Consider the following 70433-nt stretch of genomic DNA (forward strand, 5'->3'; position numbering starts at 1 on the left):
AGCTAGTCAGCTTCCTGAGCAGTTGGAGACCAGTCAGGCGAGACCCTGGGATGTGCTGTGGGGCTCTACAGCCAGACCCAGGACCATCCCTTCTAGCCTCTGACTTCTGTCCCCTGAGCAGCACAGGGAGTTCAATGCTGCCACTCCAGTTCCTCCCTCCAGCAACTAGAGTAAGTCCATGGATGACAATGGGGCCCGAGTCCCAGAATTCTCCCCTCTTCCTTGGTGATGTATACCACTAGACCATACTGATCTGGGGGGCAGGTGATTTGGACACAGGTTAGTCAGGGAGGTGACAGTGGCAGACAGATGACCTACAATCCTCTCAGAAGAAAAATTGGTTTAATGTGGCCTGAATCGGGGGCTAGTGGAACTACTTTTGGCCAAGTTGTGGCAGGTATCAGGGTGGATAAACAGGGAGAGGATGAGGAGTACTTGAGACTTTTCTTGAGTAGGGTTGAGTCTGTAGTTTTTAATAAGTTCTTTGCCCCTTTTGTTTTTAAGGATGGTAGGTATGCAGTAGGCCAGGGCTATCATCTGCCCTTTTATGCTGGGGACCCTGGTTGATTGAAGTAGGTAGCCCCAATCAGATGAGAGCTAAGTGTGTCTCACGGATGGGGAAGTTGGCTTTGTCCTGCTGCAGCTTCAACTGGGACCAGTGTGTCACTGCTTCATTAACTCACTGCCATTCAGTGACAATCTGAAGGCCTAGACTAGGGTCTCATCTCTTCCTCTGGTGACATCCTAAAGGCACTGTGTGGGCAAGTATGCAGGGTGACCACAGAATCATTGGAAATGGGTCATTGCTTGTTTTCTGTTGTCTACCACGTGATAACTCTGCCCCAAATTTCTTACCAACTCTTGGCAATGGAGGGACCAAGAAGGGAGGTGTTGCTCATTGTAACTTCAATGCCTCCATAGGGAAAGAGTCATTGAGGGTGATTTTCCTTGAAATAAATTCTAGGAGGATCTAGGCCTTAGAGATGAGCCGAGGCTAGTGAGATCACTTGTTTTTATTGGCTAAACAGCAGACGATTCTCTACACAACATGAAGAAAAAAAATGAGGCAGGGAAGGGACACATAGGAAACCCAAATATGGAAATTTTTTCACAAGGAGTTGAAATGGTTAAGGTCTCAACTTAATGAGATTGTGGCCTGAGACAGTGGACAACCTCAGCTAAATAAGGTGGACCAAGAGGACAGGGAGAAGAATCCCAAGATGCCAGATGGTTTCAGGACTCAAGTACAGCAGTACCTGAGCCTCTTCACAGTCTAACGAGAAAGCTTCTCCTGAGGACTTGTGCTCTGTCCTGAGCCTTCCCACTTAGGCTACAACTTCCTTCAAGGCAGCCCCTAGTTCTGGGAAGGAATACTGGTAGCCAGCGGCCAGTGTCCGCCGTGGGATGACCTTCTGGCCCTCCAGCAGCATGATGGCGCGCTCTCTACCAAAGATAGCTTGCACCACAGTGCTGGGGAGAGGGATGAAGGCTGGGCGGCCCAGGGCAGCGCCCAAGGCCTGGGCGAACTCAGCATTTGTAGTGGTGGAGGCTGGAGCCACTCCATTCAGAACTCCCTGCACATGGTTTGCTTCAATGGCGTGGGTCAAGATTCCTGCTAGGTCCCTGATGTGAATCCAGGGGAAGAACTGGCAGCCTGAGCCGATAGGGCCTCCCAGGCCCAGGCGGAAGGGCAATAGCATGTGACCAATGGCACCGCCCCCACGGCCCAACACAACCCCTAAAATAGACAAAAGGGATAACTGAGGGAGGCCCCTCAGCCTCCAGGTAGCCTGGCTGTTCTGTTCCACCTGTTTCCCCTTCCTCACTCTGCAAGCTGATTTATGATTCAGCCTGCAGCACAGCGAGGGTGTGGGGCGTTGGGACTTCCATCCTCCCATCTGCAGGCCGGCCAGAAGTGGTGGCACTTTCCCACTCTGGAAGCTCAGCCCTTCTGACACCCCCACGGCCCCACACTGATTGAAGGAGGTGGATCCTGTCTGATACCCAACCCGGGGTTCTCACCGGAGCGCACCACCACCTGGCGTGTAGAGTCTCCAGGAAGCCTGGCTGCAGCTTCCCATTTGGTTACGAGGTTGGAGAAAAAGTCAAAATCCCCTCCAGGGCTGTCCTCATCATACTCTGCAGTCAGGCTGGGCTGATAGTAAGCTGCAGGGGAATAGCGTCCATTGCTCTGGCCCTGGATAGCTTGGTTGTGCCTGACTTTTCTCAGTCACAGGCTCCCTTGGTCTCACCCATCTTAGCCCTTGGGATCTCCCCATGGGAAGACAAGTCATGAATATTTTCTCCTTGAGCCTCCCCATAAGCTGATCTCTCCAGTCCTGGAGGAACAACTCTTTGGTGCAGGACTAAGCTGAGCCTCTGCTGCAGAGCAGTGGTTAAGAACAAAGACTTGTTCTTAACCCCTGGCTGCCAGGCTGCCTGAATTTTAATCTCAGCTGCAGCACTTATTTGTGGCAAGTTACATAACTTCTCTGTGCAGAACTTCTGCATCTTTAAAATGCGGATATAATAGCACCTACCTCAGAGAGTGTTTGTGAGGATTAAAGCCGAAATAGGTGCAAGGCACTTAGAATAGGGATAGGTATACATGCTGTAATTGAAATTATTTGATCCCCGAGGTGAAATACAGAACCAGAAATTCTATTCCTAGAGAAATGTGCTGTGAAAAGCAAGGACTTTGGGAGTAGGTGGAATTTTTCCTGGCACTGGGAGCAGTGTTACCCTCTCCCCCTTTTCTCCAAGGATCCCCATTGATCATGAAAGTACTTGGACTCAGGGGCTAGAAGGTTCCTGTGTCTGGTAGAGCCCCACACTCTTGGGCACCTACAGGTAGAAGAGCCTCCCCTCTGCTCCCCCTTCCCCTGACTAAATTTAGGAGCTTATGACTGCCGCATACCTACACCTGTGACTAAGACCCAGGCCTGAGGAGGTCTTGGGGCTTCCGAGATGGCTCTCGCCAGCATTTGGGTGGTCTCCAGGCGGCTGCTAAGAACCTCTTTTTGGAAGTTTTCATTCCACCTGCAGGAAAAACGGGAAATGAAATGAAAAGCTACTAAATACATGCAAATATCACACCCTCTCTTTCCCTGGTCCAGTAAAACCCTGCCTTGTGGCTTAGAGAAATGGTTTATCCCTCCCGGCAAGGGATAAGGCATGTCTTCTGTGGGGCATCCAGAGTTACAACTGAGGACAAAGCCAAGCGGTTGCGGGGTTCAGGGCAGGTGGGTGTGAGGCGAGGCGCAGGGTGAGTGGCCCGGGACATGGGTTTGGTTTTCTATCCGGCAGTCCTGCCTCCACAGGTCAGGGGTCTCATCAGAGTGGTTCCTGTCCTCCCTCTGCTCTGATGACTGTGAGCCTGAGCGCCCGGGCTGACCTTCGCAGAGGGTTGAGAATGTTCTCTCCTGCCAGGTTGACCGCGGCATCGCAGGCGGGCAGCCCGGACGTGGCGAGCGCGTCCTGGGGAGAGAGCAAGATGCCCGGAGCCCGCCCCGCCCCGCCCCGCCCCGCCCCGCGCCCGCCCCGCCCGGGCCCGACCTACCCACGTGACCCGCCCGGGGCCCGGGCTCCGGGAGACCGAGGTCACTTCGTGGCCCCTGGCCCTCAGCAGCCGGGTGAGGGCTGTCCCGATGAAGCCCGTTCCTCCACCTGCGCGGAAAACCAGCGGTGCCCATCCTCGGGGGACGCCCGCGTCCCCCCGCGCCCCCTCGGCCATCCCACCCGTTTCCAGACTCCCCCGTCCTTCCCGCCCTCCCCGCGAGGCGCCGGTGACCCAGCTCGCGGGATCAGGGCAAGCCCTAATCTCCAGGCCTGGGTACTTGTGCCCCCCTCGGGGTGACCCCCAGTTTTGCATCTCCGTCTCATCTTCCCTACACCCGCCCCCCACTCCTTTAACTCTTCCCTCACCCACGAGCACCCGCATCGCGACCGGGACCTACTGCGCCTGCGCAGAATTGGAGTCTTTGGCCAGGGCTCCCCTTTAGACGCGGGCGACCTCTCTGCGCATGTGCCGTTCGGGGAGCGCGCTCCGTGGGGGCGGGAAGAGCAGGGGCGGGGCGGGGCGGGGCCTGCCCCGGACCCGGAAGATTCAGAGAGGACACCTATGTCATCGCCAGGCGCGGGAGTAGGGTGGATGCGGGGACTGACTGAGGGGAAGTCTGAGGAGGGAAGATTTTACTGCAGAAAAAAGCTTTTGATCTAAAATCCGAAGCTACTTCAACAGCCCAGTTCTGGATGTCCCTCAGTTTGGCGCATCAGTAAATCAAGACAACCCCTCCTCTGGTACTATCATTTCTCTCTCCTCGGCCTATCATTTTATCGTTTCTTCGCCCCGTGCTGGCTCCTTCCCCGTGCTGGCATTCTAAACCTCTCTGTGTCGTAAAATAAAGTCACCCTGTGTGCCCGTGTAGGGCCTGGAGGGCCGTCAGGGGCTGCACGCGGCCACGCAAGAGGCTCCACAGAGAGACATTCCCGCCTCCCAGGCGCCATGATCGCAAAGCCAGTGCTGCCCGGCAGCCTTCACCCCATCTCCTTCAGGAGAGCTTAGTCCCTGCAGAGTGATTTGTGGAGAAGCATCCTATTCCGAGGATCACCTTGAATGCAGACTTTGTCTTCCTGGAATTGCCCACGCACAGCTGGAGATTGCGGTAAAACTTGAGGAAGTGTCCGCAGGCCTGGGGTTCCAGGACTCTCAGCTTCACCTCTTGCAGAGTGTGGGAGCCCGGGCCGGACACGTTTGTTCTTGCCCAGCGGCCACCCGGCATATCCTCTTAGGTGGGATGACATTGAATTGGGGTGCCAGGGGAAAGGTCCCCACTCAGGGTTAGGTTGGCTTTCTCCTTGAGCTGTGAAAGGAATGAGGGGGCAGTAGACAAGGAACAAGGAACTCTGGACAAGGAACCGGGGGCAGTAGAGGAAGGTCGGACAGCACCAATGGCGCCATATGAGTGTCACATCCAGAGGACTGAGCTGCTGGGGTGCAGTCTGGAGGCAGGTTGGGGGTATGGGGACCTGTGGGAGAAGACGAGACGACGGGGTAGAGAAGGGAGGAACAGTTTGTCACCTTCAGTAACATGATGTCGTGCTGGACACTCATGTCGTCATACTTTGATGAGGAAACTGTCTTATGACCTCGAGCTGCTGCCACGTGTCTTCCTTCTGTCTTGTGTCACGGGCCCCCAGGACCACCACTATGAGCCTGTTGTGAGGGGACGGAACGACAAGGGGAGACAGTGATGGTCTGAGATGTGCCCGTTCTGGGGAACAGGAAGTGGAGTCTTTCACTGGGTCACTGGATGCTGCCACCCCTCTTCGCTTGGTTCACTTCTGGCATTGGGGGGGCTCAAGTCTTGCTCAGGGAAGGGAGTTTTCAGGGAACAGAGATAATTTCCAGGACCTTTGGAGTTGCTGGGGACTGAGCAGAGTCCATGGAGGACCCAGAGCAGGACAAGCATTTCCTAATTCAGGGCGCCCTGTATGGGCACCAACCACACAGGAGCAAGAGAGATGCTTTGTAGGGGAGTTGTGTTTTCAGTGACTGAGGATCAGGCCTTCTGTGATGTTTGCCCAATTTGCCTCCTCTTAAGGCTGACCCAGGTCAAGGGCCTCTCCTCAGGTCCCCCAAGGGTGTGCTCCTGGTTCTGCTTGCTCTATAGCTCTGGTTTGGGGTAGACATCCCTGAAGTCTCACCTTCCTGCACAGTGGGCGGCTGTCAGCACAAAGTTCCTTCTTATCAGGAAGCTGCCGCATGTGGCTAGGTTACCCTGGGGAAGGACAATTTCCAGATAGGCCATGTAGGGGCGGAGTGTGGCCTGGACTCTGTGCCCCGGATGATCTCCCCTGGAACAGAGAACCCAGGCCTGAGCACAAGCATCGGTGTTCTCTCCGCAGAATGTGCGAGCTGGGTTCAAGAGGGAGAGGCTTCTCCTCACTCACCCTCACTGTGCTCTGTCCATCCTCCCTCTCACTTATCTGGTGCCTCCTTCCCCTCCCGCAGCCTCTCACTGAGTTCTCCTCCCATCATGGAGGCGCAGCAACCATGCAAGTGTTGCTCATCTGGGCTTTCCCCCACTCCCATTCTGCCCCTGCCTCAGCCCTCCTTTTCACTAAGCCAGTCTCTCCAGGCTCCTGTCTCACCCTTCTGCACAGCCTGTGAGTGGTGTCCGAACGGCCATATTACCAGACAACGTGCGGTCTGGAATGGAGAGGATGAAGGGGGCCTAGGCCCTCATACATGCTCTCACCTTCTGTGTTGAGAAGACACATATGTCTCCTTTTCTACTTGCTCTGGGATGTCCCGAATCTACGTGGGGTTCCTGAGAACTATTATAGGCTGCGGACAATGGGTGGGCACATCCCAAGTGGAAGCTTCCACTCTGGCTCTTGAAGAGAGAGCCTGGAACCCTCTTTGAGAGTCAACTCTATTCGGACTAAACTTTGTTGTAGGAGCTGAACCTGCGGCTTCTAGTGGAAAGGGCCCGAGACTCACCAGCTTTAGCCCTGGAGCACAGGACAGTGAACAACAGGGTGAGAGGAAGACGATGCATCTTCTCAGAGAGGCTGCCCATAGCGAGTGCTGCTTCTATTTTCCAGCTGTGGGTTTTATAATCCATCAAGCCAGGGCAGGGCAGGGCAGGGCAGGCTGATAACCACAGGAACTGCGTGGTGATTTTCTTTCCTCATTCTAAGCTGACTGTCTTTCCGATCAGCAGCTGCCCCAGAGCTGCCATCTGTTTTATTATAAGTGAAGAGAGGCCTGAAATTTCAAGTCCTGGTTCCAGGTTAAATGCTCAACTATGGTGCTTCATTGGGGAATTTGGGAAAAGATGCAAGTTACTTGTACAGCTCTGCAAGGGAAACAAAAGTAAGAATAGACAATGGGACTACATTAAACTAAAGGCTTTTGTACCTCAAAAGAAAGCATCATACACAAAAAATAGGTTACCTATAAGGAAAAATATTTGCACATAACATGTGGTGAGGGGCTAATTTCCACAAAATACGAAGTACTTAAATAATCCAACAATGAAAAAAGCAGACAACCCAATCAAAAAACTGGGGTAAAGGCCTAAAAAGATATTTTTTCTAAAGAAGACATTCACAAGGCCTGGAGACGTGAAAATTTGTTCAACATCACTTATTATCAATAGAAGGGAAATGCAAATAAAACCACAATGAGAGGGCCTCCCCGTTGGCACAGCGGTTGAGCCCTGGGTTGCGAAGCTGCCCCTGGCCTCTGCGGCGCAGGTTCGATCCCCGGCTGCTCCCCAGCCACTGGAGGAGGGTCCCACATGGCGCGCAGACCTCTCCTGCCGCCCGTTGCTCCCCTCAGCAGTGTACTTCGGTCCTTCTGCCTGCTCTGCTTCGTGCTCTTGCTCTGGTGAGTTCTCTTACCCTCCCGCGTTTCTGACTGTACCCAGTGCATGTATAAACAAACAAACAAATAAATAAATAAAATACGTGCCTCTTTAAAAAACGAAACAAAACAAAACAAAAAAAAACCCACAATGAGATACCCCTCACCTCTGTGAGAATAACCCATAGCAAAAACAATGAAGATATCAAATATTGACAAGGATGTGGAGAGTAAGGAACTCTCCATCATTGCTGATGGGAATGCGAGTTGGTGCAACCTCAATGGAAAATGATATGGAGATAGCACAAGAAAATAAAAATGGATATCTCATATGGTCCAGCAGTACCTCGGCTAGAAATTTATCAAAAAGATATGAAAAGTCCAATATGAAAAAACTTATGCTATGTTCATAGCAGCACTGTCCACAGTAGTTAACCCATGGTACCAAACCAAGTCCTACCAACAGATGAATGGATAAAGAAACTGTGGACTACGTATACTCAATGGAATACTATACAATTATTAAAAAGATGAAATAGTGTCTTTTGGTACAAAAGGAATGGAACTCAAGGAGATTATGTTAAGTGAAATAATTCAGTAAGTGAAAGACAGATATCAGATGGTTCCACTCATCTGTGCAATATAGATAATGAAAAAACACACACAGGCAAAGGAGGAGTGAATCTTGGAGTTAGTGAAAGTCCAGTATTGCCTCTATTCTGCCAGGGGGAATAGGAGGGCAGGAGAAGGGGAAGGGGGAGGGAGGAAGGTGGGGTATTGGACAGGTGGCTTAAAGAGGGTGAGTGGGACATGAGCACTTATGGAGGAGTGAAAATATTACCCCCAAATTAAATAAAAACTAATGGGAAGAGACTCAACATGTTTTTCCTACTCTCTCTTAGACGAGCCCGGAACAAACCTAGCACTTATTTGAGATATCAGCTGGCAAGATTCTTCCAAGAGGGACATGAAGACATGAAGCTAATAGGCGAGTCGTTGGCAACTGACTTAGCTCTAGCAAAGGCTGTGAGGCAACTGGTGGATGAGGGCTGAGCAGCCCTGCTCCAATGGGAGGTGTGTCTAAGGTGGGAACACAATCTGTCATCTTGTCACAGGTGCCATGAGGATTAGGGGGGTACAACCTGGTCCTCCCCGAGGCCCTGCTGCAAACACACAAGGGAGCTGGCAAACAGGACCTGGTGGGGACAGAGCCCAGAGCAGACATCCCGCTGAGCTGTAGCCACAGGGAGACCAAGATGGGGGCTCAGGAATAGGAGAAGCTCCTGCGACATGGCCTACATCAGGTGTGGGAAGTGGGGCCACACATGCTTCCTCCCAGTCATCTGCTTTGGGTGTTGGGCTGGGATCCAGGAAGGAGCCTCCCTGAGGGTCTCTGGGAAGTGAGTTCCATTATTCTGTTGGGAGACAGTTCCTCCTGGTGGCCAGGCAGAGGGTCCACCTGTGCCACTGTGGATGGGCTGGGGAGGCACAGGTGGGAGCTGGTGGCATGTGTGGGCAGAGGGGAGGGAGTGATGGGAGGATAGGAGAAGTCAGGGAGTTTGACCTGGTACATGGCTGATTTCATTCAAAAGAGAGAACACAAATACTCTCACTGGGAGGTGGTGTTTATTAAGAGTCAGATGGTGGCCCCCACATTTAGATGGAGACCACGAACAGGTGGCAGGGTCTAGTTACTCCTGGAAAGTTTCATTGTTTCGTGGATCCAGGGCAGGAAGTTGGAGATTCTGGTGAAGACCTGGGGAAGTAACTCAGGACTCTGGTAAGCATAGCTGACGATGCCCTGGACCACACCTTTACAAACCAACGGGCCCCCAGAGTCCCCCTGAGGAGAGAAAAGGGACAAGTCTCTGTCATGGCCCTCTGGCTTCCAAACTCTAAGGTTCATCATCCCCCGGTCCTTTCGCCTCTCTCTCAGGGTTCAGGTGTCACAGGGAATGGACTGAATGTTCATCAGACATCAGGCTTTGATTGTAGGGGCACGAGCAGCGTCCAGGCCTGTGTGACTCCCCCCATTGATGATGCTGGCTGTGTCCCCTTCAGCGCAGCCCATGCCCAGGCTACTTCTTGTTACCCCAGGACAATGGCCTAGAGGCTGATGGAGGGAGACCTGCCCCTGTGCTGGGAAGAATGTGCCTCCACCCACGAGTGGAACCTGGCCACTGAACACTGTGATATGGGAGAACCCTGGTCATGCACCCCAATGTCACAGAAACCCTGGGGCAAGACTGGGAAGGGGATTGTCTCCTTACACTTGCAGTGGCCTTCTTGGACTTAGGTTTTCCCACACACAGCTGGATGGTGTTGTTGTAGTCATTTGGGAAGAGATCCTTGCACGTCTTCTCAGCCTGCACTTTTAGATCCGCCTCCTGAAGTGTGTCTGGAAAGTTGCCGTCAGCCATTTCTCCCCAGCCCGCCACGCTGCACACCCGCCCGGGCTTCACCCAGTCCCGAGGACGCGGCAGGGCAATGGGCTTCACAGTCTTGGTGAGTTGGACCTTTTTTTTCAGCTGGTCAGAAAGGAGAGTGGGGAGTTCATGTCCTGGCCTACACTGGGCTCAGGCCTGTGGGGAGACTGCCTGTACCCACTGCCCTCCCGCAACCCTGCGAGAGTCTTCTCCCCACCCTCCTTCTGTTCACTGACCCGGGACGAGCATGCAGTTGGAGGGAGGTGGGAATTCATACCCATGGTGGGGTGCTCGCTTCTGTGACTTGTGCAGTTGCCCTGAAAGTCAGCAAGACGGTACCTTCAACAGCATGATGTCATTGATATGTGTCTCAGCATCATAGTCCTTGTGGGGGAAGGTTTGGATCACACGGATGACCTGCCGGTTGTTTTCCTTCTTTTTGATGTTGTGAGCTCCCAGCGTGACAGTCATTTCCCTGTAAAACAAGGAAGATGTGAAGGCAGGAGCTTCAGCGCAGTCTTTTAGGGCAGGTTGAAGCGCAGCCTCTAGACCCCCAGCTGAGTAGATTGGAAGGAGGGGAGGGTGGGTGTCCCCCTTCCTTGCTGTGCAGGGGTGACCCAGGCCTTGATGGTGCTTCAGCAGAACCCCCTGCCCCCATGTTCCAGGAACCCCACACTGGCTCTGCCAGTCGACACAGATCACGGGGCTCCTTTGTGTGCTCAGGAACTTCCTGAATGGCCTGGGCTGTGTAGGAGGTCCCAGGATGCTAAGGCCCCATTTGTTTTCCTCACCTTCCTTCGCAGTGAGCTGCTGTCAACACAAAGTTGTCTTGCACCAGGGAACCCCCACAATAACCTCCTCGGTTACCATAGAAATGTACACGTGCCATGTATGGCCGGGAGTGTGGTTTGGCCTCTTTTCCCCAGTAGATCTCCCCTGAAAGAGAAACTTCCCTGGATCTCTTTGTTCATAGAAAAGATTCGGGCTTTGCCTTGCAGGCTGAAACAATGGATGAGATGACCCAGGCTGGGGTGGGCTGTCGTGGTCTTCAAGGACCCAACACCATGGGATATGGACTCGGGCGTCCTGGGCTCATGGGGACATGGGAATGTTTCCTCGCCTGGTTCTCAGTTCCTCTGTGGAGCGGGGGGCTCTGCCCGACTGAATATCAAACCCTCAAACACATGTCCCGGGGAAGGATGTGTGCCGCGGACCAGCACCGCAGTGAACCATGAGGCCATCTCAGGGTTGAGAGATTGCGCAGGGTGGTCAGGGATTCGGTTAAAGAAATGACAAACAGACACACTTCAAGAGAGAGTGTAAATCTGAGTGTAATTTAATTTGAGTTGGTGACCAGTATATATATGTTTTCTAAAAGCATAGGAATGGCGAACATCAGTGAAGAGATCAGCTTGCTTATAGGTTTAGCTTATCATTGCCAGGGCAGTGATTTACATCTGGACCCAGGCGCATTCCTAAGTAGTTAGGCTATTAATTTTTCTTTTTGTTTTATATGATTACTTTTTGTTTTAACTACTCACTACCATAAATTACTATTAATTAACACGGGTGAATTTTACTTTTCACAATGTAATATTTTTATCATTAAGATTAATGCTAACAAGGCTAAGCATACAACAGAGAAATTATTAAGCTAACAGTTCTATTAATACACAGAGTTTAGTAACGTTTCATTTGAATTAGCCTAGTTATTAGATTTCGTATGTTATTTTTTAATCAGCAAACCAATGACCTTTTAGACAGAGAAAGAGATAAGATTTTAGAGAGAGAGAAAAGATTTTAGAGAGACAGTTGTATTAGAATAAAGTTTGTGGGCCTTGAGAAGGCGAGATAAGTGCGGACAGCATTCCTGTAGTGGCTCCTGGTGGTCGTTATCTTTCAACAGGCTTCCGTCTTATCTATGTCTTCAGGGGGTTTTGCTGTTCTCCCCCTGAGCGTTGGTTCCTTGCCCAGGCAGACCTAGGGACCTTGGCGAAAGCCATTAGCCCTAAAGGTCACTGCAGGGAGAGGTGCAGCAGATGTGTGCTCAGGATAGATGTCTTCACGACCTGAAATTAGTTGCTTTGACCTAGCCTGGTTGATTCTCTGTCACACATTTCTCAGCCAACCTGTGTCCCTCCTACTCCAGGCTTGCCCTAGTTTCAGACCCGAAATATTGGATCCTGAGCAGTGGAAAACTCAGGGTTCATTTTCCCCATCCTGAGTCAACCGCATGGTAAATACACCAAAAGGTTTGTTGGGCACACAGTGAATACTCCAGTTTCTTTGTCAGCAGCAGAGAGGAGTGGTGCTAATGCAATTTGATTCCCAGCACAGATTTGTCTTTTTAGAAATTGACTAGAGGATCAAGGGGGCAGATTAGATAAGTTTGAAAATCAGAGTGGGATGGGGATGGGGTGGGAGTGAGCCTGGTGGGAGTCAGTGTCCATTAGACCTTGGGAGCATGGTGAGGGCACAAGCCATGGCTCATTTAGTGTCTGAGTTTTCCTCTGGTAGATTTGAGTGGCCAGAGAGTGGGGACAGGGAAAAGGTGACAATTGGGCCCTGAATTTAAGAAAACGCCTTCACTCTTGGTGAAGAGGACAGTTCCTGCCATAGCAGACACTTAACCTGACTTAGGTGTGCAGAATGGAAATTATGGACATCAACTCCAGCTCTCCCCTCCCCTGCATCCTGTTCATCCTAAATATAAGTCCCTGTTCAGGTGACAGGAGCGAGAGCCATAGAAGGGAGCTGACACCCCAGGTCTCGTGGGAGTAGATTCCTTTGCTGTGATTTCTGTCCTGTATATTCAGATAGAGGTCTGGGTTTCAGCAAGTTTCTGGGAGTAGACTGAGCAAGGAAGGCTCACAGGAGCCTCAGTGGACACTATGGAAGTGTCACGAGTGGAGCAAGCCTGTGTGGTGGAGGTGGAGCTGAGAATAGAGAGGGTCACTTACCTCCTTCAACCCCGGAGAGTAGGACACTGGCCAACAAGGACAGGAGGGGCAGCATCTTCTCTGAGGATGATCAGGTCCGATGTGGTCCCTGCTTCCTCCCTCCAGCTTTTCAATCCTGGAGGTGAAGTAAGAAGGGGCGGGTTCAGCCACCACTTAAATATATTCTTTAGTTATGCATTTCACCATATCCCACTTCCTTCTGGTGTGTGTGGTGGGGTAGCTGCAAGAACCACATCCCTAGGCCATGGAGGTGTGACCACGCCCAGGAAGAGAAGACCCTGGCCTGGGCCTGGGGATTGGGCATTGCCTGCAGGGTGTCCCCCCACTCTAACACAGACCATCTAGTGATGGAATATAACTCCAGTCACCTAAATTCGTGTTTAGGCAAGTGCTTCTTAAGATGTGAGCACCTGTTCAATCCTACCATGTAAACTTGAAACACATAGTCAAGAGCCTGGTCATCCATCATGTGTTGGTAAGTTCAGCCAAGCAGAAACTGCTGGGGGTGGGTGAGGAACAGAGACTCTACTTGAGGTTGTGTGTGGGCCAGGCCAGGTTCATCCTAAGGTCAGTGTTGCTCTGAACTTGTTGCTAGGTCAAAGGTGTATGTTCTCTGTATGAAAGCAGTTTTGGGAATAGAGGCAGAGACTGAGGAGGACAACTTTGTCAGTCATTCTGAGTGTCCCAGGTGGAAACATTTTGAGGTGTGAATCTACTTGGTATACAAGAAAATACCATTGGATTACATTACTTCTCTGTGTTCTTTCTTAAATTAACACAGATTGGAAAAGACTACGATCTCTGAAACTGGACATCATTCTTCTTTTGCACCTTCTGATTACCAGAAGGTGAAACATGTGAAGTGTCCTCTTATTCTCCTTCCTGTGCCAGGTGTGGCTGTGTTAATAACTTGTTATGTCCTGCTCTTTTATGATTTTTGTCTCTCTTCACACCCAAGTTGCAAACCCCAAGTGTGTTCAGCAATGTTGGGGTGAGTCATTAAGTAACTATGTTGGACACTTTGAGTTAAGTACCCAGTAGATTGTATTTATGAAATTTTGGCAACTTAGAAAATCAATGATGAAAGCATGTAATATGACCTAGAGCTATTGATTATCATTTGAAGGCATCTTGTCACAAACCATGAGGTTTTCATAATTTCCATAGTTGACTTCCAATCTGCTGGGCAGCACTTTCACTTTTTCTGATAGAGAATTTTCCACTAACTCTTGGGACACTACCTGGAGCTCCCCCTCCACCCCACTGGCTCCATCAGGGGAATGCAGGAGGATCCACTCACAGGCTTATGCCCATCCTGCAGGGCAGGCATGTGTGCATGTGACACTGGCCCAGGCCCCTCATCCCCCTGTCTCAGCTACCCCGCCTGCTCATGATTCAGCTGCTCTGACCTGGGACAGAGGCCCAGACCTGAGCTCAGCCACTTGTCAGGAGACAAAGATGCTTTGTGGTCTTCATGAATGAATTTGTAATTTCTCTGTAATTTTCAGTAACCAGAAAGCAAAATGGAAAGTGCATGAAGCCTGGAGAATTGGAATAATGCACAGATGTATAGTATGAGCCCAAGAAGATGAGGGAGAATGAAGGAGTAAAAGAATGGAGGCAACAATGACTGAAAAGTTTCAATTTTCATGAAACAAACCCCAACCATTAATGTGGACATTAGGAAGGTCAGTGAACTCAAAGTAGGAAAAGGGAGCATGGAAATGGGCAGGATTCCCTCCACCCCGGACAACAGGGCAGAAAAGTGATTAAAGATAAAGTCGCTGAAAATATCTCCACTTAGTAGGAACAAATAACAGACAAGTGAACAGACCCAAACCGTCAGTGTAGTCACCCAGACAGCCTTGAGAACTCAGAATGGGACAAAAGATCATGGAAAATGGGTAGCGCCCCCTACCGCGCCCCCCCCCACCCCGCCCTTCCCCCTAGTGCTCCTCCTCCCAGTCCAGCTCCGCTTCTTCAGATGCCCCACTGGGCCCAGCTCACACCAGGTTTCAGCTTCAGGGGCCTGTTCACAGGGGGAGAGTGGTGTAGGGCTACCAGGGGGTGAACAGAGACAGACATGGTGCCTTTTCTCCTTGAAGACACCCCAGTTGCTAAAGGGGTTCACGAGGAGGTCGCTGCCCACTTTCTCCAATAACTTCTGACCATGATCTCTTAGTTCCTTCTGGGCACAGAGGAGTCTTGCATTTTGTGACCACATGTTATTGTGGTAAAGTACACAGAATATCAGCTTTACCCATCACCATAATGGGGTGCAAAGTGTGGGGGCACCAAGTCCACACCCCTTGTCCTGTCACCCCCTGCACCTCCACCCCAACCTTCCTCCTCTTCCCAAAGGGAGTCTCTGAGCCCCTTCAGATGTAATCCCAGTTGTCCTCTGCCCCGCCCTGGGGAGACGGTCTGCTGTCGGTGTCTGCAGTGTGGAGAGTCCTCCATACATGTAAGCGTCGCCAATGTTCCTGTCTTCGGCCTTATGCCTGCCTGTCAGTGGGACGTGACAGGTTCCGGGGCAAACAGCATGGGTACACGGCCTGGAGGGCGAGTGCAAGGACAGAGAGAGCAGGAGGGCAGGAGGCCACACACCAGCTGCTTGATGCGTCCTTTGCTGCCAGCCTCAGGATGAAGCCAAGGGTCCTCCCACCATCTCCTGAAGGTGCTCCAGGTGGATGAGAGGCCTGGCTCTCCACTGTCTGGGTATTTCACAACTAATGAAGGAGTTGAGAAGCCAGTGTCTTCGTCTAAGGGCCACTGATGTCCTCAGGGACATGGAGATATGTGAAAACCCTGCTGAGAATCTGGGTTTCTCTTTTTTTATTTAAAGATTTATTTATTTATGCATAAAAGAACTGGGGTACAGGCCACTGGGTTTCTCTTTACCAGGAGTGAGGACCTCTCATTCAGAATAACTGTCCCCACCTGGGCATCACTCCTGCCTCTTCTATACCATGCGCTGGCCAGGAGAAGATAGATGCAAGGAGAATATCTGAGCATTCCCTCTCGAGTCCATACTCCTAACCCTGCTCATTATGCGGCTCACCAGGTAGAGTGTGGGGGAGGGTGGACCTGCCCCTCTGCTCTGATCTGTTTCCTACTTGACAGGCAAGCTTGGCAGGAGATATGGAAAAGCTCACTGAAACCCAGTCTAGGAGGTCCCAGCCTTGAGCTCTGAGAATTTCCATCAGAGCGTGTTGGGGGAGGTGCGTGGCCTCCCAGCCCCATCAGGAGAGCGAGGGAACCGGAGGTGTGTCCTGGAGAGGAGGGCTGCACCCACTGCACCCTGCCTGCGGCTATCCTGAGTGCAGACTGTCAGGGGCCTGATGAGATTCCTCCTGTGCTTCCAGAGCGGGGACAGAAGGGGCAGAGGAACAGAGAGGGAATTAGTCTTACCTGATTTTTTTTGAACACCAGTTGCTTCCTCAGAGACTTGATGTGCCCTATAGCACCTTATTCTCAGTATCTGGGGGGTTTCCTGCGGTGGACATGGAAAAGGAACTCTCAAGAGGAATGTCGCACTAATGCAGGGATTCCAGAAGAAACTCGGGTTAGTGAAACACGGTCAGTCTCTGAGCCAGTCTCCTGGTCATCCATGGTAACCCGGCTCCAGGTCTCACACCCTCACTGCCCACATGAGCATAGTCACCTGAAGGAAGGGAGGGAGAGTCTGTTGAAGAACTGGACAGACTGCTTTGGGGTGTGAGGTACAGTCTGAACGCTGAGATGGAAGACACAGCACAGTTCCTTTTCTTCCTGAAGTCACATCACATCAGGGAGGCTCAGGTGGTGCCTTCAGCCCAGACATCAGGGTCACTGCCACATCCTTGATATCCAAGGTCTTGGTGACCACAGAGACACTCAGTTCTGGGTGTGGAGGCCACACTGTGGGGTCAGACTCTGCTGGCTCTGGGTCCCCTGCACCTGGCCTGCCTGGCGCCCCCACTCCCAGGTCTGGACGCCATTCTGACCTGCGGCTTTGGAGTCAACTTCAGCCATGGTTGTGGGTGCACACATCTGCGAGCCCAACACACACCCCTCCCCCCCGATAAAAATCCATTTTCACATGGGGGTTATATCTCCCCCCTGATTCCTGTTAACCTTGAAGATGTGCTGCTCACGTCTTGTTACCCACAAAGGCCTCTGTAACAGAACATCTCAAAGATCTTGGCCACTTTCAAAATGAGGTGAGAACAGTGACTTCATGTTCTGTTTGAATGCTGAGAAGTGTCGTGAGACAGATATATCAAGATGAAGCTCAGAGAGGGAAAGTGAAGGGGTCTATGCCTTTTCCTTGTGGAAAAACACCCCCAAACAAAAGATTAAGCAAGGAGAATACAGTTCCCACCAAAGGCCGGGAGGCTAACGTGGACGGGGAAGGGAAAAGGAGAGCGTGGTTGAGCGCGCGTGAGGAGCAGCTGCTGCTCCTGGCTGTGACCCACCTCTGGCATCTCAGGTCCCTGAGCGCCTCTGCTCCTTGCCAGGGACAAGAAATACCAGTTCTCCAGACCAGAACTAGGGAGTCCTGGGCCTGTAGGGGTGTCAGTGGAGGCTGTAGCAGCACAGCCAAGAATTCAAGCCAAGGATGAACAACCCTCTTGCCCTGCTCGGTGCTTGGGAAGCTGGAGCTTGTGGGGACAAAGGCACAATGATCAGCCACCCCCAACCCCACCCCGACTGACCCACTCACTCCCCTACAGTCAATAATGGACTCAGGGTGCCTTTCTGTTTCCCGCCTGTCTCGTTCAACTGTTTGTAGAATCAAGAAAAATACAACCATCCACGGAAGCACACACAAGAATATGTGTACACATGTATACATAAGTGTAATATACACAATTTGTATCATAAAAACATACCGTGTCAGTGTATGTATATGTACGTACACACTGAGGAGTAGGTACAGATACATGGTTTCCAACAGCAGCCTTGACAATAGTTCACTTGAGGGAGGTTCATGAGTAACAGGACTAGGGAGCGTCTGCTGTGGCCCCGTCCTCTTTCACAGGGACAGGGGGAGGCCCAGAAATGACAATGGAGCCTCATAACTGAACAGAAGCCTGGACTCCACTCCCAGGTCAGGTCTTTTCCAACTGGGAGAGAAAGGCTCGCAGCTCTCCTTCTGCCCAACCCACCATCACCGCAGTCCCCGAAGATGTTTTTGGGCCCTTGTTGCAATGTTTCCCTGAGAGACAGCAGCAGAGTCACGTGAACAGCTGTTCTGGGAGAACTTCAACTGTGAAAACACTCTGTTCTGCTCACATCTGCCCAATGTGGCTTCACCACTTCTTAGCATGTATAGAGGAAAGTGCAGCTTGGCAGCCTGCGTCCTGTGTGTGAGTGTGTGTGTGTGTGTGTGTGTAACCATGTGACCTCGGGCTCATCACCCAATATCTCTGAGTCTGTTTCACTTTTATTTTATTTTATTTATTTATTTAAATTCTTTTCCTTTTTTTAAGATTTATTTATTTATTTATACAAGCACTGGGTACAGTCAGAAGCGCAGGAGGGTGAGAGAATTCACCAGAGCCAGAGCGGGGAGCAGAGCAGGCAGAAGGACAGAATACACTGCTGAGGGGAGCAGCAGGCGGCAGGAGAGGTCTGCGCGCCATGTGGGACCCTCCTGCGGTGGCCGGGGAGCAGCCAGGGATCGAACTGGCGCTGCAGAGGCTGCGGGCAGCCTCGCAACCCAGCGCTCAACCACTGCGCCACCGGGGAGGCCCTCTGTTTCACTTTTAAATGTGGTTATGGTCAATCCCCTGCAGAAGGTGGGGAATTCAGTAACATAATATATCAATTATACAGGCTTTGCACATGGCAAGGTGTGGGTTAATAGCAATGCCCTGTGTCTCTCTTACTGCTGATTCCCCCTATGCTGCATCTGGGCTAAAAACAGCTGCCAAATGACAACTTCTATTATTTGAAGGCCTTCTGGGTGCCCCACCCCCACCCCAGTGCTCCCTTCTACATGCATCTGGTAGGACTTCATTTACCTGAGAGAGCGCTCTGCTCTGGGACACTGAACAGAGTCCAGGGACGCCTTCTTGGGACAAACCTTTCCTTTGGCCTGTTATATCATCTACAGGCTCAGGAAACAACTGTCTGATGCCCTGTGCTGTGAGGCTGAGGCAGAGATGAGATTTCTGGGAGAAAGGGACCCAGCTAACCCCACTGATGTGCCCCGTGATTTCCTCAGTGCTCACTGAGCACCATTTTCCAGTAGGGATTTCTGTGAACATAGCTGAGACACTGGCAGCTGCACAGCCAGCCTTAGCTTGTGGTGCCAGGAGAGGGGAGTGGGGTGAATGGCTGGAAGCTGAGTCCTCAAGTCCAAGGGCAAGGGCAGCGCCTTGGAGACTGACACCTGGTCCAATCACAGCTGGACCCTCAGTTCCCAGGCGTCCAGACCAGAACAAGGGGCCATTTGCAATCTCATGTTGGAGGTTCTGACCAGTGATTAAGCAAGGAGAGTACAGTGGCATGAAAGGTGGCTGGGTAAAGTGTACAGTGAATGTGTACACGATAGAAGCTCCTGCTCCCGGCGTCAGCCCAGCTCTGGGGTCTCTGGCCCTGGTGTCACGTGTGCCATCCTGTCATAGTTCCTGTGGATGGGGCTCTCGGGGCCCAGCAGCTCTCTGCAGCCCCTGCTCTCTCCGGGGAGGGTGTGCAGGGCGGGCTGGCTTTCCCGGTCTTCTGTTCTGTCCTTGTAGGGGTCCAGGGCTGCCTCCTGGTCCTTGGTCAGAAACAGAGGAACTTAATAGCAGGGAGAATTTACAACAAAATATGTTGTACCAACACTGAAGGGAAAATAGAACATATGACAAAAGAATTTTGAAAAGAGAATTAGAATTTCTAAAAAAAAAAATTGTTAAGTGTCTCTGAATATTATATATAGAGAAACAGAAAGTCTATACACAAACATATTAGAGGTTCCGCAAATGATTCAGCAGCCGCCCTCTCACCTACCCCAAACCCAACCATCTGCCACATCCTGTAGAGACTTGATAGTACACACCCCTAACCCTAGATGTGATGGGGAAGAAAGAACCCCTTCCTGTGAAGGTTAAGATGTGACCTTCTGGTTAAAGAAATGGCCTTAGCAGGCAAAGTTTCTGGGTAAAGATCCTCATGTCGGGTAGTGTTAAGAAGTCTTGAGTGTGGCCCAAGATCGCATCTACGGTGACAGACATCACAACCCAGATGACCCGTAACTTCTAAGTGACTCCCTTCCCAGCAGTGCAGAAAAGATTTTTCTGAGTCTGTATTGTTATACTTGTGCGCAGGTCAGTGAAAGTGACCACAGTGTACAAACCCACACCCACTTTCCTGTCTTCCTCTGTAGCCCTCTCAGCACCCCAGGCTTTTACTCACGCCACGTTTTTGCTGAACTGTCCCCAACCTAACATCCAAGCCTTGCTTCTTGTTGGTGACTGGGACATAATTATTCACAGATTTGGCTACAAGTGGAAGTTACAGGGTGACTAGTATATGCCAAACTTCTGAAAATCCCATAGCTGGGTCTCTTTCCTATAGACTTTTTCTCTCCCCTTGCGCCCTCTCTCCCCCATTCTCACCAGAGGCAAATGGAAGTGTGACCTTCCCACTACAGCACACAGCCTCAGTTCTACTTCCCTGACATAATCTCCCTCAAGTGTTTTTGATATCTTATAAGCACGCCAGAAATTCTGATCATCATCCAAGCCTCCTAATAGGAATGCACAGATAAATTAACTGAGGCAAGACTCTTCTCAACAACATGGCTGAGTCTTGTGGTGAAATGAAACTGGCCATGGCCAAGTTCTGGCCCCTTATGCCTATAGATTCTGATTTCAGGCAGAACATAAGAGAGTGATATGATTTAGGGAAATCAGTTGACAGCAGTAGAAGCAAAGGCCATGTGTCAGTGTGGGAATGTGCTGTTACTGTGCTAGTGCCACTACCTAAAAGGAATGGCCCTGCCCACTTCCAACAGGCTCTGGAAGTGACATATGAGAGGTTACAGCTCTAGGCGATGTTCCTCATGTGCCAGGCTCAATATTCTGAGGGAATGTAGAGAAAGAACATCAGGATAAAAAGAAGAAAATGATTTTTAATATACTTTAAAATATTTTTTTAAAGATTTATTTATTTATGCACACAAGAACTGGGGTATAGGCCAGAGATATGGAGGGTGAGAGGATTCACCAGTGACAGAGTGGGGAACAGAACAGGCAGACGGACTGAAATACACTGCTGAGGGGAGCAATGGGTGAGTCAGGAGAGGTCTGCTGTGCCATGTGGGTAGCTCCCTGGACGGGATCAAATTCATGCTGCAGTGGCTATGGATAGCTTCATAGGTTGTGTATTAACCCCTTGTGACCCAGGGAGGCCCCTTTAAAATATTTTTAAGGAGGGGCCTCCCTGGTGTCACAAGGGATTGAGCACTGTGAAGCAATCCACAGACTCTGCAGCATGAGTTTGATCCCCAGCCAGCCAGGGAGCAACCCACATGATGAGGCAGACCTCTCCTGACTCGCCCGCTGCTCCCCTCAGCAGTGTATTTCAGTCCATCTGCCTTTTCTGCTCCCCACTCTATCTCTGGTGAATCCTCTCACTCCCTGCACCTCTGGCCTGTACCCCAGCTCTTGTATGCATAAATAAAAATAAATCTTAAAAAAAATATTTTTAAGGAAAGGAACTGTGTGATCCAAATGAACATTTCCATCACGACAGGGAAGCTTTCTCCTCTAAGAGAAAAGACTTGCTTACATTAGCAAGATAAACAGAAACTATATTATTCAGCAACACTTTATCTCACAAATTCCTTGGCAATGTAGGGAACAGTAAATTTGCAGAGCTTGGATAAGATCCGACTTTGGAATCAGATGCCTAAATTCTAACCCTTGCTCCCTCTCTACTCTTATGACATGAGTGAAAAGGAAAAGTACTTTCCCATGTCAGCATCTCACTGTCTCATCTGTGACATGAAGAAATGTCAGTAGCAACTCAGATGGCATCATTGGTCAATCCTACTAAACATTTCAAGAATTATCACCAATCTCACTCAAACTTTTTTTTTTTTTTAAAGATTTACTTATTTAGCATACAAGAACTGGGGTACAGACCAGAGGTGTTGGGGGGTGAGAGGATTCACCAGAGACAGAGTGGGGAGCAGAACAGCCAGATCTACTGAAATCCACTGCTGAGGGGAGCAGTGGTCGAGACAGGAATGGTCTGCTGTGCCATGTGGGTAGCTCCCTGGCCGGGGATTGAACTCGTGCCACAGTGGCTACAGATAGCTTCACAGGTTGCATCTTAACCCCTTGAGCCACCAGGGAGGCTCTCTCATTCAAATTCTTTAGAACAAATTGAACAGGAAAGAATACATCCTCACATATTCTGAAAGGCCAGTATTCCCAGGTACCAACCAGACAAAGATACCAAAAGAAACTGGAACAACAATGTCCTTTATGAAAATAGATGCAAAGTTCCTCCACAGGAAACTATCAAATTGAGTCCAACAACACAATAAAAGGATTATAGTCCATGAGCAATTGGGATTAACCCCTTAAAAGTTAAGGTGGTTCAACATTAGACATTCAATCAGTGTAACCCACTGTAGTAATAGAATGAAAATATATGATCATCTCAATAGAGGCAGAAAATTCATTTAACAAAATGAAAATCATTCATGGTTTTAAGGGGGAAAAAAATTTCAGCAAGCTATGAATAAATAGGAACTTCCATAACATCATGAAAGGTGTTTACTCAAACCCAAAAGCTATAATCTTATGTAGTGGTAAAAGACTGATATTAGGAACAAGATAAGTATGTCTACTTCACCACCACTATTTGACATTGAATTCAAAGTCCAAACAGAACAATTATGCAAAACAATGAAATAAAAGACATGCATACTGGAAAAAATGAAGTAAAACTACCTATTGGCAGAACATGACTACACCTTTATAGAAAATCCCCACCCCCATAGCAAAATAAATAAATAAATTCATGGCAGCATACAAGCTCAGTTGTCAGTCTATACACCAGCAATGAATAATCCAAAAAAAGAGAAATTAATACAATTCCATTTGCAATAGCATTCTCCCAAATAAAATGCCCACTACCAAATATAACCTTGGAGGTGAATAAATTTGAATTTGCTTAGTAGTGGATCTTATTTAAAAATAAATTACCCCTCTGAGTATTGTGTTAATATAAGTTCATGAAGAAAATGCAAAGGAGGAAGGAAAAGTGTCATTCATTTCAATCTCCCACAGAAAGAGTGTTACATAAGCATTGAATTTTAAATCCTGGGATCCTATGAGATCTACAGTGCCATTTTCTGTGATCTCATAAAACCCAACAACTGAAGCCTTTCCTCCATGTGCTTAAAAGTGTATGTCAATGGCACTATAGTATCTCTTTCCTAGTTTTTAGAATTTTTACTTACAATTAATTTCTACAGTTGTTGGAAAATTTTAAAAAGAAAACAAAATTATAAAGTGATTTGATTTCTCATTACTTGTTATTAATCATCTTTAATGTCCTGAGGGATGATCCAACACTTCTCTCATGTGTATCTGTAGCCAGGATTGTCCTATTCTGGAGGGAGGAGCACAGAGGAACCTTGCACTATATGGTATGTTGTGTCTGGCTGCTTTCATTAGCTCAATGAGTCTGAGGTTTATTCAGAGGTCAGGGATCACCAAAAGGTCAAGTCCTGGTCTCCAGTGCCCAGCATGCTGCCCACTATGCATGGTATTGCAGCTTAGCAATCTAACTTCCTTGGGAAAAGGCATCCTCTGCCAGTCTTAGCCCATGTGCTTGAGTGGGACCCACACAAGTGCCCCCAAAGCAGGGAAGACTGAGCCTTGTCTGCCCATGGACTCAACTTCTAGGGCCACAGAGACTTGCTATTCAGGTCAATCAATATCAAAGGCCAGTTTTGGTAAAAACAAAAGTCAAGAGAAATGGCCTCATTCGAAGCATTTGTAATTTTAAAGGGATGATAAATAACCCTCAGAAAGGAAGCTTGGATGAGGCAGGGCTGCTGTCTGGATCTAGTGGCTGTGGCTGTCACTGTCTTGTGCACGCACAGCCTGCACAGCTGCATCTGTGTCTGGCCGTGCACACCAAGGGCCTGTGCACCTCGGCTGAAGAAACTATCCTGAAGGACTTGGCAGGATGGAGGTGAAGGGGCGGTGGTTCTGTCATTAGGGACATGATTTCTGGGGCTCTGGCACCTCTATCGGTCAATACCATCTCCTAGTCCCCACCTCAGCCTCAGGTTACTGTCTGGGTTGGAACAAGTAGTCTTTTCTGAGTCATCAGCTGTGGGCAATGATGTGGCCACAGTGGATCCTCACATCACCCTGGGGGTGTCACCAGACAGCAGAAGTGGGGGCAGGCAGCCTTCATAGAGTGCCTTGTAAGATGATGCACCACAGAACCAGAAAGGTCTCAAGTATAGCAGTACTTGAGTTTCTTCAGTCTAACGAGGAAGCTTCTCCTGAGATCTTGTGCTCTGTCCTGAGCCTCCCCACTTAGGCTACAACTTCCTTCAAGGAGCCCCATCTCTGGGAAGGAATACTGGTAGCCAGTGGTGTGTCCTCTGTGGGATGACCATCTGGCCCTCCAGCAGCATGATGGGGCGCTCTTTCCCAAAGAAAGATTGCACCACAGTGCTGGGGAGAGGGACGAAGGCTGGGTGGCCCAGGGCAGTGCCCAAGGCCTGGGCAAATTCAGCATTAGTAATGGTGGAGGCTGTAGCCATTCCATTCAGAACTCCCTGCATATAGTTTGCATCAACAGCTTGGGTCAAGATAACTGCTAAGTCCCATATGTGCGAGGGGAGACATAAGTCCCTGCTGCTAAGTCCCTTATGTGCCTCAGGCTGCCAGGGGAAGAACTGGCAGCCTGAGCCGATGGGGACTCCCAAGCCCAGGCGGAAAAGCAATAGCATGTGACAAATGGCACTGCCCCCATGGCCCAACACAACCCCTAGAACAGACAAAAGGGATGATTGAGGGAGGCCCCTCAGCCTCCAGGTAGCCTGGCTGTTCTGTTCCTCCTGTTTCCCTTCCTCACTTTGCAAACTGGTTTATGATTCAGCCTGCAGCAGAGCGAGGGTGTGGGGTGTTGGGACTTTCATGCTCCCATCTGCAGGCCGGCCAGAAATGTTGGCACTCTCCCACTCTGGAAGCTCAGCCCTTCTGACACCCCCATAGGCCCAAGCTGATTGAAGGAGGTGGATCCTGTCTGATATCCAACCCCGGGTTCTCACCGGAGCGCACCACCACCTGGCGTGTAGAGTCTCCAGGAAGCCTGGCTGCAGCTTCCCATTTGGTTACGAGGTTGGAGAAAAAGTCAAAATCCCCTCCAGGGCTGTCCTCATCATACTACGCAGCCAGGCTGGGCAGGTAGTAAGCTGCCAGGAATAGCGTCCATTGCCATGGCTCTGGATAGCTTGGTCATGCCTGACCTTTACCAGTCACAGGTTCCCTTGGCCTCACCCACCTGAGCTCTTGGGATCTCCCTGTGGGAAGACAAGTCATGAATATTTTCTGATCTCAGTCATGAGCTGATCTCTCCAGTCCTGGAGGAACAACTCTTTGGTGAAGGATTAAGCTGAGCCGCTACTGGAGAGCAGTGGTTGAGAACAAATGGGCTTGGGTGCCAGACTGCCTGGATTTTAATCTCTGCTCCATCATTTCTTAACTTTGTGACAAGTAACATAACTTCTCTGGGCAGAACTTTTGCATCTGCAAAATGTGGTTAATAACAGCACCTACCTCACAGGGTGTTTGTGAGGACTAAATGCTTAAATAGGTGTAAGGCACTCAGAATAGGGCTAGGTAAACATGCTGTAATTGAAATTATTTGATCCCCGAGGTGAAATACAGAACCAGGAATTCTATTCCTAGAGAACTGTGCTGTGAAAAGCAAGGACTTTGGGAGTAGGTGGAATTTTTCCTGGCACTGGGAGCAGTGCTACCCTCCTTCCCTTTTCTCCAAGGATCCCCATTGATCATGAAAGTACTTGGACTCAGGGGCTAAAGGTTCCTGTGTCTGGTAAAGCCCCACACTCTTGGGCACCTACAGCTAGAAGAGCCTCCCCTCTGCTCCCCCTTCCCCTGACTAAATTTAGGAGCTTATGACTGCCGCATACCCACACCTGTGACTAAGACCCAGGCCTGGGGAGGTCGTGGGGCTTCCGAGATGGCTCTCGCCAGCATTTGGGTGGTCTCCAGGCGGCTGCTAAGAACCTCTTTCTGGAAGTTTTCATTCCACCTGCAGGAAAAACGGGAATTAAAAAGCTACTAAATACACACATGCAAATGTGAGTTTTTTCAGTCTAATGAGGAAACTTCCCTGGTCCAGTAAAACCCTGCTTTGTGGCTTAGAGAAATGGTCTGCCCTCCCGGATCTTTTCTGGGGCATCCAGAGTTACAACTGAGGACAAAGCCAAGCGGTTGCGGGGTTCAGGGCAGGTGGGTGTGAGGCCAGGCGCAGGGTGAGTGGCCCGGGACATGGGTTTGGTTTTCTATCCGGCAGTCCTGTCTCCACAGGTCAGGGGTCTCATCAGAGTGGTTCCTGTCCTCCCTCTGCTCTGATGACTGTGAGCCTGAGCGCCCGGGCTGACCTTCGCAGAGGGTTGAGAATGTTCTCTCCTGCCAGGTTGACCGCGGCATCGCAGGCGGGCAGCCCGGACGTGGCGAGCGCGTCCTGGGGAGAGAGCAAGATGCCCGGAGCCCGCCCCGCCCCGCCCCGCGCCCGCCCCGCCCGGGCCCGACCTACCCACGTGACCCGCCCGGGGCCCGGGCTCCGGGAGACCGAGGTCACTTCGTGGCCCCTGGCCCTCAGCAGCCGGGTGAGGGCTGTCCCGATGAAGCCCGTTCCTCCACCTGCTCCAGGCCAGGGTACTTGTGCCCCCTCGGAGTGGCCCCCAGTTTTGCATCTCCGTCTCGTCTTCCGTACACCCGCCCCCCACTCCTTTAACTCTTCCCTCACCCACGAGCACCCGCATCGCGACCGGGACCTACTGCGCCTGCGCAGAATTGGTGTCTTTGGCCAGGGCTCCCCTTTAGACGCGGGCGACCTCTCTGCGCATGTGCCGTTCGGGGAGCGCGCTCCGTGGGGGCGGGAAGAGCAGGGGCGGGGCGGGGCCTGCCCCGGACCCGGAAGGATTCAGAGAGAAGGACGTCTATGTCATCGCCAGGCGCGGGGGTGGGGTGGATGCGGGGACTGACTGAGGGGAAGTCTGAGGAGGGAAGATTTTACTGCAGAAAAAAATCTTTTGATCTAAAATCCGAAGCTACTTCAACAGCCCAGTTCTGGATGTCCCTCAGTTTGGCGCATCAGTAAATCAAGACAACCCCTCCTCTGGTACTATCATTTCTCTCTCCTCGGCCTATCATTTTATCGTTTCTTCGCCCCGTGCTGGCTCCTTCCCCGTGCTGGCATTCTAAACCTCTCTGTGTCGTAAAATAAAGTCACCCTGTGGGCCCACGTAGGGCCTGGAGGGCCGTCAGGGGCTGCACGCGGCCACGCAAGAGGCTCCACAGAGAGACATTCCCGCCTCCCAGGCGCCATGATCGCAAAGCCAGCGCTGCCCGGCACCCTTTACCCCATCTCCTTCAGGACAGTCTAGTCCCTGCAGAGTGATTTGTGGAGAAGCATCCTATTCCGAGGATCACCTTGAATGCAGACTTTGTCTTCCTGGAATTGCCCACGCACAGCTGGAGATTGTGGTCAAACTTGGGGAAGTGTCCGCAGGCCTGGGGTTCCAGGACTCTCAGCTTCACCTCTTGCAGAGTGTGGGAGCCCGGGCCGGACACGTTTGTTCTTCCCCAGCCTGCCACCCGGCACATCTTCCCAGGTGGGATGACATTGAATTGGGGTGCCAGGGGGAGGGTCCCCACTGCCAGGGTCAGGTTGGCTTTCTCCTTGAGCTGTGAGGGGAATGAGGGGCTGTCAGCTCTGGACAACGGACAGGGGGCAGTAGAGGAAGGTGGGAGGGACAGCACCAATAGTGCCACGGGAGGGTCACATCCAGGACAGATTGTTGGGGTGCAGTCTGGAGGCAGGTTGGAGGTATGGGGACCCGCAAGAGAAGACTGAGATGACAGGAGGTAGAGAAGGGAGGAACACGTCATCACCTTCAGTAACATGATGTAGTGCTGGACACTCACGTCGACATACTTTGGATGAGGAAACTGTCTTATGACCTTGAGTTGCTGCCACATGTCTTCCTTCTGTCTTGTGTCATGGGCCCCCAGGACCACCACTATGAGCCTGTTGTGAGGGGACGGAATGACAAGGGGAGACAGTGATGGTCTGAGTTGTGCCGTTCTGGGGAACAGGAAGTGGAGTCTTTCACTGGGTCACCTGATGCTGCCACCCCTCTTCTCTTGGTCCACTTCTGGCATTGGGGGGGCTCAGATCTTGCTCAGAGAAGAAAGTTTTCAGGAATCAGATATAATTTCCAGGACCTTGGAGTAGCTGGGGACTGAGCAGAGGCCATGGAGGACCCAGCAGGGTCAGCACTTCCTAATTCAGGGCGCCCTGTAGGAGCACCACCCACACAGGAGCAAGAGAGATCCTTTGTAGGGGAGTTGTGTTTTCCGAGACTGAGGATCAGGGCATCTCTTCAGTGATGTTTGCCCAAGTTTGCCTCCTCTTAAGGTTGACCCAGGCCAAGGGCCTCTCCTCGGGTCCCCCAAGGGTGTGCTCCTGGTTCCTACTCTTGCTCTATAGCTCTGGTTTGGGGTAGACAGCCCTGAATTCTCACCTTCCTGCACAGTGGGCGGCTGTCAGCACAAAGTTCCTTCTTATCAGGAAGCTGTCGCATGTGGCTAGGTTACCCTGGGGAAGGACAATTTCCAGATAGGCCATGTAGGGGCGGAGTGTGGCCTGGACTCTGTGCCCCCGATGATCTCCCCTGGAACAGAGAACCCAGGCCTGAGCACAAGCATTGGTGTTCTCTCCACAGAACGGGCGAGCTGGGTTCAAGAGGGAGAGGCTTCTCCTCACTCACCCTCACCCTGTGGTCTGCCCATCCTCCCTCTCACGTATTTGGTGCCTCCTTCCCCTCCCGCAGCCTCCCACTGAGTTCTCCTGTCATCGAGGCGCAGCAACCATGCAGGTGTTGCTCACCTGGGCTTTCCCCTGGTCCCATTCTGCCCCTGCCTCAGCCCTCCTTTTCACTAAGCCAGCCACTCCAGGCTCCTGTCTCATCCTTCTGCACAGCCTGTGAGTGGTTCTGAACGGCCATATTACCAGACAACGTGCGGTCTGGAATGGAGAGGATGAAGGGGGCCTAGGCCCTCATACATGCTCTCACCTTCTGTGTTGAGAAGACACACATGTCTCCTTTTCTACTTGCTCTGGGATGTCCCCCAATCATTGTGGGGTTTCTGGGAACTATTACATGTGCAGACAATGGGTGGGCACATCCCAAGTGGAAGCTTCCACTCTGGCTCTTGAAGAGAGAGCCTGGAACCCTGTTTGAGAGTCAACTCTATTCAGACTAAACTTTGTTGTAGGAGCTGATCCTACAGCTTTGGGTGGAAAGGGCCCGAGACTCACCAGCTTTAGCCCTGGAGCACAGGATAGTGAACAACAGGGTGAGAGGAAGACGACACATCTTCTCAGAGAGGCTGCCCATAGCGAGTGCTGCTTCTATTTTCCAGCTGTGGGTTTTGTAATCCATCAAGCCAGGGCAGGGCAGGGCAGGCCGATAGCCACAGGAACTGCGTGGTGATTTTCTTCCCTCATTCTAAGCTGACTGTCTTTCAGATCAGCAGCTGCCCCAGAGCTGCCATCTGTTTTATTAAACGTGAAGTGAGGCCTGAACTTCCAAGACCTGGCTTTCAGGGTAAGCGCTAAACTGTGGTCCCTCATGGGGCTCATGGAATCTAGGGAAGAGATGAGTTACTCATACAGCTCTGCCTGACCACCTGACATATCCTATTCTTGAGTTGCATTTCCTCCCTCCACAATTCCCTCAGCTGCCCATGCACTGTTTGAACAATCTTGCTTAGGCCCCCAGGGAATCTGAAAGCTTTGGAACTCCCTGTGGTCCTGACTTTCTTGTCTCCCAACTGTTGTTGAACAGAATATACAACTGAGAACTCCCTCAATGATACCCAGAGCCTTGGTCCTATTGCAACTGCTGATCCTCATCTTGTCATTGGTCTCACAGAATTTACTTCCCTTTACACTACTCCATCTTACCAAACGTATCTGCAGGCTAGCATGTGCCATTCAAGAAACAAAGAAATCTCCAGTGTTATGTCTAAGAATTCTTTGCTTGACTCCAGGTCACAAAGATTTCTTTTTTTTTTCCTATATGTTTTATAGTTTTACATTTAGATTTACGACTCATTTGAGTCAATTTTTAAAAGCTGTGAGACTTAGGTTGGAGTTCTTTTTTATTCCCCCCCCCTTTTTTTTTTTTTGCATATATGTCATGAGAATGATCTGAGGCAATATAGATAAAGTTGCACCAGATGGGCCTTCATTGGAAGGCAGTTCTTTTCCTTGAATTTTGCCTGGCTTTGTGTGTTTTTTTTTTTTTTTTTAGATTTATTTATTTATTTATACAAGCACTGGGTTCAGTCAGAAGCTGATCAGAAGCACGGGAGGGTGAGAGAATTCACCAGAGCCAGAGCAGGGAGCAGAATAGGCAGAAGGACCGAAGTATACTGCTGAGGGGAGCAGCGGGCAGCAGGAGAGGTCTGCGCGCCGTGTGGGACCCTCCGGGGATCCAACCGGTGCTACAGAGGCTGTGGGCAGCTTTGCAAGCCGGTGCTCAACCTCTGCGCCACCGGGGATGCTCTTGCCTGGATTTGATTAAGTGTCCTCTGTACAACTGCAGTGCTGACTCATGGAGACTGTGGGCCTGCAAGGACAATTTGCCTTCCATGTCTTTTAGATCCCCCTGGAAAAATACCAAGTCACAGCACAGTTATTAACTTCACCCATTTCCAGCTTGTAGAAAAGAATTTCTGCCGTGGACTAGTGCAGCGGTAGACTAGCAGGACTGTCTCAGGATTGAAGAACTGTGAGGATGCTCAAGGAATCGGCGCATAAATGACAGACAGACACACTTCAAGAGTGAAGATCTGAATGTAATGTGCTCAAAATCATCATAGACTTTTATACCTTTTCTAACAATAGATGATTTCATACAATTTAATTCTTTCTCAGCATAAGACATCTACTTTGTTATTCATGTTCATGTGATCGATGTTCTATGGCATGGCACAGCAAACAATCTCAAAGTACTCAATCTACACAATCAGTTTTGTTTACACAGAACAGCATTCTTTAAGCTAGCTTTTCTTGATTCGTATCCCAAAACCACAATGATCAAAAACATTGATATTTACCTACTGGCACCTTTTACTTTTAGTGATCACGAGCAATATATTCTCTACGTAAGCATTTTGATTTTTATGGTGTTGTCTCATGTGAGAAGTATTGTGATTATTATAAAACTACTATTGCCACACACTATTTTCTTTATCATGCATTTCCTGAAACTGATTGTACACATATAAAGAAAAAGCAAAGTAAGCGAAAAAGTAGTATGATTATAGGCAGGTTGCTAAGTTGTTACTGTTTCTGAAACAATGACTATCTGATTAATGGTTAAACTGCTTTGTAGGTAATTCCATCAGGCTTGTTTGCAGGTGACGCTCTTAGCAGCCTTGTTTCCATCAAAGGAGGGGTGAATTACTGCGGGCTTGTTGCCTAAATTAGGCTTATAGGCATGTGGGCTTTGTTTGATCTGAATGCCAAAGTTTATCATGATGAAGCCCCTCGGGGACTGCGCCTGTCTTAGGTCCGTCAGGAGTCACAGACATGAGGCTGGCCAGTGCCTTCTTTAGTCTGCCCCCGATCTTACCCGTCATTGACTGTCCAGTCCAGCGCACAGGGGAAGGGGGTCTTACTCACTCTGATGTGTTTGAGTGAAAGCCTCCCTCTTTCCAGTAAGTTCACTGGCGTTCAGAGGCAGAGGCTGCCGCAAATTTCCTTGGCCCTAACTTGCCCTTTGCTCATGTCTGCTTGGCTCCTCTTCATTTTGGTGGAGATGCCTGGCAGTGTCCTTCATGATGGTGACTTTGAGTAAAAATTCATTTGAACTATTCTGAGGCCAACTGGAGGCCTGATATGATGTGCCATATCAGATGTGCTGTTCTGGGCAGGACTAGGGTAAGGCCATGAGGAGATGCTCTCTCTCAGTGTCTGCAAGAGCTCCCCCAAGTTGCTGTCTTCTTCAATTTGCACCCAGGTGCCTCCCTGGCCTGGAGGCAAGTTTCCTGCAGGGTGGCAGTTTCTTGAAGGCAAAGGCTGCAGAGCTGGAGCAGAGCAGGAAACTGGGTATAAAGACAGGAGTAAAGTGGTTATGGAGCAGGAGTAAAGTGCTGTTAGTCTCATTACTGTGGAAAAGAATTTTCTGACACAGACAGGAGCTACCCTCTCTAAATGTATGTTTTTAGGGCCTCCCTGGTGGCACAGGGGTTAAGTATCAGCTCTATCAAGCTATTGCCAGCCACTGTGGCCTGAGTTTGATCCCAGGCTAGGGAGGTGACCCACATGGCGCAGCAGACCTCTCCTGCTTGCCCCCTGTAAGGCAGGACTGGGCACAGTGCAGGTTTTCTGATCCCATGCAGACCGGGTAAAGGAGGAGTCAGAGTCCTCAGTAGTTTTGCAGGTCTTTTATTGGGGTTCACCAGGCATATGGCAGGCAGGGGTGCTGGCTGGGGGGGCTGGGAGGCTGGCAGGCCTCCCAGCAAGTCTTCACTCTATCTGGGCTCTCTAGCGTTCGTTCTGCTGCTTCTCGACTTCGGCTTCGGCTTCTACTGCTGCTGCTGCTATTGCTGCTGCTGCTGCTGCTACAGGCGTCCCCCCCGTGACGCTGCCCTTAAAAGCACAGTCTCAGCTCAGCTGAATCCCATCTACCTATGCCCACACCCTATTCCAGGTGCCCGCCATCAGGCATACATTCAGGACTAGGATCCATCATCTATCCTGATGGCGGAAGGGCAGAAAAGCCTGATATTTTCTTTACCCTACACCCCCTCCTCCCCTCAGCTTTGGAACAGCTTGTTCTGCTCCCCATTCTGTCTCTGGTAAATCCTCTCATCTTCTGCACCTCTGGATAACAGCCCCTTTCTTACATGCATAAATTAATTAAAATAAATCTTTAAAATTAAATATATGTTCTTAAACAATTATATCTTTTTTTTATTGAGATAACGTTATTATACAACTGTAAATGTCATTTTAATGGTCTTTTTATCCTACTCATCACAGATTCTTCCCTTGGTATGTATGAATGGCAAACCCCACTGTTAACATAAAATATTTATGAAAAGATATGGTGCTTTTTGGACAAAACCCCAAACCCCTAAAACTCTGCTTGAACCCCTGTATTAGCTTCCTAGAGTTAGTTAGCAAAATATTCCAAGGCAGTGGCTTAAAACAACAGAAATTAATTTTTTCAGGTCTGGAGGCAGGAAGTCTGAGATCAAGGTGGCTGCAGGGCTGGTTCCATCTGCGGGCCATGTGGAAAGGTCTATCCCAGCCTCTCCCTGAGCTCCCAGTGACTGCTGGTGACCCTTGACTTTAGCGACCTCATGCAGCCTCCCCTGCCTTCATTGGCCTTCCCCCAGCACCTGAGTCTCTCCTCATCAGCATGTCAGCTGTGTTGGAATAAGGCCCACTTGACCCCAGTCTGACTTAATTAATTACATCTGTAATGACTTTATTTTCCATTAAGATCACATTCTGAGGTGCTGAGAATTAGGATGTCAATACATTTATTTGGCAGGGACATAGTGCAGCCATAACAACTGCTTCAGTACACACACATGCCAAACCCCTATGTGGCGCAGGACGATATGAATGTAAAAATTGCCAGAGAAACTGGGGGTGCAGGAGAGACAGCTTGCAGGTTCGCAGGGGAGGGTATAGTACTAGGACATGAGTTGGTAGAAGTGATATTTTCCAATGAGGTTTTAGACCTGGGGCTCAACAAAGGTGGCTTTTAGATGGCCTGGCAACAGAGTCTTGGCCTTCCCTGCTCCTAAGGATCTAAAGATGCATATTATATTGGGAGGAGCAGGATCTTTAGCATTTCCCCAAGTTCCTCACAGCCTTTAGGGCCTTCTTCCTGTGAGTTTGACTAACTTCTCTGGATTGTATCTCTAGGTAAAACGGTCTTACTGGAGCAGTTTCTCCTGCTGACTGTGTGCTGCTGAGACCTTTATCATCCCGTTGTGGGTCAGGTGGGCCCATCCTTGAGGCCCATCCTCCACTACCTCAAATTTAACCCTAGTGTGCTGATTACAAGCTTATCTTTTGTGTTTATCACCAGCTGCTTTTTCCATGGTAGGGGTCTGAGTGATGCTTCCTGGGTCAGCAGGCTATCATATAACTCTGAAGGGAAACAAAAGTAAAAATAAACAAGTGGGATTACATTAAACTGAAAGGCTTTTGTACCTCAAAAGAAACTGTAACAGAGTTGTTTCCCAAATAGGGGGAGGTTCCAGTTGTCCTGCACCACCCAAAAGGAGAGTGAAGCTGAGCATGGAGAAGAATAAGCTGCAGAGGAGACTGAGGAAGGAAGGAAGCAGGATGGAGAGCCAGAAGGAGACCAAGAGGAGGCACATGGTGCCAGGAGTCACGTGAAGAAAGTGCTCTTGCCTTTTGGTGGTGGACTGGGTGACACAGATGTGGGTGAGACTCATGGGGAGGTGTCAATAGCAGCTTTTATCTTGATTTTGATTTTGCTCTTTTCCACCCAGACTTGTCTGGTTGTTTCTGATCCTCTTCTGTGGGTCCCCACTGGAAGATGCTTTAAACTTGTGGCAGTCTTTGGGGCCTTGCTCTGGGCCAATCATGCTTGGGTGGACTTTTACCCATGAGGAGACAGGTAACTTTGGGTGCTTGATTTGGAAACTATATTCTTTGCCTTTCCTGTATTGTTTACTAATTGTATTAAAGTCCTTTTCATTAAAGTATCATATGTTTTGTGTTGATGTGGTGGGGGGTGCTCCTCTCCCTGCCCTGTAACAAAACCATCATACACAAAAAATAAGCAACCTATAGGGAAAAATATTTGCACATCACATATGTGATGAGGGGCTAATTTCCAAAATACACAAAGTACTTAAATAATCCAAGAATGAAAAAAGCAGACAACCCAATCAAAAAATGGGGCAGCAGCCTAAATAGATATTTTTCTAAAGAAGGATTTCATAGGCCCTGCAGACATGTGAAAATTTGTTCAATACCACTTATTATCAATGAAAGGGAAATGCAAATCAAAACCACAATGAGATACCCCCTCACCCCTGTGAGAATGACTCATATCACTGCTGGTGGGAATGCAAGTTGGTGCAGCCTCAAAATGGGAAATGCTATGGAGATGTCTTAAGTAAATAAAAATGGCTATCTCATATGGAACAGACATGGCCCTTATTCAAGATATCAGCTGGCAAGATACTTCCAAGAGGGACATGAAGACATGAAGCTAATAGGCGAGTAGTTGGCAGCTGACTTAGCTCTAGCAAAGGCTGTGGGGCAGCTGGTGGACAAGGGCTGAGTAACCCTTCTCCAGTGGGAGGTGTGTCTAAGGTGGGGACACAATCTGTCACCTTGTCACAGGTGCTGTGAGGATTAGGGGGATACAACCTGGTCCTCCTCAAGGCCCTGCTGCAAACACAGGGGGTTGCTGGCAGACAGGACCTGGCGGCGACAGAGCCCAGAGTAGACGGCCCATTGAGGTGTAGCCACAGGGAGACCAGGGAGGGGGCTCAGGGAGAGGTGGGGCTGCTGGGATCCAGCCTACATCAGGTGTGGGAAGTGGGGCACAAATGCTTCCTCCCAGTCCTCTGCTTTGGGGGTTGGGCTGGGATCCAGGAAGGAGCCAAGGCCTCCCTGAGGGTCTCTGGGAAGTGAGTTCCATTGTTCTGTTGGAAGACAGTCCCTCCTTGTGGCCAGGCAGAGGGGCCACCTGTGCTGCTGCGGATGGGCTGGGGATGCATAGGTGGGAGCTGGTGGCATGTGGTGGCAGAGGGGAGGGGTTGATGGGAGGACACGAGAAGATGGGGAAAATGACCCGGCACATGGCTGATTTCATTCAACAGACAGAGAGAACACAAATATTCTCACTGGGCAATGGTGTTTATTAAGAGTCAGTCACGCCCACATAAGTTCAGATGGAGACCATGAACAGGTGGCAGTGGTCTAGTTATCCCTGGAGAGTTTCATTGTTCTGTGGATCCAGGGCACAAAGCTGGAGATCCTGGTGAAGACCCGGGGAAGGACCTCAGGATGCTTGTAAGCATAGCTGACGATGCCCTGGGCCACACCTTTACACACAAATGGGCCCCCAGAGTCCCCCTGTGGACAGAAAAGTGACAAGTCTCATCCATGGCCCTCTGGCTTCTCTCCTCTCAGCTTCGTCATCCCCCCAGTGCTTTCTGCTTCCCTCTCAGGGCTCAGGTGTCCCAGGGAAGGGACTGAATGGTCATCAGACACCAGGCCTTGACTGTGGTGGGACAAACAGCGTCCAGGCCTTGTGACTTCACCCACCATTGCCAATGCTGGCTGTGTCCCCCTGAGCTCAGCCCAGGCCCAGGCTCCTTCTTGTTGGCCCAGGACAAAGGCCCAGAGGTTGATGGAGGGAGAACCTGCCCCCATGCTGGGAAGAACGTGCTTCCACCCACGCGTGGAACCTGGCCACTGTACACTGTGATATGGGGGAAGCCTGGTCATGCACCCCAATGTCACAGACACCCTGGGGCAAGACTGGGAAGGGGATTGTCTCCTTACACCTCCAGAGGCCTTCTTGGACTTAGGGTTTCCCACACACAGCTGGATGGAGTTTTTGTAATTTTTGAAGAGATCCTTGCATTTCTGTTCCTTCTGCACTTGTAGATCCACCTCCTGAAGTGTGTTTGAAAGCTTGCCTTCAGCTGTTTTTCCCCAGCCTGCCACGCTGCACACCCGCCCGGGTTTCACCATGTCCTGAGGATGTGGCAGGGCAATGGGCTTCACAGCCTTGGTGAGCTGGGCCTTGGATTCCAGCTGGTCAGAAAGGAGAGATGGGGGCATTTCATGTCCTGTCTTACACTGGGCCCAGGCCTGTGGGGAGGCTGCCTGTACCCACTGCCCTCCTGTAACCCCCACGAGAGTCTCTCCCCAGCCTCCTCTGTTCACTGACCCAGGACGAGCATCCTGTTGGAGGGAGATGGGAATTCATACCCATGGTGAGGTGCTCGCTCCCGTAACTTGTCAGTTGACCCTGAAAGTCAGCAAGACAGTACCTTCAACAGCATGATGTCATTGATATGTTTCTTAGCATCATAGTCCTGGTGGGGGAAGGTTTGGATCACAGGGATGACCTGCTGGGTGTTTTCCTTCTTTTTGATGTTGTGAGCTCCCAGCATGACAGTCATTTTGCTGTAAAACAAGGAGGATGTGAAGTCGGGAGCTTCAACACTGTCTCTGGAGGGCAGGTTCAACCTCTAGACCCCCAGCTGAGTAGATTGGAAGGAGGGGAGGGTGGGTGTTCCCCTTCTTTGCTGTGCAGGGGTGACCCAAGCCTTGATGGGCCTTCGGGCTGGGAATTTCCCCCCGATGCTCCAGGAACCCCACACTGCCTCTGCCCAGCCATGAGGGTCACCGGGTTCCTCTGTGTGCTCAGGAACCTTCCTGAATGGCCTGGGGCGTGTACGGGGTCCCAGGAAACAAGGCCCCATTTGTTCTCACCTTCCTTTGCAGTGAGCTGCTGTCAACACGAAGTTGTCTTGTACCAGGAAACCCCCACATCTGTGCAAATTACCGTCTTTGTCACTATAGAAATGTACAAGTGCCATGTAGGGCCGGGAGTGTGGTTTGGCCTCTTTGCCCCCATAGATCTCTCCTGAAAGAGAAACTTCCCTGGATCTCTTTGTTCATAGAAAAAAGATTCAGGCTTTGCCTTGCAGGCAGAAACAATGGATGAGATGACCCAGGCTGGGGTGGGCTGTTGTGGTCTTCAAGGACCCAACACCATGGGATATGGACTCGGGCATCCTGGGCTCATGGGGACATGGGAATGTTTCCTCGCCTGGTTCTCAGTTCCTCTGTGGAGCGGGGAGCTCTGCCCGACTGAATATCAAAGCCTCAAACACATGTCCCGGGGAAGGATGTATGCTTGGGATAGATGTCTTCACGACCTGAAATTAATTGCTTTGACCTAGCCTGTGTGATTCTTTGTCACACATTTCTCAGCCAAACTGTGTCCTGCCTACTCCAGGCTTGGCCTAGTCTCAGACCTGAAAAATTGGATTCTGTGCAGTGGAAAACTCAGGGCTCATTTTCCTCATCCTGAGTCAACCGCGTGGTAAGTACCCCAAAAAGGCTTGTTGGGCACACAATGAGTACTCCAATTCTTCTGTCAGCAGCAGAGAGGAGTGGTGCTAATGCAATTTGATTCCCAGAACAGATTTGTCTTTTTAGAAATTGACTAGAGGATCGAGGGGGAAGATCAGACAAGTTTGAAAATCAGATTGGGCTGGGGATGGGGCGGAATTGAGCCTGGTGGGAGTCAGTGTCCATTAGGCCTTGGGAGCATGGTGAGGCCACATGCCATGGCTCATTTAGTGTCTGAGTTTTCCTCTGGATTTGCATAGCCAGATAGTGGAGACAGGGAGAAGGTGACAATCAGATCCTGAGTGTAAGAAAACTCCTTCATTCTTGGTTCATAGGACAGCTCCTGCCATAGCCTGTCTTAGGTGTGCAGAATGGACATTATGGACATCAACTCCAGCTCTCCCCTCCCCTGAATCCTGCCTCTTCCTAAATATAAGGCCCTGTTCAGGTGACAGGAGTGAGAGTCATGGAAGGAGCTGACACCCCAGGTCTCGTGGAAGTAATTTCCTTTGCTGTGATTTCTGTGCCTGTATTTTCAGAGAAACTTCTGGGTTTCAGCAAATTTCTGGGAGTAGACTGAGAAAAGAAGGCTCACACAAGCCTCAGTGAACACCATGAAAGTGTCGCAAGTGGACTAAGCGCACCACCTGTGTGGTGAAGGTGGAGCTGAGACTAGGTAAGAAGGTCACTTACCTCCTTCAACCCTGGAGAGTAGGACACTGGCCAACAGGGACAGGAGGGGCAGCATCTTCTCTGAGGCTGATCAGGTCTGATATGGTCTCTGCTTCCTCCCTCCAGCTTTTCAACCCTGGAGGTGAAGTCAGAAGGGGCGGGCTCAGTGACCACTTAGCCCCTCTTGGTTAGATACATTCTTAAGTTATGCATTTCGCCATATCCCACTTCCTTCTGGTCTGTGTGGTGGGGGAACTTTAAGAACCACATCCTGAGGCCATGGAGGTGTGACCTCGCCCAGGAGGAGAAGACCCTGGACTGGGGCTTGGGGAATGGACATTGCCTGCAGGTTGACCCCCAACTCTAACACAGACCCTCTATTGATGGAATATGACCAGTCGCCTAAATTTGTGTTTAGGCAAATGCTTCTTAAGATGAGAGCGCCCGTTCAATCCTACCATGTAAACTACTTATGGTGATAACCTAAGAGTTATTTCTATGCAACAGAAGGAGGCAGTGGTGTCTACTGAAACACGTAGTCAAGAGCCTGGTCATCGATCATGTGTTGGTAAGTTCAGACAAGCAGAAACTGCTGGGGTGGGTGAGGAACAGAGACTCTACTTGAGTTCGTGTGTGGGCCAGGCCAGGATCGTCCTAAGGTCAGTGTTGCTCTGAACTTGTTGCTAGGTCAAAGGTGTAAAGTCCCTTATGAAAGTAGTTTTGGAAATAGAGGGAGAGACTGAGGAGTAGAAGCAACTTTATCAGTCATTCTATGTGTCCCAGGTCACTTCTGTCACTGGCTGAGACTTTGTGAATGTCATGATGTGGGCTAAGGCTCTGACCCTGAGGCCCCACTTCAGGTGAGGACTCCAAGTCTCTGAACAGGTGCTTGAGCACTGTCAGCTGTTGCCTGGAAACATTTCAAGCTATGAAACTTTTTGGATGTGGCAATCACCATACAGTTTACATTACTTGTCTGTGTTCTTTCCTAAATTAAAATAGGTTGGAGAACACCATGATCTCTAACCTGGATATAATTTTTTTTGCATCTCCTGATTACCAGAAGCAGAAACATGTAAAAGTGTCTTCTCTTTCTGGTTCCTGTCCCAGGTGTGACTGTGTGTTAATGGCTTGTCATGTCCTGTTCTTTTGATGGCTTTTGTTTCCTCCTACCCCCAAGTTGCAAACCCCAAGTGTGTTCAGCAATGCTGGGGTGAGTCATTATGTAACTGTGTTGGGCACAGTGAGTTAAATACCCAGTGATCTTATTTATGAAATTTTGGCAACTTAGATAATTAATGATGATCGCATATAATTTTGACCTCGAGCCGTTGGTTATCCTTTGACGGCATCTTGTCACAAACCACAAGGATTTTTCACTGTTTCCATTGTTGACTCTAATCTGCTGGGCAGCACTATCACTTTTTCTGATAGAGAAATTTCCTTGAACTCTTGGGACACAACCTGGGGTTCCCCCTTCACCCAACAGGCTCAGGGGAAGGCAGGAGGAACCACTCACAGGCTTAGGCCCACCCTCCGGGGCAGGCATGTGTGCTTGTGACACCGGCTCAATCCCTGATCCCCCTGTCTCGGCTGCCCGTGATTCAGCTGCTCTGACCTGGGACAGAGGCCCAGACCTGAGCTTAGCCAACGTGTCGGGAGACGCAGCTGGTCTGTGGTCTTCATGAATGAATTTGTAATTTCTCTGTACTTTTCAGTAATAGAAAGAAAAAATGGAAAATGCATAAAGATGGGAGAATTGGGATAATGCACAGATGTATATTGAGACCAAGAAGATGAGGGGGAACAAAATAGTAAAGCATGGAAGGCACCAATGACTGAAAAGTTTCAATTTTTATGAAACAAACCCAAATCATAAATGTGGACATTAGGAAGCTCAGTGATCTCAAAGTCAGACAAAGGAGCGTGGAAATGGGCAGGGTCCCCCACCCCGACCCTTCCCCCAGAGCTCCTCCTCCCAGTCTAGCTGCGCCCCTTCAGATGCCCCACTGGGCTGAGCTCACACCAGGGTTCTGCTTCAGAACCACGTTCACAGCGGGAGGGTGAGGTGGGGCTGCCAGGGGGTGAACAGAGACAGACACGGTGCCTTTTCTCCTTGCAGACACTCCAGTAGCTGAAGGAGAAGTTGCTCCAAGCAGGCGTGGGAGTGCAAGGAGGTTGCTGCCCACTTTCTCCAGCAACTTCTTGATCATGAGCGCTTAGTGTCTTCTGGGCACAGAGGAGTCTCGCGTTTTGTGACTACATGTTATTGTGGTAAAGTACTCAGAACATCAGCGTTACAAACACCATGATGGGGTGCACAGTGTGGGGGCACCAAGTTCACACCCCTTGTCCTGTTACTCCCTGTACCTCCCCCCTGAATTTCCTCCTCTTCCCAGTGGGAGTCTCTGAGCCCCTTCAGGTGTAATCCCCATTTTCCTCTGCCCCTTCCTGGGGAGACGGCCTGCTGCTCTGTGTCTGCAGTGTGGAGAGTCCTCCATACATACAAGCGTCGCCCATGTCCCTGTCTTAGGCCTTACGCCTGCCTGTCAGTGGGACGTGACAGGGTCTGGGGCGAACCGCATGGGCACACAGCCTGGAGGGCGAGTGTAAGACAGAGTGAGGGTGGGAGGGCAGGAGGCCACACACCAGCTGCCTGATGCGTCCTTAGCTGCCAGCCTCAGGATGAAGCCGAGGTCCTCCCGCCGTCTCCTGAATGTGCTCCAGTGGGATGAGAGGCCTGGCTCTCCTGTCTGGGTATTTTAGAGCTAATGAAAGAGTTGAGAAGCCAGTGTGTTCGTCTAAGTGTACTGATGTCCTCGGGGACATGGAGAGGCATGTAAACCCCATTAAGAAACTGGGTTCCTCTTTACAAGGAGAGAGCGCCTCTCATTCAAAATAACTGTCCCCACCTGGGCATCACTCCTGCGTCCTCTATACCATGTGCTGGCCAGGAGAAGATGGATGCAAGGAGAATATCTGAGCGTTGCCTCTGGAGTCCACACCCCTAACGCTGCTCCTCCAGAATGCAGCTCAGGCAGGTAGAGTGTGGGGGAGGGTGGACCTGCCCCTCTGCTCTGATGTGTTTCCTACCTGACAGGCAAGCTTGGCAGGAGATATGGAAAAGCTCACTTGAGACCCAGTCTAGGAGGTCCCACCCAGCCTTGAGCTCTGAGAATTTCCATCAGAGAGTGTTGGGGAGGTGTGTGGCTTCCCAACCCAGTCAGGAGAGCAGAGGGGACCGGAGGTGTGTCCTGGAGAGGAGGGCTGCACCCACTGCACCCCGCCCTGGCGGCTGTTCTGAGTGCAGACTGTCAGGGGCCTGATGAGATTCCTCCTGTGCTTCTAGAGCAGGGACAGAAGGGGGCAGAGGAACAGAGAAGGAATTAGTATTTCCTGATGTTTTTTGAACACCAGTTGCTTCCTCAGAAACTAGATGTGCCCTGTATCACCTTATTCTCAGTATCTTGGGGGATTCCCACGGTGGACATGGAAAAGGAACTCTCAAGAGAAAAGTCACTTAATGCAGGGATTTTAGAACAAACTTGGGTTAGTGAAACATGGTCAGTCTTTGAGCCAGTGTCCTGGTCTTGCATGGTAACCCGGTTCCCGGTCTCACACCCTTGCTGCCCACCTGAGCCATAGCCCCCTGCGAGGAAGCAGGGAGAGTCTGTAGCAGGACTGGACAGACTGCTTTGGGGTGTGAGGTACAGTCTGAACGCTGAGATGGAAGACACAGCACAGTTCCTTTTCTTCCTGAAGTCACACCACATCAGGGAGGCTCAGGTGGTGCCTCCAGCCCAGACATCAGGGTCACTGCCACATTCTTGATATCCAAGGTCTTGGTGACCACATAGACACTCAGTTCTGGGTGTGGAGGCCACACTGTGGGGTCAGACTCTGCTGGCTCTGGGTCCCCTGCACCTGGCCTGCCTGGCGCCCCCACTCCCAGGTCTGGATGCCAATCTGACCTGTGGCTTTGGAGTCAACTTCAGCCATGGTTGTGTGTGCACATCTCCCCGAGCCCAACACACACACACACACACACACACACACACACACACACACCATGATAGAATTCCATTTTCACCCGGGGGATTTATTCCCCTTGATTCCTGTTACCTTTCAAGCGGTGCCTTCCCACATCTTGTTTTTTAAATTTATTTTTTAATTTTTTCCACCATTGTTAATTTTTAAACAATATTTGCTCCCCCCCAGGTGTAGTCTCCATAGAATTTCTTTCACCAGTGCACCCTGCACCATCACCTCAGCCCCCTGTGAGCCTCCCTCCCTCCCTCTGATCCCTCTCCCTCCTCCTCCCCTACAGTATGTCTCTGATTTATAATTGTCTGTTTTTGCTTTGTTGTGTTTTGTACTGTTATTATTTTTTTACACTGATGTCTTATTTGGTTTCCCTATAATCCTCCTATAAGTGAAACCATTACATATTTTGCTTTTTTTCTTCTGACTTATTTCACTGAGTATAATTCTTCTAGCTTCATCCACGTTGCTGTGAATGGCATGAGTTTATCTTTCTTGATTGCTGAGCTTCCCACTTCTTGTTACCCACAAAGGCCTCTGTAACGGAACACCTCAAAGATCTTGGTCACTTTCAAAATGAGGTGAGAACAATGACTTGACATACTGTTTGAGTGCTGAGAAGCATCGTGAGATAAATACACCAAGACAAAGCTCAAAGAGAGACAGTGAAAGGGTCCATGCCCTTTCCTTGTGGAAAAACACTCCCAAACAAAAGTTTAAGCAAGGAGAATACAGTTCCTACCAAAGGCCGGGAGGCTAACGTGGACGGGGAAGGGAAAAGGAGAGCATGGTTGAGCGCGCGTGAGGAGCAGCTGCTGCTCCTGGCTGTGACCCATCTCTGGCATCTCAGGTCCCTGAGCGCCTCTGCTCCTTGCCAGGGACAAGAAATACTGGTTCTCCAGACCAGAACTAGGGAGTCCTGGGCCTGTAGGGGTGTCAATGGAGGCTGTAGCAGCACAGCCGAGAATTCAAGCCAAGGATGAACAACCCTCTTGCCCTGCTCAGTGCTTGGGAAGCTGGAGCTTGTGGGGACAAAGGCACAATGATCAGCCACCTGCTCCCCACTCCCACCACCTGCTCCCCCACAGCCAATAATGGACTCAGGGTGCCTTTCTGTTTCCCGTCTGTCTCATTTTCAACTGTTTGTAGAATTAAAAAAAATACAACCACCCACAGAAGCACACACAAAAATATGTGACACATATATACATAGGTTAATATACACAATTTGTATACTAAATGCATGTCCTGTATCCATGTATGTATATGTAGGTACACACCGAGGAGTAGGTACAGATACATGGTTTCCAAGAGCAGCCTTGACACATAGCTCATCTGAGGGAGGTTCCTGGGTAACAAGGACTAAGGAGCGTCTGCTGTGGCCCCCTCCTCTTTCATGGGGGAGGGGGAGGCCCAGAAATGACAATGGAGCCACATAACTGAACAGGAGCCTGGGCTCCACCCCCAGTTCAGGTCTTTTCCAACTGGGAGAGAAAGGCTCGCAGCTCTCCTTCAGCCCAACCCACCATAACCCAGTCCCCCGAGATATTTATGGCCCTTATTGCAAAGATCCCTGAGAGACAGCAGCAGAGTCACATTAACAGCCATTCTGGGAAAACTTCAACTGTGAAAACATTCTGTTCTGTTTACAAAATCTGCTTTACAAAAAGTGGCTTCTGCCACTTCTTAGAAGACATTGAGGGAGGCCTGTTTCTTGGTGGCCTGCATCCTGTGTGTGTGTGTGTATGTGTGTGTAATCGTGTGACCTCAGGCTCATCACTTAATATCTCTGAGTGTTTCACTTTTTTTTTTTTAAAGATTTATTTATTTATTTACACAAGCACTGGGTACAGTCAGAAGCGCCAGAGGGTGAGAGAATTCACCACAGTCAGAGCGGAGAGCAGAGCAGGCAGACTGACGAAGTACACTGCTGAGGGGAGCAGCAGGCGGCGGGAGAGGTCTGCGCGCCATGTGGGACCCTTGCCCAGCAGTCGGGGATTGAACTGGCGCTGCAGAGGCTGCAGGCAGCTTCGCAAACCAACGCTCAACCGCTGCGCCACCAGGGAAGGCCCTAAGTGTTTCACTTTTAAATAAGATTAATGGTCAATCCTCTGCAGAAGGTGGAGAATTCAGTAACTTAAAAATTATACAGGTTTTGCACATGGCAAGGTGTGGGTTAATAGCAATGACCTGTGTCTCCCTCACTGCTGATTCCCCCTATGCTGCATTTGGGCTGAAAACAGCTACCAAATGACAACCTCAATTATCTGAAGGCTGTCTGGGTGCCCCACCCCTGCCCCAGTGCACCCTTCTACATGCATCAGGTGGGACTTCATTTACCGGGGAAAACCCTCTTTTGGGACACTGAGCAGAGTCCAGGGATGCCTTCTTGGGGCAAACCTTTCCCGTTGGCCTGTTATATCATCTACAGGAAACAACCGTCTGATGCCCTGTGCTGTAAGGCTGAGGCAGAGATGAGATTTCTGAGAGAAAGGGACCCAGCTAACCCCAGTGATGTGCCCTCGTGATTTCCTCAGGACTCACTGAACACCATTTTCCAGTAGGGATTTCTGTGAAGGTAGCTGAGACACTGGCAGCTGCACAGCTGTCCTTTGCTTGTGGTGCCAAGAGAGGGGGAGTGGGGTGAATGGCTGGAAGCTGAGTCCTCAAGTCCAAGGTCAAGGGTAGCACTTTGGTGAGTGACACCTGGTCCAGTCACAGCTGGACCCTCAGGTTCCCAGGTGTAGGGACTGGAAACAAGGGGCCATTTGCAATCTCATGTTGGAGGTTCTGGACAATGATTAAGCAAGGAGAGTAAAGTTATTACAAAAGGTTGCTGGGTAAAAGCAACGGTGTAAGTGAAAATGAGAGAATGGAGGAAAGTGTACATGAGAGAAGTTCTTGCTCCTGTTGTCAGCCCATCTCTGGCCTCACCGTTCCCTGGTATCTCATATGTCATCCTGTCATAGTTCCTTTGGTAAACGGATCCCAGAGGCCCAGAAGCTCTCTGCAACACCTGATTTCTCATGGGCAGACTTTGAGGGACGGGCTGGAATGGTCCAGATTTTCTGTTCTGTTCACTTAGGGTTCCATGGCTGCCTCCTGGTCCTTGGTCAGAAACAGAGGAAATTAATAGCAGGGAGTATTACAATAAGGGATGTTGTACCAGACTGGAGGGGAAATAGAATATATGACAAATGAATTCTGAGGTGAGAATTTCTAAACACAGTATTTGTTAAATGTCCCTGAATGTTATATAGAGAAACAGAAAGTCTATGCACTCATGTATTAGAGATTCTGCAAATGATTCAGCAGAAGCCCTCTTACCTACCCCAAACCAAACCATCTGTCACATCCTGTAGAGACTTGATAGTGCACACCCCTGGCCCTAGGTGTGATGGGGAAGAAAGAACCCCTTTCTGTGAAGGTTAAGATGTGATCTTCTGGGTAAAGAAATGGTAAAGACTCATGGCTCAGTCTTGTGGTTAAATGAAACTGGCCATGGCCAAGTTCCGGCCCCTTATGCCTATAGATTCTGATTTCAGGCAAAACAGAAGACAGTGATACGACTTAGGGAAATCAGTTGACAGCAGTAGAAGCAAAAGCCATGTGTCACTGTAGGAATGTCCTGTTACTGTGCTAGTGTCACTACCTAAAAGGAATGGCCCTGCCCACTTCCGATAGGGACTGGTTGTGACATGTGAGAGGTTACAGCTCTAGGGGATGCCCCTCATGGGCCAGGCTCAATATTCAGTGGGAAGAAGAAATAGAACACCTAAACAGACCAATTACAAGCAGCGAAATTGAGGCAGTAATCAAAGCACTCCCCAAAAACAAAAGCCCAGGCCCAGACGGCTTCACAAATGAATTCTACCAAATGTTCAGCAGTGAATTAGTTCCTATCCTACACAAACTCTTTCAAAAATTTGAAAAAGAAGGAATACTACCAAACACATTCTATAAAGCCAACATTACACTAATACCAAAACCAAACAAAGACAGCACAAAAAAAAGAAAATTACAGGCCAATCTCCCTAATGAACACTGATGCAAAAATCCTCAACAAAATCCTTGCCAACAGAATCCAACAATGCATCAAAGGGACAGTACACAACGATCAAGTGCGATTTATCCCAGGGGCACAAGGATGGTTCAACATACGAAAATCAATTCAGTGGGGAATGTGGGGAAAGAACATCAGGAAAATAAAGCAGAAAATGATTTTAAAAATACTTTAAAATATTTTTAAGGAAAGGAACTGTGTGACCTAAATGAGCATTTCCATCATGATAGGGAAACTTTCTCTAAGAAAACAGAATGGCTTACATTAGCAACATAAACAGAAACGTATTATCTTTCAGCAACACTTTATCTTTCCCCAGATTCCTTGTCAATGTAGGAAACAGTGCATTTGCAGAGCTATGGATAAGATCACAGAATTTGGAATCAGACTCCTACATTGTAACCCTTGCTCCCTCTTCACTCTCACGATATGAGCGAAGAGGAAAACTATTTTCCCGTGTCAGTATCTCAACTGTCTCATCTGTGAAACGAAGAAATATCAGTAGCTCCCTCAGAGTGTGGAGTGGGGATCTATGGTCAGGGATCAAAGTTAGCTAGCATTATGATGTTGGATGTTATTTTCTCATTTGCTCAACAAACTCATTAATCACACCAGTACGGGAAATATATGAAGCAAACATAGAGAAAAGGGCAGAAATAAACGATTCTCTAGAAATAGTTGGAGAGTTCAATAATACACTTTAAATAGTGTGTTGAACTTTTATGCAGAAAATTAATAGTAAACAAGGGGTTTGAACAACACTATAAATGAATTAGACCAAACACATATACGGAACACTCAGCCCCAGCAGAATACATATTCTCTCAAGTGCATGTTCTCTCAAGAAGTATTCTCCAGGATAAACTGTATGTTAGGTCATAAAACATTTCTCAGTAAATTTTAAATACTTTAAATTAGTTAAATTTGTAATAACTAAACATTAAATAATACAAATAATGCCAAGTACAGCTCCAATGAATAGGGTTGAGAGAGGAATCCGATTTAACAGAGTAAATAAAGAAATGACCGACAGACAATAGAGTTTAAGAGAAGCAGGATCCAGGGCACACAAGGCCTCTTATTCCATGCGAATGGAATGAGTGCCCAGTGGAACTCATTTTTATTGATACAAACAGCCCCCCTCCCCTCCTGGTTAGTTACTAGACTAATGAATCATTCTCTTAGCATCTGGCCTTGTCTGGGCACACATTCACAGCCAAGGTTCTGTGCAATCAGGTTATTCTGTTTCTTTTCTAATCCAGTTTGTCCCCCAGACATAGTTTCACAGACACAAGAAAGAACATCCTGATCTGTACACAGGCCAGTCTTCTGAACAGTGCTGATCAGTCTTTAGCCATGACCAATCTTCTAGCCAAGACCTTGATGTTTTCCTTGACTCAGCACTTTATGCCTTAGGGGTCTCCAACAAAATAATCTCTAACCTTAATGAAATGAAACTAGAAATGAGTAATGGAAGGAAAACTGGAAAACTCACAGACATGGAAATCAAGCAACACACTCTTAAAGCAAAGGGTCAAAGTCGAAATGACCATGACCATGACACAAATGAAAATAAAAACACAACGTACCAGAATATATGGGATTCACTAAGAGTAATGTTCAGAGTGAAATATATAAGTCCTATATTACAAAAGGAGAAATATATCAAATCAACAACACAACACCGCACCTAAAGAAATAGAAGGAAGAGCCTAAAGGAATTTTAGAACTTTCTAAAGGAATGAGAAAAGGAAGATCAAATAACCTGAGCCAGAAAAGGAAAAAAATAGTAAAGGTTAGAGCAGAGACCAACAGAATAGAAAGGATCAACAAGACCAAAAATTGTTTCTTTAAAAATACCAACAAAATTAATACTTTTAACTAGATCAAATGATAAAAAAGAGAGAAGATGTACAGCATGAAAACCAGAATATAAAATGAAAACATTACTACCTACCTAGAGAAACTGAAAGAATTTGTGGGGAATGCTATCTACCTTTGTACACCAAACAAAAATAGCTAATCTAAGTGACATGGACAAATTCTGAGAAAAACAGAAACTTCCAAATCTGACTGAAGATGAAATAAAAATATGACCAGAACTACAACAAGGAGATTGAACTAATAATCAGAAACCTCCCAACACAGATAATCCCAGGCCCAGATGGTATCATTGGTATATCCTCTAAACATTTAAAGAATTATCACCAATCTCACTCAAACTCTTTAGAACAGACTAAGGAAAGAATACTTCCTCACATATTCTAAAAGGCCAGCATGCCCAGGTACCAAACAGACAAAGATACCAAAAGAAAACTGGAACACCAATGTCCTTTATGAAAATAGATGCACAGTTCTTCATCATGAAACTATCAAATTGAGTCCAACAACCCAATAAAAGGATTATAGTCCATGAGCAATTGGGATTAACCCCTGAAAAGTTAAGGTGGTTCAACATTAGACATTCAATCAGTGTAACCCACCATAGTAATAGAATGAAGGGAAAATACATGATCATCTCCATGGATGAAGAAAATTCATTTAACAAAATGAAAATCATTCACGGTTTTAAGGGTGAAAAAGGTTTAGCAAGCTAAAAATAAAAGGGAAATTCCATAACATCATAAAAGGTGTTTACTCAAACCCAAAATCTGTCATCTTATGCAGTGATAAAAGACTGATATTAGGAACAAGATAAGTATGTCCACTTCACCACCACTATTTGACATTGAATTCAAAGTCCTGGACAGAACAATTATCAAGACAATGAAGTAAAAGGCATATAAATTGGAGAAAATGAAGTAAAACTACCTGCTGGCAGATGATATAATTGTATCTATACAGAAAATCTCTCCCCCAGACCCCTTCCACGTAGCAAAATAAATAAATAAATTCAGGGCGGATACAAGCTCCATCGTCAGTCTGTACACCAGCAATGAATAATCAAAAAACCGGTTCGATCCCCAGCTGCTCCCTGGCCACCAGAGGAGGGTCCCACATGGCGCGCAGACCTCTCCTGCCGCCCGCTGCTCCCCTCAGCAGTGTACTTCGGTTCTTCTGCCTGCTCTGCTCCCCGCTCTGGCTCTGGTGAATTCTCTCACCCTCCCGCATTTCTGACTGTACCCAGTGCATGTATAAACAAAACAAACAAACAAATAAATAAATAAAACATGCCTCTAAAAAAAAATTAATAAAATTCCATTAGCAACAACATTCTCCCAAATAAAATGCCCAATACCAAATGTAACCATGGAGGTGAACAAATTTGAACTTGCTCAACAGTGGATCTTATTTAAAAATAAATTACCTTTCTGATTATTGTGTTAATATATGTTCATGAAGAAAACGCAAAGTAGGAAGGAAAATTGTCATTCATTTCAATCTTTCACAGACACAGAATGTAACATAAGCATTGAGTTTTAAATCCTGGCATCATATGAGATCTACAGTGCCATTTTCTTTGATGTCACTAAACCCAACAACTGAAGCCTTTCCTCTGTGTTCAAAAATGTATGTCAATGGGACTATAATACCTCTTTCCTAGTGTTTAGAATTTTTACTTGCAATTAATTTCTACAGTTTCTCGAAAATTTTAAAACAAAACAAAATTATTAAGTGACTTGATTTCTCATTATTTGTTAATAATCATCTTTAATGTCCTGAGGAATGATCCAACATTTCTCTCATGTGTATCTGTAGCCCTGCCTGTCCTATTCTGGGTGGAAGGAACACAGAGGAACCTTGCACTATGTTGTATGTTGTGTCCGGTTTCTTTTATAGCTTAATATTCTGAGGTTTATCCAGAGGTCAGAGATCACCAAAAGGTCAAGTACTGGTCTCTGGTGCCTAGCATGCTGCCCACTTTGCATGGTATTGGCAGTTTAGCAATCTAACTTCCTTGGGAGAAGCCGTCCTCTGCCAGTCTTAGCCCATGTGCTTGAGTGGGACCCACACCAGTGCCCCTAAAAGCAGGGAAGACCAAGGCTTGCCAGCCCATGGACCCAACTTCTAGGGCCATAGAGACTTGCTATTTAGGTCAATCAACATCAAGGGCCAGTTTTGGTAAAAACAAAAGTCAAGAGAGATGGCCTCACTCTGAGCATTTGTAATTTTAAAGGGATGATAAATAACCCTCAGGAAGGAAGCTCGAATGAGGCAGGGCTGCTGTCTGGATGTAGTGGCTGTGGCTGCCATTGACTTGTGCATCCACGGCCTGCACAGCTGCATCTGCGTCTGGCCGTAGCACAGCAGAGCCTGCGCCTCAGCTGAAGAAACTATCCTGAAGGACTTGGCAGGATGGAGATGAAGGGGTGTGGGCCTGTCACTTGATTTCTGGGGCTCTGGCACCACTACCGGTCAATACCACCTCCTAGTCCCCACCTTAGCCTCGGGCTCCTGTCTGGGTTGGGACAAGTGGTCTTTTCTGAGTCATCAGCTGTGGGTGCTGATGTGGCCACTGTGGGTCCTGACACGTCCCTGCGGGCGTCACCAGGCAGCAGGAATGGGGACGGGGCAGCCTTCATAGAAAGCCTTGTAGGATGACACGCCACAGAACCAGAAAGGGCTCAAATACAGCATTACCTGAGCCTTTTAACAGTATAACGAGGAAGCTTCTCCTGAGGTCTGGTGCTCTGTCCTGAGCCTCCCCACTTAGGCTACAACTTCCTTCAGGGAGCCCCTATCTCCAGAAGGAATACTGGTAGCCAGCAGCGTGTCCTCTGTGGCATGACCTTCTGGCCTCCAGCAGCATGATGGCACACTCTCTACCAAAGATAGCTTGCACCACAGTGCTGGGGAGAGGTATGAAGGCTGGGCAGCCCAGAGCAGCACCCAGGGCCTGGGCAAACTCAGCATTTGTAGTGGTGGAGGCTGGAGCCACTCCATTCAGAACTCCCTGCACATGGTTTGCTTCAATGGTGTGGGCCAAGATTCCTGCTAGGTCCCTTATGTGAATCCAGGGGAAGAACTGGTAACCTGAGCCAATGGGGCCTCCTAGGCCCAGGCGGAGGGGCAATAGCATGTGACCAATGGCACTGTCCCTGCGGCCCAGCACAACCCCTAGAACAGACAAAACAGATGATTGAGAGAGGCCCCTCAGCCTCCAGGTAGCCCGGTGGTTCTGCTCCTCCCGTTTCCCTTCCTCACTCTGCAAGCTGGTTTATGATTCAGCCTGCAGCAGAGCGAGGGTGTGGGGCATTGGGATGTCCATCCTCCTATCTGCAGACCAGTCAGAAGTGGTGGCACTCTCCCACTCTGCAAGCGCAGCCCTCTGATACCCCCACGACCCCAAGCTGGTTGAAGGAGGTGGATCCTGTCTGATACCCAACCCCGGCTTCTCACCGGAGCGCACCACCACCTGGCGTGTAGAGTCTCCAGGAAGCCTGGCAGCAGCTTCCCATTTGGTTACTAGGTTGGAGAAAAAGTCAAAATCCCCCCCCAGGGCTGTCCTCATCATACTCCTAGTTCCACCTTCTATATGGTCTTAAAATGTTGATATCCTTCAAAACTGGGTTCTAAGGACAGTCCTCTGTCCCTCGTCTCAACTTTTTATTGCAAACTTCTATGTTGGTGATAAGGTCTCAGGGGGAAGGGAAGGGCATCGTACTTACTATGGGAATCTGCACATACACACACCTCATAGGCCACATGAAAACACCTTGTGAATAATAATCTGTGTTCTTTGTCTAAAACTCTTGTTTTGGACTGAAAGTTTTGCCCCTGTGGCACCACCAGAAAGTGCTAGGCATTGATACCATCAGGAAAACAGGATGTTTTTCCCAGGCCCAAGAAAAACGATATACCTGGGTCAAGATGACAACAAACTCTGGGGACATGATGAAGACCAGGGCACCAACTGTGATGGGCTGTTGGGGTGGGAGGTTTGCATATGCTTAACTGTCTTTGCTTAGTTCACTAGAAAAGGTTGGCTTGAGATGGGATGTTAAAGCGGGCTTTGGGGATAAAATAGCCCCATTCCCTCAGATCACCGGTTTTCTGGCAATAAAGTGTGTTTGATAGATTCAATTCCTGTGTCTGTTCAGTTGGCTTCAGGCAGTGACAGCCAATCCCAGATTTTTCTGTTACATTCCTGTGAGTGGTTCTCCAGCACTGGGTCTGAATGATCATGATCATGTACTTTGTGTCCTGGGCATCTGGGTCCTATGTGCTCTGGTTCCAAGGCGTCTATGAAGATCTTTCTGATACATGTACTCTCTCTCAGTTTTTGTCCTGGATCCCTATGAAGATGTTTCAGAAAAAGTTGCTTGCTCTTTGTCTTTCAGTTTAATCATATTTGTTGTGAAAATAGGTGTACTCACTTTGAAATCCATTCATTAAAAAGTACCCAGGCATTTACAGTCTCACAAAACAGGTGCACTGCTGTCCTTTGCTGTAGGCACGGTGCTGTGCTGCATTTCCCATTGCCTCAAGGCTACATTCCACCAGGGCTAGAGGAGGACAGTGACTTGGGTGAGAGAGGGCAGGGGTTTCAGAAGCCTGGCCCTCACCCTTTCTCAGGTGATTTCAAGGAGAAAGGAAGGAAAGCATCATCTTTTTGTATTTGATGTTGTGTTGGAAATATTAAAACATGTCTAATTATAAAAAATTTAGGCATATACAAAAATAGGGAGGATTGTACAGAGAACTTGTCTTCAATATATGTACATAGCCAATTTTGTTCCATTTACTTCTCATTCCCCTTCATGTGCTTCCCCTTTTCTATCATTATTTTGAAGTAAATCTCAGTCACTGGTATTAGGTATTTTGCTCAAGGTCTCACACATGTCAGAACTAGGATTTGCGTGAACCCAGGCTGTCAGTTCCAGAGCTAGCATGCTTTTGCCACTGTACCTTACTGCCTTTCAAAGAAAATTTTGAGTTTCCAGCTCTAATAGCACAGTGAACCCAGGATTAAGTGAGATGGTATGTATGAAATTTGCATTATTCTGTACAAATGACACATTTTCATAGTTTGTATTTTTCTCAATGTGAGGTTATTATATATTTTTTCCCCAACAGATTTTAGAGAAGTTGTGCTGCTCTGGGTATTAACATCAGGTAAAAGCCTCATGGTGTGTTCTGATAGCTATCTTGTTAGCTGTTGTCTCCCTGTGATTGGCAGGGCTGAGGAACCCTTATGCTCAAAAGGTGCCATGCTGCAGGAGGCCAGTTGGGGGAGCCTTAGCCCCAAGTGCAAGGCAGGCTGAAGGAAGCAGAGGCTGCTGAGACAAGACTGAAGGCCAGTGAGTCCCGAGTCCATAGGGATGCTGGTGAATGAAGAGGTTAGGAAATGGGTACAGGTAGTTAGGAATAGGGTGCCCCAAGCCCATTTATAATCTGAACAGTCAGTGGGAATCAGGAAGTTGCCCCCCAGGCTCAGGTGCCCTACATCCATTCATCAGTCTGATTGAGGAACAAACGTGAGACCAACAGGGCACCCAGAACCCAGTTAAACATGGAATGTTTGGACCACCAACACAATAACACAATGCAAAAGCAACGGGCCAAAGCTGGTTTCGGCAAGGCAGGCCACATAACATGGGAAACTTGGTGGGCCTCAGTAACCTGGGAGACCCCATAGGCGCCAAGAGACACAACTCGGAGAAACCCACTAGCCAAACTCCCACTCCTTGCGCACTGTGTCAGCTCTTGCTTTTCAGCCTTTGGCGGCTCCCCACTTAGGACCTCTCTCTGTTCAGATATCTTTCCTGTCCTTTTCTCATATATCAATAAATCTCTTTGGTCTCGACGTGGAATTCTTTCCTCGCTGAAGACAAGAACTAGAGAGCCATAGGGGAGTCCCTGGATGCTCCTGGCCACACTCACTGGGCTGGATTGGGTGGCCACCACGACCTTTGCTAAAGATTGCAGAACCCCTGTGCATGGCAGTGATGGACAAGGAGAGACCGTCATGCCTTTGCCCCAGTGCAAGGCATCCCATGCAAGCTCAGTTTCTCCCACAGCTTCCCGGAAACAGCTGGAGTGATGTGATCTGGATGTGCAAGGATGTTTGCTCCTATAGTGTGTGCCTGGGCCAGTGGGGGACGGAATGGGTGCACATGCTTATCCATGCATGGGAAATGCATAATGCTGAGTCCCTGGTAGTTAGAAAGTATGGGGCTTAGAGATAGCCTATAAACAAAATAAATACAGTTATTAATTCTAACCTCTAGAGAAAACTACCATAAATATTTTGATATAATTACTTACAGGTTATTTTTTGCTATGCATGCTTAAAATATAAAATTACAAAACTGAGATTCTACTATAGAATACTTTATATTGCTTTCTATTTATTTATATATTTTTAAAGTATTTGAACTTTTTTTAAAAAAAGATTTATACAGGAGCTGGGTTGCAGGCCAGAGGGGCAGGGGGTGGGAGGATTCACCAGAGGCAGAGTGGGGAACAGAACAGGTGGATCTACTGAAATACACTGCCAAGGGTAGCAGTGGGTATACAGGAGCGGTCTGCTGTGCCATATGGGTTAGTTCCCTGGCCGGGGATTGAACTTGTGCTGCAGTGGCTGCTGATAGCTTCATAGTGCTGAAACTTAACCCATTGCACCACCAGGGAGGCCACAGATTTGAACTTTTTAAAGATTTTATTTATTTTTTATTTTTGGGTAGAACAAGTGGGGTGTAAGCCAGAGGTGTGTGTGGGAGTAGGTGGAGAGGATTCACCAGAGACAGAGTGGGGAGCAGTACAGGCAGATCTACTGATATGCACTGCTGAGGGGAGCAGCTGGAAAGACAGGAGGTCTGCTGCCCCATGTGGGTCAGCTCGCTGACTGGGATGGAACTCTGAGGTCCTCACCATGACAGTGCTGAGACTTAATCCCTATGCCACCAGAGAGGCCCTGTGTTGCTTCTTAAAAGCATGATATTCTTTTACGTTTTCCCGTGATTAAACTTTTTTTTGAAAACAAATTTTTAATGAATTAAAAAAATTCAGTCATATGAATTTACCATTTAAACTTTGTTCCATGGTTCTAGCTTTATTTTATTAAAAATGCTGAGATTAAATTCCTTATCCATGAACCTTCGTGTATAACTCTGACTTTTTCTCAGAGGTGCATTCCCAGGGAGGGTTCACTTGATCCCAGGGCTTCACCTTGCCTGAGAAGGGAGGAGGCTATGGGCTGCTGCTCCTGTTTTCCCTGTGTCTGGCCTGCCCTGTTTTCTCTCCTCCGGTGAGTGCATCAGCTGGTAAGTGGGCTGAGCAGCCTCCAGGCTGCTGAATTCCTGCTGGTTTGGTGCAGCCTCTGTCCGGGGGTGGCCTGTGTGTGGACCTTGTGACCTCCTCTTCTCTGCTGCAGCGACCTGTTTGCAGCTGCAAGTGAGAGCCAAGCGTCTCTGCACCTCTGGTCAAAGCTCCAGGATAGAGGCTCTTCTTATTGTTGCCTGGAGACATTTCCCTTTGTCCCAGCACAGGGATGGAGGGGTGGGGCTGTTACTACTGCCACCTAGTGGCAGGAGGGCAGGGCGCTCTAAACATCCTGCACCTTGTCATTCAATGTTCTCAGTGATTCTGGACATCTCTGAAGAGAAATCAAAGTTGGTACAGGGTATAGGCAAAGAAGGATCTGCTGTAATTTTTTGTTTGAGATGGAGAAATGGAAACTAACTCTCCAGGAAAACTCTTCCTTCTGTTTCTTATATTTTCTTCATTATATTCTTCCTATCACTGTCTCTTTTACACATGTGTGTGTGCGCACACACACATACACACACACACACGTCATAGCTTCCAGGCTGCCTGGGCTGGGTATCAGGTTCTACATATTGGGAGAAACGAGAGGCAGGGAGAGGGGACATTCCCTCAGGTCTGGCAGTGAGGTCTTTATTGAGGTTTATGGAGGAATCTTTTTGAGGCTTAGGGATGTGCTGGAACTACAACAGGAAGTGGAGGCAGCTGGAGAGTGAGTGGAACAGGGAACCTGCTCAAGTCCAGTTCAGATTTCTTCTCAGGCTGCCCGGGCTTCAGGGTTAGTTCTCCTTCAGGATCTCATTGATCCAGGGCCGGTAATGGGAGATCCTGGTGTAGACAGCGGGGGGCTGGCCATCGGATCTCCCATAGGACACAATGCCCTGGGCCACCCCAGCACACAGCAGAGGGCCTCCTGAGTCTCCCTGTGGATGGGGAGGGCAGGAAAGGGAGGAGACAGGGAGGGAGGGAGAGAGAGACAAAAAGATGAGCCCGGGAAGTCCTTCACTCCTGTCTGACCATCCTGAGTCCAAGTAGGGTCACACCCTGGAGCCTGGCTCCTCGTGGGGTCATCTACCTTGTCCATGCCCGTGCAGGGCCTGGAGGGCCGTCAGGGGCTGCACGGGGCCACGCAAGAGGCTCCACAGAGAGACATTCCCGCCTCCCAGGCGCCATGATCGCAAAGCCAGCGCTGCCCGGCAGCCTTCACCCCATCTCCTTCAGGAGAGTCTAGTCCCTGCAGAGTGATTTGTGGAGAAGCGTGGTATTCCGAGGATCACCTTAAACGCAGACTTTGTCTTCCTGGAATTGCCCACGCACAGCTGGAGATTGTGGTCAAACTTGCGGAAGTGTCTGCAGGCCTGGGGTTCCAGGACTCTCAGCTTCACCTCTTGCAGAGTGTGGGAGCCCGGGCCGGACACGTTTGTTCTTCCCCAGCCTGCCACCCGGCACATCTTCCCAGGTGGGATGACATTGAAATGGGGTGCCAGGGGGAGGGTCCCCACTGCCAGGGTCAGGTTGGCTTTCTCCTTGAGCTGTGAAGGGAATGAGGGGCTGTCAGCTCTGGACAAGGGACCGGGGGCAGTAGAGGAGCTGGGAGGGACAGCACCAATGGTGCCACGGGAGGGTCACATCCAGGACTGAGCTGCTGGGGTGCAGTCTGGAGGCAGGTTGGGGGTATGGGGACCCGCAGGAGAAAACTTGAGACGACAGGGGGTAGGGAAGGGAGGAACACATCGTCACCTTCAGTAACATGATGTCGTGCTGGACACTCATATCGTCATAGTTTGGATGAGGAAACTGTCTTATGACCTCGAGCTGCTGCCATGTGTCTTCCTTATGTTTTGTGTCATGGGCCCCCAGGACCACCGCTATGAGCCTGTTGTGAGGGGACGGAATGACAAGGGGAGACAGTGATGGTCTGAGATGTGCCGTTCTGGGGAACAGGAAGTGGAGTCTTTCACTGGGTCACCTGATGCTGCCACCCCTCTTCTCTTGGTCCACTTCTGGCATTGGGGGGCTCAGGTATTGCTCGGGGAAGAGTTTTCAGGGAACAGAGATAATTTCCAGGACCTTGGAGTAGCTGGGGACTGAGCAGAGGCCATGGAGGACCCAGCAGGGTCAGCACTTCCTAATTCAGGGCGCCCTGTAGGAGCACCACCCACACAGGAGCAAGAGAGATCAGAGGAGAGGCGGAAGTATGGGGTCCCAATTGGACCCCGTTCCCTGACTCTGATGGAAGGATGGGTTTAGGTTCTTGAGAAGGGCGTAGATAGAGTGTCCCAGAGAACTGGGTGGGGCCCAGTATCTTATGTGTTGGGGTCTGGCAGGGGTGGGTGTACCTTTAGGAGCGACTCTTGATACCTCTCCTTTTCCTTTGGGAAAGGAGTTGTGTTCTCAATGACTGAGGATCAGGCCATCTCTTCAGTGATGTTTGCCCAAGTTTGCCTTCTCTTAAGGCTGACCCAATCCAAGGGCCTCTCCTCTGGTCCCCCAAGGGTGTGCTCCTGGTTCCTACTCTTGCTCTTTAGCCCTGGTTTGGGGTAGACAGGCCCTGAAGTCTCACCTTCCTGCACAGTGGGCGGCTGTCAGCACAAAGTTCCTTCTTATCAGGAAGCCACCGCATGTGGCTAGGTTACCCTGGGGAAGGACAATTTCCAGATAGGCCATGTAGGGGCGGGAGTGTGGCCTGGACTCTGTGCCCCCGATGATCTCCCCTGGAACAGAGAACCCAGGCCTGAGCACAAGCATCGGTGTTCTCTCCGCAGAATGCGCAAGCTGGGCTCAAGAGGGAGAGGCTTCTTACTCACCCTCACCCTGTGCACTGCCCATCCTCCCTCAGGTGTCTGGCGCCTCCTTCCCTGCCCACAGCCTCCCACTGAGTTCTCCTCCCATCATGGAGGTGCAGCAACCATGCAGGTGTTGCTCATCTGGGCTTTCCCCCACTCCCATTCTGCCCCTGCCTCAGCCCTCCTTTTCACCAAGCCAGTCTCTCCAGGCTCCTGTCTCACCCTTCTGCACAGCCCGTGAGTGGTGTCCGAACGGCCATATTACCAGACAACGTGCGGTCAGGAATGGAGAGGATGAAGGGGGCCTAGGCCCTCATACATGCTCTCACATTCTGTGTTGAGAAGACACATATGTCTCCTTTTCTACTTGCTCTGGGATGTCCCCCAATCAATGTGGGGTTCCTGGGAACTATTACATGCTGCAGACAATGGGTGGGCACATCCCTAGTGGAAGCTTCCACTCTGGCTCTTGAAGAGAGAGCCTGGAACCCTGTTTGAGAGTCAACTCTATTCAGACTAAACTTTGTTGTAGGAGCTGATCCTACAGCTTTGGGTGGAAAGGGCCCGAGACTCACCAGCTTTAGCCCTGGAGCACAGGACAGCGAACAGCAGGGTGAGAGGAAGACGATGCATCTTCTCAGAGAGGCTGCCCATAGCAAGTGCTGCTTCTATTTTCCAGCTGTGGGTTTTATAATCCATCAAGCCAGGGCAGGGCAGGGCAGGGCAGGCTGATAACCACAGGAACTGCGTGGTGATTTTCTTCCCTCATTCTAAACTGACTGTCTTTCTGATCAGCAGCTGCCCCAGAGCTGCCATCTGTTTTATTATAAGTGAAGGGAGGCCTGAACTTCCAAGACCTGGCTTCCAGGGTAAACGCTCAACTGTGGTCCCTCATGGGGCTCATGGAATCTAGGGAAGAGATGAGTTACTCATACAGCTCTGCCTGACCACCTGACACATCCTATTCTTGAGTTGCATTCCACCCTCCACTGCTCCCTCAGCTGCCCACGTATTCTCTTTGAACAACCTAGCTTAGGCCCCCAGGGAAACTGAAAACTGGAACTGCCTGTGGTCCTGATTTTTTCCTCTCCCAACTGTTGTTGAACAGAAAATAGAACTGAAAGCTCCCTAAATGTTACCTGGAGCCTTGGTCCTATTGCAACTACTGATCCTCATCTGTGTCATTAGTCTCACAGAATTTACTTCCCTTCACATTACTCCAACTTACCAAACATATCTGTAGGCTAGCATGTGTCATTCAAGAAACAAAGAATTATCTAGTGTTATGTCTAAGAATTCTTTGTCTGACTCCAGGTGACAAATATTTCTTTTATTATTTTTTCTACATATTTTATAGTTTTATATCTGGGTTTACGACCCATTTGAGTCAATTTTTATAAAAGCTGTGAGACTTAGGCTGGAGTTCTTTTTTCTTTTCTTTTTCTTTTCGCATACGGTATCAGGAAAAAGAGCTGAGGCAATGTAGATAAAGTTGCTCCAGATGGGCCCTCACTGGAAGGCAGTTCTTTTCCTTGAATTTTGCCTGGCTTTGATTAAGTGTCCGCTTTACTTCTACAGCGCTGACTCATGGAGACTGTGGGCCTGCAAGGACAATTTGCCTGCCATGTCTTTTAGATCCCCCTGGAAAAATACCAAGTCACAGCACAGTTATTAACTTCACCCATTTCCAGCTTGTAGAAATGCATTTCCTTGGCCCTGACTTGCCCTTTGCTCATGTCTGCTTGGCTCCTCTTCATCTTGGTGGTGATGCCTGGCAGTGTCCTTCATGATGGTGACTTTGAGGAAAAATTCATCTGAACTCTTCCGAGGCCAACTGGAGGCCAGATATGATGCACAGAGACTCACAGATGTGCTGGTCCAGGTGGGGCTAGGGTGAGGCCATGAGGAGATGCTCTCTCTCAGGGTCTGCAAGAGCTCCCCCAAGCAGCTGTCTTCTTCAATTTGCAGCCAGGTGCCTCCCTGGCCTGGAGGCAAGTTTCCTGCAGGGTGGCAGTTTCTTGAAGGCAAAGGCTGCAGGGATGGAGCAGAGCAGGAAACTGGGTATAAAGACAGGAGTAAAGTGTGTATGGAGCAGGAGTAAAGTGCTGTTAGTCTCATTACTGTGGAAAAGAATTTTCTGACACAGACAGGAGCTACCTTCTCTAAATGTATGTTTTTAGGGCCTCCCTGGTGGCACAGGGGTTAAGTGTCAGCGCTATCAAGCTATTGCCAGCCACTGTGGCCTGAGTTTGATCACTTTCTGAGGTGCTGGGAATTAGGATGTCAATATATATATTTGGCAGGGACATAGTGCAGCCGTAACAACTGCTTCAGTACGCACACATGCCAGCCCACTATGTGGTGCAGGATGATATGAATGTAAAAATTGCCAGAGAAACAGGGGGTGCAGGAGAGACAGCTTGTAGGTTCGCAGGGGAGGGTATAGTACTAGGACATGAGTTGGTAGAAGCGATATTTTCCAATGAGGTTTTAGGCCTGGGGCTCAGCAAAGGTGGCTTTGAGATGGCCTGGGGAGAGAGTCTTGGCCCACCATGCTCCTAAGGGTGCTAAAGATGCATATTACATTGGGAGGAGCAGGCTCTTTAGCATTTCCCCAAGTTCCCCACAGCCTCTAGGGGCTTCTTTCTGTGAGTTCCACTAACTTATCTGGATTGTATCTTAGGTAAAACAGTGTTATTGGGGCAGTTTCTCCTGCTGACTGTGTGCTGCTGAGACCTTTATCATCCTGTTGTGGGTCAGATGGGCCCATCCTTGAGCCTCATCCTCCACCACCTCAAAGTTAACCCTAGTGCGCTGATTACAAGCTTATCCTTTGTGCTTATCACCAGCTACTCTTTCCATGGCAGGGGTCTGAGTGACACTTGCTGGGTCTGTAGGCCATCACACAAGTCGAAGACGGAACCCTGCAGTCCTGAATGCATGCCTGATGGTGGACACCTGGAATAGGGTGTGGGCATATGTAGATGGGATTCACCTGGGCTAAGACTGGGCTTTTAGGGGCAGCATCAAGGGGATGCCAGTAGAAGCTGAGAACCCAAAGAAGCATAGAGAAGCAGAGAGAACGCAAGAAAAGGCTGGAGAGCCCAGATAGAGTGAAGACTTGCTGGGGGCTGGGAGGCCTGCCAGCCTCCCAGCGCCCCAGCACCCCTGCCTGCCGTGTACCTGATAAATCCCAATAACAGCCTGCAAAAGTCACTGAGGGCTCCAGGACTCTCTCCTCCTTTACCCCGTCTGCTCGGGTCATAGAAAACCTGCAATGTGTCATTCCTGCCCCTACAGGGAGGTTCCAGGTTTCCTGCCCCACCCAAAAGGAGGGTGGAGCTGAGCAGGGAGAGAAGAAGCTGCAGAGGAGACTGAGGAAGGAAGCAAGCAGGATGAAGAGCCAGAAGGAGACCTGGAGGAGGCACATGGAGCTGAGAGACATTGAAGAAACTGCATTTTCCTTTTGGTCGTGGACTGGGTGACACAGATGTGGGTGAGAAACCCATGGGGAGGTGACAATGGTGGTTTTTGTCTTGATTTTGCTATTTTCCTCCCAGACTTGTCTGGTTGTTTCTGATCCTTTTCTGTGGGTCCCCACTGGAAGATGCTTTAGACTTGTGGCAGGCTTTGGGGCTTTGTTCTGGGGCAATCCTGCTTGGGTGGACTTTTACCCACAAGGGGATGGGTAACTTTGGGTGCTTGATTTGGAAACTACGTTCTTTGCCTTTTCTGTATTGTTTATTAATTATATTAAAATTCCTTTTCATTAAAGTCTCATATGTTTTGTGTTGATGCAGCAGTTGGCAGAACCTATTTAGAGCAGGCAGGTTTGCAGGGTTGGGGGGTACCCCTCTCCCTGCCCTGTAACAAAACCATCATACACAAAAAATAGGCAACCTATAGGGAAAAATATTTGCATATCACATATGTGATGAGGGGCTAATTTCCACAAAATACAAAGTACTTAAAAAAAATCCAACAATGGAAAAAGCAGACAACCCAATCAAAAAATGGGGAAAGGCCTAAATATTTTTCTAAAGAAGACATTCACAAGGCCTGCAGACATGTGAAAATTTGTTCAACACCACTTATTATCAATAGAAGGGAAATGCAAATAAAACCACAATGAGGTACCCCCTCACCCCTGTGAGAATGACTTGTATAAAAAAGAATGAAAACAATGGATGTTGACAAGGATGTGGAGAAAAAGGCACTCTCATTCACTGCTGGTGGGAATGCAAGTTGGTGCAGCCTCAATGGGAAATGCTATGGAGATGTCTTAAGAAAATAAAAATGGCTATCTCATGATCTGGCAGTACCTCGGCTAGAAATTTATCAAAAAGATATGAAAAGTATAATATGAAAAGACTAAATGTACGCTATGTTCATAGCAGCACTGTCCACAATAGCTAACTCATGATAACCAAACCAAGTCCCATCAACAGATGAATGATAAGCTGTGGACTATGTACTCAATGGAATACTATACAACTATTAAAAAGATGAAACAGTGTCTTTTGGGACAAAAGGAATGGAACTCAAGGTGATTTTGTTAAGTGAAATAATTCAGGATGAAAGACAGATATCAGATGGCTCCGCTCATCTGTGCAATATAGATAATGAAAAAACATACACAGGCAAAGGAGGAGTGAATCTTGGAGTTAGTGAAAGTCCAGTATTGCCTCTATTCTGCCAGGGGAAACAGGAGGGTGGGAGAAGGGGAAGGCGGAGGGAGGAAGATGGGGTATTGGACGGGTGGCTTGAGAAGGGTGAGTGGGACATGAGCACTTATAGAGGAGTAAAAATATAACCCCCAAATTAAATAAACTAATGGGAAGAGACTCAGCATGTTTTTCCTACTCTCTCTTAGACCACAAGCCTGGAACAGACCTGGCACTTATTCAAGATATCAACTGGCAAGATACTTCCAAGAGGGACATGAAGACATGAAGCTATAGACGAGTAGTTAGCAGCTGATTTAGCTCTAGCAAAGGCTGTGGGGCAGCTGGTGGACAAGGGCTGAGCAGCCCTACTCCAGTGGGAGGTGTGTCTAAGGTGGGAGACCATCTGTCACCTAATCCTCATGGAGGATTAGGTGGGTACAACCTGGTCCTCCTCGAGGCCCTGCTGCAAACACACAGGGGAGCTGGCAGACAGGACCCGGCGGGGACAGAGCCCAGAGCAGACATCCCGCTGAGCTATAGCTACAGGGAGACCAAGGAGGGGACTCAGGGAGAGGTGGAGCTGCTGGGACCCTGCCTACGTCAGGTGTGGGAAGTGGGGCACAAATGCTTCTTCCCAGGCCTCTGCCTTGGAGGTTGGGCTGGGATCCAGGAAGGAGCCAAGGTCTCCCTAAGGGTCTCTGGGAAGTGAGTTCCATTGTTCTGTTGGGAGACAGTCCCTCCTGGTGGCCAGGCAGAGGGACCACCTGTGCTGCTGTGGATGGGCAGGGGAGGCACAGGTGGGAGCTGGTGGCATGTGGTGGCAGAGGGGAGGGTTTGATGGGAAGACAGGAGAAGATGGGGAAAATGACCTGATGCAAGACTGATTTCATTCAACAGATAGAGAGAACACAAATACTCTCACTGGGCAATGGTGTTTATTAAGAGTCAGTCACACCCATATAAGTTCAGATGGAGACCACGAACAGGTAGCAGTGGTCTAGTTATCCTGCGAGAGTTTCATTGTTCTGTGGATCCAGGGCACGAAGCTGGAGATCCTGGTGAAGACCTGGGGAAGGACCTCAGGATGCTTGTAAGCATAGCTGACGATGCCCTGGGCCACACCTTTACACACGAATGGGCCCCCAGAGTCCCCCTGTGGACAGAAAAGGGACAGGCCTCATCCATGGCCCTCTGGCTTCTCTCCTCTCAGCTTCGTCATCCCCCCAGTGCTTTCTGCTTCCCTCTCAGGGCTCAGGTGTCCCAGGGAAGGGACTGAATGGTCATCAGACACCAGGTCTTGATTGTAGGGGGATGAGTAGCGTCCAGGCCTGTGTGACTCCCCCCACCATTGCCAATGCTGGCTGTGTCCCCCTGAGCTCAGCCCAGGCCCAGGCTCCTTCTTGTTGGCCCAGGACAAAGCCCCAGAGGTTGATGGAGGGAGAACCTGGCCCCGTGCTGCCTCCACCCACGCGTGGAGCCTGGCTCACTGTACACTGATATGGGGGAAGCCTCGTCATGCACCCCAATGTCACAGACACCCTGGGGCAAGACTGGGAAGGGGATTGTCTCCTTACGCCTCCAGAGGCCTTCTTGGACTTAGGGTTTCCCACACACAGCTCGATGGAGTTTTTGTAATTTTTGAAGAGATCCTTGCATTTCTGTTCCCTCTGCACTTGTAGATCCACCTCCTGAAGTGTGTTTGAAAGCTTGCCTTCAGCTGTTTTTCCCCAGCCCGCCACGCTGCACACCCGCCCAGGCTTCACCACGTCCCGAGGATGCGGCAGGGCAATGGTCTTCACAGTCTTGGTGAGCTGGGCCTTTTTTTTCAGCTGGTCAGAAAGGAGATGGGGGAGTTCATGTCCCGCCCTACACTTGATTCAGGCCTGTGGGGAGACTGCCTGTACCCACTGCCCTCCCGCAACCCCCGTCAGAGTCTCTCCTCAGCCCCCTTCTGTTCAATGACACAGGACGAGCATCCAGTTGGAGGGAGGCAGGAACTCATACCTGTAACTTGTGCAGTTGCCCCTGAAAATCACAAGACAGTACCTTCAACAGCATGATGTCATTGATATGTTTCTTAGCATCATAGTCCTGGTGGGGGAAGGCTCTGAGCACAGGGATGATCTGTTGGGAGTTTTCCCTCTTTTTGATGTTGTGAGCTCCCAGCGTGACCGTCATATTTCTGTAAAACAAAGGGGGATGTGAAGTCGGGAACTTCAGCACAGTCTCTGGAGGGCAGGTTGAAGCGCAGCCTCTAGACCCCCAGCTGAGTAGATTGGAAGGTTGGGAGGGTGGGTGTCTCCTTCCTTGCTGTGCAGAGGTGACCCAGGCCTTGATGGTGCTTCGGCAGCCTCCTCTTCCTCTGATGCTCCAGAAACCCCACACTGCCTCTGCCCTGGCACACAGGTCACCGGGCCTCCTCTATGTGCTCTGTGTGCTCAGGAACCTTCCTGAATTGCCTGGGATGTGTAGGAGGTCCCAGGATGCTAAGGCCCCATTTGTTCTCACCTTCCATTGCAGTGAGCTGCTGTCAACACGAAGTTGTCTTGTACCAGGGAACCCCCACATCTCTTCAAATGACCATCTTGGTCACTGTAGAAACGTACAAGTGCCATGTAGGGCCGGGAGTGTGGTTTGGCCTCTTTGCCCCCATAGATCTCTCCTGAAAGAGAAACTTCCCTGCATCTCTTTGTTCATAGAAAAAAGATTCAGGCTTTGCCTTGCAGGGAGAAACAATGGATGAGATGACCCAGGCTGGGGTGGGCTGTTGTGGTCTTCAAGGACCCAACACCATGGGATATGGACTCGGGCGTCCTGGGCTCATGGGGACATGGGAATGTTTCCTCGCCTGGTTCTCAGTTCCTCTGTGGAGCGGGGAGCTCTGCCCAACTGAATATCAAAGCCTCAAACACATGTCCTGGGGAAGGATGTGTACTTAGGATAGACGTCTTCACGACCTGAAATTAGTTGCTTTGACCAAGCCTGTGTGATTCTTTGTCACACATTTCTCAGCCAAACTGTGTCCTGTCTACTCCAGGCTTGGCCTAGTCTCAGACCTGAAAAATTGGATCCTGTGCAGTGGAAAACTCAGGGTCCATTTTCCCCATCCTGAGTCAACCGCGTGGTAAGTACCCCAAAAAGGCTTGTTGGGCACACAGTGAATTCTCCAGTTCCTTTGTCAGCAGCAGAGAGGAGTGGTGCTAATGCAATTTGATTCCCAGCACAGATTTGTTTTTTTTAGAAATTGACTAGAGGATCGAGGGGGAAGATTAGACAAGTTTGAAAATCAGATTGGGCTGGGGATGGGGCGGAATTGAGCCTAGTGGGAGTCAGTGTCCATTAGGCCTTGGGAGTCTGGTGAGGGCACATGCTGTGGCTCATTTTGTATCTGAGTTTTCCTCTGGTAGATTTCAGTGGCCAAGAATGTGGACAGGGACAATTGGACCCTGAGTGTAAGATAAATCCTTTCATTCTTGGTCCAGGGGACAGCTCCAGTCATAGCAGACACCTAACCTGTCTTAGGTGTGCAGAATGGAAATTATAGACATCAACTCCAGCTCTCCCCTCCCCTGCATCCTGCCCATCCTAAATATAAGTCCCTGTTCAGGTAACAGAAGTGAGAACCATGGAAGGGAGATGACACCCCAGGTCTCGTGGGAATAGTTTCCTTTGCTGTGATTTCTGTCCTGTATATTTAGATAGAGGTCTGGGTTTCAGCATGTTTCTGGAAGTAGACTGAGCAAGGAAGGCTCACACAAGCCTCAGTGGACATTATGGAAGTATCACAAGTGGACCAATCCTGTATGTGGAGGTGGAGCTGAGAATAGAGAGGGTCACTTACCTCCTTCAACCCTGGAGAGTAGGACACTTGCCAACAAGGACAGGAGGGGCAGCATCTTCTCTGAGGCTGATCAGGTCTGATGTGGTACCTGCTTCCTCCCTCCAGCTTTTCAACATTGGAGGTGAAGTAAGAAGGGGCGGTCTCAGTAAACACTGAGCCCCTCCTGGTTAAATACATTCTTAAGTTATGCATTTCACCATATCCCACTTCCGTCTGGTCTGTGTGGTGGGGGAGCTACAAGAACCACATCCCTAGGCCATGGTGTGACCTCGCCCAGGAGGAGAAGACCTTGGATTGGGGCTTGGGAATAGGCATTGCCTGCATGGTGTCCCTCCCTCTAACACAGACCCTCTGCTCTTGGAAAATGACCCCAGTAGCTGAAATTTGTGTTTAGGCAAGTGCTTCTTCAGATGTGAGCACCTGTTCAAACTTACCATGTAAACTTCCTTTTAGTTATGACCCAAGAGTTATATCAATTCCAATGAAGGAGGCAGTGGTGTCTCCTGAAACATGTAGTCAAGAGCCTGGTCATCCATCATGTGTTGGTAAGTTCAGACAAGCAGAAACTGCTGGGGGTGGGTGAGGAACAGAGGCTCTACTTGAGTTCGTGTGTGGGCCAGGCCAGGTTCATCCTAAGTCAGTGTTGATCTGAACTTGTTGCAAGGTCAAAGGTGTAAAAAGTAGTTTTGAAAATGTATGAAAGTAGTTTTGGGATTATGAAATGTATGGAAGTAGTTTTGGGAATAGAGGCAGAGAATGAGCAGGAGAACAACTTTGTCAGTCATTCTGAGTGTCCCAACTCACTCCTGTCACTGGGGCTCAGTGGATATCATGATGTGGGCCAAGGCTCTGACCCCATGATCCCCACCTCAGGCGAGGACCCCAAGTCTGTGCAGGTGCTTGAGGACTGTCAGCTGTTGCCTGGAAACATTTCAAGGTTTGAATCTACTTGGAATACACGCGATCACCATACAGTTTACATTACTTCTCTCTGTTCTTTCCTAAATGAATTTAGATTGGAGAAGACCACGATCTCTGAAAGTGGACATCATTCTTCTTTTGCATCTCCTGATGACTCTTTCTCAGAGCTGAAACATGTAAAGTATCCTCTCATTCTCGTTGCTGTCCCAGGTGTGACTGTGTCTTAATGACTAGTCACTGTCCTGTTCTTTTGATGGCTTTTGTCTCTCTCCATCCCCAACTTGCAAACCCCAAGTGTGTTCAGCAATGTTGGGGTGACTTATTAAGTAACTGTTGGACACATTGAGTTAAGTACACAGTAGATCATATTTATGAAATTTTGGCAACTTAGAAAGTCAATGATGTAGCATATAATTTTGACTCAGAACCGTTGGTTATCATTTGTAGGCATCTTGTCACAAACCACGAGTTTTCACAATTTCCATAGTTGACATCTAATCTGCTGGGCACGGCTATTACTTTTGCTGATAGAGAATTTTTCTTGAACTCTTGGGACATGACTGGGGTCCCCCTCCACCCAGATGTTCAATCAGTGAAAGGCTGGAGGAACCAATCACAGGCTTAGGCCCATCCTCTAGGGCAGGCATGTGTGCATGCAACACTGGCCCAGGCCCCTGAATGCCCTGCCTCACTGCCCCCGCCTGGTAGTGATTCAGCTGCTCTGGCCTGGGGCAGAGGCCCGGACCTGAGTTAGCCAGTGTGTCAGGAGACGTAGGTGGTCTCTGATCTTCATGAATGGATTTGCAATTTCTCTGTACTTTTCAGTAAATAGAAAGAAAAAATAGGAAAGTGCATGAAGACTGGAGAATGGAAATAATGCACATATGTATAGTGAGTCCAAGAAGATGAGGGAGAATGAAGGAGTAAAAGTATGGAGGCAACAATGACTGAAAAGTTTCAATTTTCATGAAACAAACCCAATCATTAGGAAGCTCAATGAACTCAAAGCAGGACAAGGGTCATGGAAATGGGCAGGATTCCCTCCACCCCAGACAACAGGGCAGAAAAGTGATTAAAGATACAGTCGCTGAAAATATCTCCACCTAGTAGGAACAAACAACAGACAAGCGAACAGACCCAAACCTCAGTGTAGACACGCAGACAGCACTGAGAACTCAAAATAGGACAAAGGAGCATGGAAATGGGTAGCATCCTCCACCTCCGGCCCTTCCCCTAGAGTTCCTCCTCCCAGTCCAGCTGTGCCTCTTCAGATGTCCCACTGGGCCCAGCTCACACCAGGGCTTCTGCTTCAGCGTCACATTCACAGAGGGAGGGTGAGGTGGGGCTGCCAGGGGGTGAACAGAGACAGACATGGTGCCTTTTTTCCTTGCAGACACCCCAGTAGCTGAAGGAGATGTTGCTCCAACCAGGCGTGGGAGTGTGAGGAGGTCGCTGCCCACTTTCTCCAACAACTTCTCGACCATGAGCACTTAGTTCCTTGTGGGCACAGAGGAGTCTTGCGTTTTGTGACTACATGTTATTGTGGTAAAGTACACAGGACATCAGCGTTACCCATCACCATGATGGGGTGCAGTGTAGGGACACCAAATCCACACCCCTTGTCCTGTCACCACCTGCACCTCCACCCCCGAACTTCTTCTTCTTCCCAAAGGGAGTCTCTGAGCCTCTTTCGGTGTAATCTCCATTGTCCTCTGTCCCACCCTGGGAAAGATATTTATCTTTCTAAATAATAATGAAAGAGGGAAGGAAGAAAGAGTTGGAAATCAGAGTGAGATGGGTAATGTGGAGAAGCAGTGGATACTCATCTTACTATGCCTTGGGAGTGGAGGAGGCACACTATGATGGCCCAGATGTTCTGTGTTCTTCCTGGTAGAGCTGAGTAACCAGAGAGTGGGGCCAGAGAGAGGGTGACAGTCAGATCCTGAGTGTAAGAAAACTCCTTCATTCTTGGTCCACAGGACAGCTCCTGCCATAGCAGACACCTAACCTGACTTAGGTGTGCAGAATGGAAATTATAGACATCAACTC

The 70433-nt window shown here is 49.3% G+C and overlaps 4 protein-coding genes and 2 pseudogenes across 6 annotated transcripts; all 6 read right to left on the reverse strand.

Moving 5' to 3' along the window:
- Positions 1-1325: 1325 nt before the first annotated feature.
- LOC311176092 (epimerase family protein SDR39U1) lies at positions 1326-3940 on the reverse strand (the record flags this gene model as incomplete). Its single annotated transcript, XM_084241424.1, has 6 exons — positions 1326-1738; positions 2023-2166; positions 2918-3039; positions 3395-3477; positions 3560-3666; positions 3925-3940. 6 exons carry the CDS (start codon positions 3938-3940, stop codon positions 1326-1328), a joined length of 885 nt encoding a protein of 294 aa, XP_084097550.1.
- A 5119-nt stretch (positions 3941-9059) lies between these two features.
- Positions 9060-29400, reverse strand: LOC311176093 (chymase-like; the record flags this gene model as incomplete). The annotated part of the gene is given in 6 exon segments (XM_084241425.1): positions 9060-9215; positions 27452-27706; positions 27914-28049; positions 28546-28660; positions 28663-28695; positions 29343-29400. Coding segments are annotated over 6 exon segments (753 nt in total).
- Positions 24299-26781, reverse strand: LOC311176094 (epimerase family protein SDR39U1-like; annotated as a pseudogene). Its single transcript has 6 exons — positions 26766-26781; positions 26553-26659; positions 26398-26480; positions 25924-26045; positions 25039-25182; positions 24299-24755 (listed from the first exon to the last, which is right to left on the reverse strand). The product of its transcript is annotated as an epimerase family protein SDR39U1-like (transcript).
- A 22240-nt stretch (positions 29401-51640) lies between the features above and the next one.
- On the reverse strand, positions 51641-52796 carry LOC311176096 (epimerase family protein SDR39U1-like; annotated as a pseudogene). Its single transcript has 3 exons — positions 52764-52796; positions 52303-52421; positions 51641-52020 (listed from the first exon to the last, which is right to left on the reverse strand). The product of its transcript is annotated as an epimerase family protein SDR39U1-like (transcript).
- A 4152-nt stretch (positions 52797-56948) lies between these two features.
- On the reverse strand, positions 56949-59588 carry LOC311175584 (chymase-like; the record flags this gene model as incomplete). Its single annotated transcript, XM_084240511.1, has 5 exons — positions 56949-57092; positions 57447-57701; positions 57910-58045; positions 58733-58883; positions 59531-59588. 5 exons carry the CDS (start codon positions 59586-59588, stop codon positions 56949-56951), a joined length of 744 nt encoding a protein of 247 aa, XP_084096637.1.
- Positions 59589-64619: 5031 nt separating this feature from the next.
- On the reverse strand, positions 64620-66360 carry LOC311176097 (mast cell protease 8-like; the record flags this gene model as incomplete). Its single annotated transcript, XM_084241428.1, has 4 exons — positions 66131-66360; positions 65669-65804; positions 65197-65451; positions 64620-64775 (listed from the first exon to the last, which is right to left on the reverse strand). The coding sequence occupies exons 1-4, from the start codon at positions 66235-66237 to the stop codon at positions 64620-64622; spliced, it is 654 nt and encodes a 217-aa protein (XP_084097554.1). The 5' UTR covers positions 66238-66360.
- Between the last annotated feature and the right edge of the window lie 4073 nt (positions 66361-70433).

This window comes from Talpa europaea (assembly GCF_964194135.1).
Source record: "Talpa europaea genome assembly, chromosome: 8".
Taxonomy (NCBI): domain Eukaryota; kingdom Metazoa; phylum Chordata; class Mammalia; order Eulipotyphla; family Talpidae; genus Talpa; species Talpa europaea.